Below are 72,089 nucleotides of genomic sequence, written 5' to 3' on the forward strand. Positions count from 1 at the left end.
GTTCTGGAACTATATAGTGGTGATGGTTGCACAACATTGTGAATATACCAACTGTCACTGAATGGAACATTTTACAATGGTGAATTTTACGCTATGTGTATTTAACCACAATAAAAATAAATAAATTAAAAAGAGGCAGTGGGCCAAATTTGGCCTAGGGGCTATAGTTGCTGATCCCTGGTGATCTGTGTGACTGCAAGCAATTTATCTAGCCTCTGTTTCTCAGAAGATCGAATGAGGATTAAAAGAGTTAATACTTAGAAAGTTTAAAATAACACTTGGAATATAGGAAATATTCAATAGATGTTAGATGTTATTATTGTTGTTGTTGTCAGCAAACTTTTTAGAGTCATGAACCCTTTGAGGATTTGAGGAAAGTTATGACCTTCTCTTTAGAAAATAACAATGTATAGATGTACACCTATAAAAGTTCCCCAATGTCACAAGCCCAGAAAAAAAGGCAAGGGCTTAACAAAAGCCCCTAGACTTCTCTGCCACCCCAACTTCCTCTTGCTGACACCCTTAACAGGGCTTAGTGGCTAATAATGGGAGAGGCCTCAGGGGGGTCTCAGCCTGAAAAGATACAGCCATCAAGAGAAGGCTGGAAGAATGGGAAATAAAGGGGTGAGACCTTTATGAGAAGACAGGAGGGTTCCAGAGTTAGACTCTGCCCAAGTAACCACTTATCTAGAAGCTCCAGTGGCCAGGTTTCTGGAACCATTCACAGTGACCAGGTATGCCCAGACCATAGTCAGTGGGGGTGCAGGGCCAACACCCCATGCTTTGAGCTTAGCTGGCACGGCATTAGAAGCAAGAGGGAATATATAGAAGTTATACAGGAGGGTCTACTAGCTGTTATCTTAACTGTATTAACTATATTTTCTTCTTTTTTTTTCTATATATATATATATATATATATATATATATATATATATTCCTGATGCTCTAGCCTTTGGGGCTTTGGTCCCGAAGAGATTGTGCCTCCTAGCTAATTCCTAGAGACAGCAAATTAATCCCTTCTAGCACACCCTTTATATACAAATCAGCCAATACAAAGCCCACATCCCCACTGCCTCCTCTAAAAAACTATCACATCCCAAGCCAATATTTACCCTGCCCTAAATCACCCCAGAGCCAGGTACCCAACAACTAGGTACCACCCTTATAGTCTTCAGCTGGCCAAAATTATTCAAACTAGCCAATCCTAAACTTATTCAGAATACCTTCGTTACCTCACTCATTTCTTCACTAAAAACAACAACAACAACAACAACAACAACAACACTAAAGGCTCTAGGCCGCGCTCTCCCCTCTCATGCCTCTCTGCCCCTGACTGATCCTGGTCCTTTCCAATGTGGCTCTGGGTCCATGAAGTGCCATACCTCCTAATTCTAGAGATCTATGAGTATCTTTTCTTTTAAAGTTTATTTATATATTTTTGAGAAGGAGGGAGAAAAAGAGAGCACAAGTGGGGAAGGGGAAGAAAGAGAGGGAAACACAGAATCTGAAGTAGGCTCCAGGCTCTGAGCTGTCAGTACAGAGTCTGACATGAGTCTTGAACTCATAAACTGTGAGATCATGACCTGAGCCAAAGTCAGATGCTTTAACTGACTGAGCTACCCAGGAGCCCCATCAGCTTCTTCTTTCATAAGTCATTTCCATGTTTGTCTGCCTTACCATACTTGGTGAAAACAAGTCCCAGGTACAAATTTTAACCCACATATCTGACAGCTAAACTGGAACTGGTTATCATAAAACAAAGGAAATAGAACTCAAACTAGATACCTGGTAGTGGGGGAAAAGTGCTGGAGAAGGTCAAGTACTGCCTGACTAAAACACAGGCCCAGGCCATGGTCAGATTAAGCCATCAGAGCCTTGCAATGCAAGATTTTAAACCCGGCAGTTTGAAATAAAACATCAGGTGAGAGACTTCCAATTTTACACTTGTTAATGAACAGGTTTCTCCTTACCTTTCATTGGCATTTGATTCCTTCATGATCACCTTCACCTCCAATCCCAGCTAGTCCCAGAGGGACTCATTCCAAGAGCTCATCTGAGAATCTTCTAGGTTGGAACTAAGAACTCCCAGACATGTATGCTCAAGAGAAGAGAGCCAGGGCTCTAGTTTACATCAGTCCTCTCTCACTGGCAAGGCTGCTGTGGCCTAGTTGGTGGCAGATTGTTTTAAAGTAAATATGGGTGTAATTTTCTTCTACAGAATATTTCTCCTTCTGTGCTTTTTCTTTTTTGCTTCCTTTGCATCTAATCTGTCAGGCCCCAGAGCCCAGTCTGTGTGCATGCCTCTGCTAAATGCAGGTGACACTCAGTAACCTTGGAGCATTCCTTCTGTTCTCTGATGCAACCCCAGAGAGGCAAAAACATTAAAGTTCAAAAAGTGAAATGGCATGAATTCCCTGTTTCAAAACAAGGAGAAAGAAGGAAGGCTGTGGCTAATAATAGTATTAATAATAGTAATAACGGCAACAATCTATTGAGTGAATGTCTGTGCCAAGAGCTGTGCTGGGACATCCCACACTAATTCTTTTTTTTTTTTTTTTAAGTTTTATTTATTTTGGGAGAGAAAGAGAGCATGAGCAAGGGAGAGGCAGAGAGGGAGAGAAAGAATCCCAATGCGGGGCTTGAACTCACAAGCCATGAGATCATGACATCATGACATGAGATCATGAGATCATGAGATCATGACCTCAGACAAAATCAAGAGTAGGATGCTTAACCAACCAAGCCACCCAGGCACCCCATCCCACATTAATTCTTAAAACAGACTCCCCAGTGAGTATCTGAAGAGGCTCCCCCTAACCAGATGCCCCTACTTTGTTTCTGCTCCCATGTAGATGCTGCCTTAGCCACAGAGTTTTTCCGGGCCCTGATGTACTTCCAGGAAGAAGGATCCTGTAGGAGTCTGACCTGAGCACATGTTGTATTATTTTTTCTTCTTTCTTCCCCTTTTTTCACTATAGGGGAATGAAAGGTGGAAACACATGGGGCTTGGGACAGAGACATGCTTCCTTGTAAGTGAACATTGCATTTGAGTAAAAGCTTGAAAGTTGGACAGCCTGAATTCAGATTCCAATTCTGCCACTTTCTAGTTGTGAGACCCAACCTCTCCATGCCCCTCTCCTCCCAATCAAATAAAATATAAAAGTAAGATCAAAATTGGACATGCAGATACTTATAAATTAAAACCACAGTTGAACTAGGAAGAACACAAATCTCATTCTTTAAAGTATAACAAATTATTAATTGTGCAAAATTCCATGTTAGTAGAATAGGAATTTACAGAATTGTCATAAATGAGGTGAAATAATACTACGTAAGAGTATTTTGATAACCTTTCTCTTGGAATCTTGCTAATGGCTTAAATAAAGACTGAGGAATCTCATGTAACCAAAATGATTGTCAGGGCTTTAGGAATATCAGTGATAAAGAGAAGGACTAGAGAGAAGAGTGGGAGGGGTAGAGGGCAAAGTGAGAAGGAAGAAAGAAAGAAAGAAAGAAAGAAAGAAAGAAAGAAAGAAAGAAAGAAAGAAAGAAAGAAAGAAAGAAAGAAAGAAGAAGGAGGGAAGGGAGGAAGAGGGGAGAAGGAAGACATGGGGGAAGGGAGGAAGGGGAAAAAGACTGTCATCTATGTCTTCTGCTAGTTATTCAGTTTTCACTGTACTTTCTTAAATGGTGTATATGTAAACTTCACTTCTGTGATTTCAGTGTGCTCCTTGGAAATATTTTGTATTGAGGTTTTCTCTTTTATACTGTTGGTTTTGTATAGGTGGTACCCTGCAAAATGGTTTCAGAATTAACTCCTCTCACTCTTAATGAAAAAAAATCTCATCTCTAAAATTTGGTTCTGCTATTAAAGTAGGCATCCAGTTGAAAGTAAACCAGCTTGTTAAATTACTTTCATAGACCAACATTAAATATTACCACTTCATAAAGATAAAATTTGAATATCAATATTGGTCAAGATTGTCACACGTCATGTAAGTTATAAATTTCTAACCCACTGAACCAAGTAATAAGTATTCAATTAGTAGCATGGTAGAAGGAGTTGATGAAAACCAGAGCTATTTTTGTTATCAGATGAGTGACTATTCTAAATGTTTTTCCTAAGGACAAAATGTGCTCCTCCATAATAGGATAAGAGCCACTCTAAAATGAGAAGTCGATCTCACTTGGATGCATTTTATTGGCAAACACTCACCAGAGGTCAATTCCTGCTCCAACTGGTTAGAGAACTAAGCAGACCGTGATATGTCATCACCAGATTCCATTCAAGGATTAATGGCTCCAAAGAACAAGATGCCTCTCTAAGTCTTCCTGTAATATTACACCCAAAAGTGACTTGTCCCACCATTCCAGTCCCTTGTGCACACCGAGGGTCAGAGGATGGCTTTTCACAAGTCTCAGAAGAACAGGGTACATGGATAATCCAGTACATGTTCTAAATCATCACTCTTAGCTCAGGCCAAGTCATAGCACTCATGGGACCAGCCAAAACAGAAGCTTGTCTGCCCTGAGCAGGTCAGGTAGCAAGAGATGGAATTTATTTAGAGCTATCTCTCACCACAAGTGAAGGCTGCAATGTCCCTAAAAAGATATTGTCTGATTCTGCTACTAATTAGGCTCAAGTGACCTTGAAAGTCTCAGGGATTTCTGTAACTCCTCCACTCCTATATAAAGGGGTGTAACAATGAGATTGTAGGACAGTGCCCGTGGCCTTCACAAATCAGAGCTGAGGAGTCAGGAGCAGGTCTGTGAAACTTACTCTCCTTTGTACCCCAGCAGGATATCAGCTCACCTGCAAATTCATCTTTAAGGTACAGTGTGTTGAACTTGTGTTGTCAGGTGTCGGATCAGCTCACATTTGGGGCTGGGAATTGAGACACACTCCTTATATGTTTGTCTTTTTTTGGCCACTTGGGCTCATTTTCTCTCTACTTTGAACACCTACCTTGCACCAGTTTGGGAATAGATTTAGACAGAGGCTTTCCACGTCTGATTTCTATGTGTTAACAATGCACGAATTTCAAGTTAAATAGTATATTTTAAAAAAGAGAGAAATCTGTGCTGATCTCACAGAGTAAATCTCTCTTAAGATTAAACAAAATGTAGAATATATCTCACATTGATTGATGGATAACTTAGTCCCAAGGAAACATTCACCATAGCTCCCCAAGCCATGGAGGCTTCTTGGAAAACTGGCAGTCAGAAGGATTAATCTTTAATTTTGGGTTTTCATTGACTGAGTAAATTGGGATTTATGAGATTAAACTGCAGAATTTTCTTTCGTTTTAGTTTCTATGATTGGCCATCACGTAATGCCCTGAAAAGATGTAGCTCTTCTTTAGATAGACATAAGTACATGATCCTCACACGAAGTCAAGGTTTAATAAATGATATTTGATTAAAGTGATATTTATTTAAAAGGAGTTTCAGTACTTTTTAAGTGTAAATTAATCTATAAAGTAAATTTAAGAATTGCCATTGGAATTATGACTTTTCAAACTAGTAATGAATTACTGCCAATAAAACTAACCCTCTCGATAGATATAAACTTTAGTTTAAAAAAAAAACTTTTGCTATAAGGAATACAGAGAAATAGAACTGTTCATTTATCAGAGAATAGCTCCTTTTTGCTAAAGGTCTAATTATTGATATTTGCCCTTCACTTATATGCAAGGCAATCAGGTATTCTTTCTCATCTGGGAGTGAAGAAACTGAAATACAAAGCCCCTGTACCGTTGAAGGCACAGATTATTCCATTGAACTTGATGCTGATGGATTTCCCTATTAGAGCCAGAGAGAATGTCAAAGAACCTCCATTCACAGATGAGGAGACTGAAGTGAGATATCTTTGCCAAAATCTAAAATAAAAAAGAAATATTTTAAACAGAATATGACACTCATAAAATAATACACATTTAAACATATATAAGAAATAACTATATGGTTAATAATAATATAGTTGAAATAACATAAGCTAAATACCATCCAAAGAAAATAGGAGAAATAGAAATTTTAACTGGCCATTTCAACATATCCACTATTAGAACTTTGAGTATTTCTTTTTCTTATCTCAAACTATTTTAGAACAAAATATCAAAACAATTCTTTTTAGCACAAGAATGCAATAAAACCGGTTAAAATTTGTTTGTTTAAATGATGAGTACTTTTTATGTTTGAAACATAATTTCATTGAAGCACATACTGACTGTATATCAGCATACCATGATTTGCTTATTCATTAATTCAGCAAATATTTTTTAAGTGCCAACTACTTTCCATGTTCTGTCTTGGGGTGGCACATCTAGGTATGGTCTCCTGAGTACAAGACCAAAAGCTGTGCTTTGCCTTTTCACAAAGAACTGAATACATTGGTCTTTTCTGCCCTAGTGGAGACTAGAAGTACTTCTTTATTTTCTTTTTAATTTTTTTTTATGTTTATTTATTTATTTTTTGAGTGAGAGCAAGCCAGGGAAGCACAGGAGAAGAGAGAGAAATCTCAGCAGGTTCCACGTGTCAGTGCAGAGCCCCATGTGGGGCTTGAACTCACGAACTGTGAGATCATGACCTGAGCCAAAATCAAGAGTTGGACACTTAACCTACTCAGCCACCTAGCTGCCCCTGGAAGTACTTCTTTTTTTTTTTTTTTTCTTAATATTTATTCATTTTTGAGATAGAGACAGAGCATGAGCGGGGGAGGGGCAGAGAGTGAGGGATACATAGAATCTGAAGCAGGCTCCAGGCTCTGAGCTGTCAGCACAGAGGCAACGCAGGGCTCAAACTCATGGTCCTGGCTGTGAGATCATGACCTGAGCCGAAGTCAGACACTCAACTGACTAAGCCACCCAGGCGCCCCGGAATTACTTCTTTAGAAGAGGGCGTTGGGGCACCTGGGTGGCTCAGTCTGTTAAGTATCTGACTTCGGCTCAGGTCATGATCTCACAGTTCATGAGTTTGAGCCCTGCACCAGGCTGCGTGCTGACAGCTCTGAGAGCCTGCTTCGAATTCTGTCTCCCTCTCTCTCTGCCCCTCCCCCACTCACACTCTGTCTCTCTCTCTCTCTCTCTCTCTCTCTCTCAAAATAAATAACCATTAAAAAATTTTTTTAAAAAAATGAAGAAAGAAAGAGGGCCTCTAAGTCCATAAATATTCCAACACTCATGTAACTGCAGAGGGCAATATTATACACTCAACATATGAACAGAAGTTTATGCTCTACATATACTTATATATATAAACAAAATGTATGATTCACTGCAACTTTTATTACTAGGTCCAGACAGGAATTAATTTAAATGTCCATCAATACAAGAATGATTAAATAAATCATGGAATATCCCTAAAAAATGGGGACTGTAAAAAGCAAGGTGGGCTAGTAAGGAAATATTTTCTTAAGTGAAAAAGCAAACTTCAGAACAATGCATGCAGTATGGTCCTATTTGCAAAAAAGAAAATGTTATATACACATTGCATGTGTGGTAAGGTCCTCTCCCTAAAGAAAGAAAGAAAAAAAAAAAAACCTCAAGGCAACCTGGCTATGAGCATACGTGACAACACCCCTCACAACCTTGTAACATGAGACCACTTAATCAGATTGCATGTTTGTGTGTTACCACATATGGGAGACAAAGAAGTAGAAAATGTATAAAAAACTACACCACGTGGCATTCCGGGCTCAGTTCTTCGGGTATGAACCCAACTGAGCCGAGCTGACACAAATAAAGTTGCTTCTTGGAAAGAAAATCCTCGGGGCGCCTGGGTGGCTTGGTCGGTTAAGCGTCCGACTTCAGCTCAGGTCATGATCTCACGGTCTGTGAGTTCGAGCCCCGCGTCGGGCTCTGTGCTGACAGTTCAGAGCCTGGAGCCTGTTTCGGATTCTGTGTTTCCCTCTCTCTCCTCCCCTGTTCATGCTCTGTCTCTCTCTGTCTCAAAAATAAAATTAAAAAAAAAACGTTAAAAAAAAAAAAAGAAAATCCTCAGTATCACGACTCTCTGTGCAAGAATCCTGCTACACATATGCACATAGGCTTTCATGAAAATGGAAATATCATCATTAACAGTGGATATCTTCAGGAAGTATAGCTGGCTGCAATGAGGAAGGAGGAGAAAGACTTTTCATTTTGTATCCTTCAGTACTTTTTTGAAGTGTTCTGCTATGTACATGTACTATATTTACATTTTTTAAAATGCAGTCTTAAAAGACCATCTTTGTTAATTGTGTAAAACTTTGTAATCCATTGGCCAAATTATTTGGGAGATTTCCTGCTGAGAAATATTGAATAAATTATGGGATGCAGTAATTATCATACACGTCCCCAACTACATGGACCATGACAACAAAAGGAAACAAAGAAAAAACACTGTCCTACAATATTCAGGGAGAAAAAGGAAAGTGAATGCACCTCTAAGCTTACATATTTCTCCTCTCAAGTGTCCTATTTTCTTCAGTACTGTCACCAAGTGTGCCAGCAGTGTTTGCTTTCCTTGTCAGCCCTGCTGTTCCCTGTCCCTCCTCCCACTCCAAACTTCCCGCTGACTTTGTGCATTTCGACACAGCTGCCTCTCACACCTCTTGAGTTTCCAATGAATTATGCTTTATTGATCACAATATTTTATTCTCACTCAACAGGACAATAGAAATGATAAAGGTGGATTTGTTCCAGACATTCCATTTGCTAAAAATGAAAAAAAAAAAAAAAAGTTTCTGGAAACAATAATTTGGAGAAGTTGGAATCTGGTTAGAGCCCGCTCTTTCTGTTCAGAAAAAAACAATAAAAATAACTAGTGACAGTTAGCCACTGGGCTGGGATTTTTGGTAAAGGCAGGGAGAGAGAAACAATATTTTAGCAAAATTTTGTATTTTAACCAACTTACCTTTCAAAGTTTTTAATAGGAATAGAATATAAAATTTGCTAAAGAAGCTATCATTTTTAGATCAAAATTCTTTGGGGATTTTTAATTGACCAGATGAGTGGTGTCAGCACAAAAGAATTATAGGTGCTTTGTCTATTGGACAAGCAAGTCTAAAATGCACCCTGTGAAGGGTACCCTATCAAGCAGGCTCCTTGCTTCAGAGTAGTTTAGAGCCCCATTAATGGGACAAGAGTATGGCGATCTAGCTCCTACTCCCAATTCAGCCGGGTGTGGAAGCTCTCCATTGTTTCAAAGGATTTGGGAAGACACAAACCCAGGGACCTGTGGGATGAGTTTAATGGCTTCTCAGTTCCCTTCCAGCCCCAATTAGGTGATCAAATGGAACCACCTAGAGGTGACCAATATAAACCTGCAGTGGTTAACAGTGACCTGGGAGGTGGAGGAGGCTACATTCTGTTTTGGTTTGTTTTGCAAGGTTTTATTTTAATTTTACACATGTCCAGGGTATGTTTGTTTTGGAATCGAAAACATAGCGTTAAAAAAAAAAAAAAAATTAAAAAAAAAAAAAAATTCAGGGGCGCCTGGGTGGCTCAGTCGGTTGGGCGGCCGACTTCGGCTCAGGTCATGCATGATCTCGCCGTCCGTGGGTTCGAGCCCCGCGTCGGGCTCTGTGCTGACAGCTCAGAGCCTGGAGCCTGTTTCAGATTCTATGTCTCCCTCTCGCTGACCCTCCCCTGTTCATGCTCTGTCTCTTTCTGTCTCAAAAATAAATAAAACGTTAAAAAAAATTTTTTTTTTAAAAAAGAAAACATAGCTACATGGCTCATGGGGAACTCGGGTTTTCCCTGTTAGTCCCTATAGGGTTCAAAGACTGGTGACCAAAGGCCAAATCCACCAACAGACATATTCTGATGTTTCATACAATACTTTAAAACATCTTAAATTCATTACTAACTTTTTAAAATAAGGAGATTATATGCATTTTTAAAAAATCAAGATTTCCAGCTTCTCTTGGAAAGCTCAAATATCTGGTAACACTGGGAACGTGCTCCACTGGCAAGTCAGTTGGAGCTGAGTAGGTCCTTCAAATGGACCATACATTCTAGAATTGGCCGCAGGGAGCGGCCAGTGTTCTAAGCAGAGTGTTCTAAGCACATCTGGACCACACAGGTTTCTGAATCTGTGGCCTTTGATTTATAGGTAATCAACATTAATTTATAGATATAAACTAGACAATCCAGGATTTTGTTAAGCATGTACTGTGTCAGTTACTAAATATTTACCACAGCAGCTTTTTCAGTTGAAATTCATTAACTTTGTGAAAATACATATGGTTTTATTTTACAGATGAGAAAACAAAGACTTATTTCTGTTGTTGGGTAAGTAACTTGCCCATATGGGATGCAGGGGTCTCCTAACTCCTAGTGCAAACTGTTTTCCATGACACAGGTAGGGCTGTGCTCCATGACACTGTTGGCTCTGATAGGATTCCTTTGTGTGCATTGAAAACACTCCTCAGCAAAGAATGGCCCATAACTGTCCACAACTGTCCATAGTGTCAAATGTATGCTCTTGTATAAAGGCCTTTTTTTTTTTTACTTTTTATTTTGAAGTCATTTTGGATTTAGACAGAGTTACAAGCTTGTCACCCAGTTTACTCTAATGTCAACATCTTAAATAACCAGATACCCTTATCAAAACTATGAAATTAACGTTTGTATAATAAAATTAACTGCAGACTTTATTTGGATTTCTTTAGTTTTTCCACTAATGTCCTTTTTTTTCTGTTTGAGGATCCAATCTAGGATACTACATTGCATTTACGTGGTAGATGATAGATACATACATACATACATACATACATACATACATACAGATAGATGATGATAGATAGATAGATGATAGATAGATCATATATTTACATTACAATGTCTCAGTCTCCAATATGTGACAACTTTTCAATATTTCCTTGCCTTTTGTAACCTTGACACTTTTAATGAGTCGTGGTCAGGTATTTTGTAGAATGTTCTCAAATTTTAATTTATCTGCAGTATTTTCATGAATAGATAATTTTCTGGTGTTAGGAGAGGTATACCATGGAGGCAATGTGCGCCTCTGTCAAACCATATCAGGGGCATATAATATCAACATTGCTCATTACCAGTGATGTGCACCTTGATCACATGGGCAGATTGGTGCTTTTTTTCTCCATTGTAAAGTTACTACTTTCACTTTAGTCACCGAGTCATGCCAGATGCAAGGAGAGGAGAATTCAGCTCTACCAGTGGTCATATGTGAAAACCACCACAGTAGTGGGGCATCTGGCTGGCTCAGTCAGTTAAGCGTTGGACTTCGGCTCAGGTCATGATCTCGCGGTTCGTGAGTTCAAGCCCCGTGTCAGGCTCTGTGCTGATGGCTCAGACCCTGGAGCCTGTTTCAGATTCTGTGTCTCCCTCTCTCTCTGACCCTCTCCCGTTCATGCTCTGTCTCTCTCTGTCTCAAAAATAAATAAACGTTAAAAAAAAATTTTTTTTAAATAAATAAATAAATAAAATAAAACCACCACAATAGTTAGTTAATTTGGGGAGGAATATTTTTGAGGCTATGCAAATATCTTGTTTGCAAAGTTTCATCTGCTAATTTTAGTATTCATTAATAGATCCTGCCTGTAGCAATTATTATTACTGTGGTGTTCTCATGGTGATTTTCTATTCCCCTCTTTCCTTCTACATCTAATTCATCAGAATTCTCCTGAAAAGAATAATTGTCCCTTCTCCCTCATTTATTTTTTTCAATAATGTATATCAGTTTGGATTCACTCTTTGGATTGTAACTAATATGAGGTTGTATATATTTGTTACTTTGTAATTGAGAGTTCTTCCAGGGTGCCTGGGTGGCTCAGTCAGTTAACGGTCCAACTTTGGCTCAGGTCATGATCTGGCGGTTTGGGAGTTTGAGCCCCACATCAGGCTCTCCACTCTTAGTGCACAGCCTGCTTTGGATCATCTGTCTTCTTTTCTCTATGCCCTACCCCCGGCCCCAAAGATAAATAAACGTTTTTTTTAATGTAATTGAGAGCTTTTTCAAGTTGCCTCCTCAGTTTCTTGCAATGGCTCCATCTATTTTTTACTTTCTTACTTTTTGGCATTATAAAATACTCAGTACAGGGGCGCCTGGGTGGCTCACTCGTTTAGTGTCTGACTTCAGCTCAGGTCATGATCTCACAGGTCTTGGGTTTGAGCCCCACATCGGGGTCTCTGCTGTCAGCACAGAGCCCACCTTGGATCCTCTGCCTCTCTCTTTGCCCCTCCTGCCTCATGCTGTCTCTCTCCTTCTCTCAAAAATAAACACAAAAAAAAAAAAATTAAAAAAATAGTACAAAAAACTTTAAAAGGTAAAGTGTGTGTAGGGATTATTTACAGAGCTTAGTGATCTGAATAAGAAGTTGGGAATAAATGTGAGAGAAGAAAGCTAAATAGCAATTTTTCTCTTGAAAAGAGAGAAAATTAATTTTTATTTTTTTAACTTTTTATTTGGAAATAATTTCAAGATTGTGAAACATTACAAAATAGTTCAAAGAATTCCCATATACCTTTAACTCAGGTATTTCCATCACCACCCTGTTTGCTTTACTATTTGCTTTACCTATCTACCTATTTTTTCTGAACTTTTTGAGAATTAGTTGACTCATGAGCCTTCACCTCTAGCTAACTCAGTGGGTACTTCCTAAGAAGTCATTCTCTTCCATAATCACAGCACAGGTGTTAACTGCAAGAAATTTAACACTGATATGATCATGTTATTGTCCATATTCCAATTTTGTCCATTGATTCAATATTGACCTTTATAGCATTTTGAAATTTGATCAACTAACTATATTGATGTTCCTGATCTTACTGGCCCTCATCTCCAGCTGGATGCCCAGAGCTCTCTCCTCCACAAGCTGCTGTCTGCTCTAGTTACCAAGGCTCCTGACCAAGCCCACAGGGACTGTCAGGACTGACAGTGTAGGTTGGACCTGGGTGGATCCAAGCAATATTCTTGAAGAGCATCTTGGGGTAATTATATCTCATGATGATAGACACTAATTAGTCCTTTTTTTTTTGGAAGGTAAACTTTTCCCTAAATGACTGGGGAAAGTGGTTCAAACTGTGGGAGGTGATGACAGGATCTTTGGAGTCAGACAGAGTAGTTTTAGAGCTCAGCTCTGGCATTTACTGGTTCTGAGATTTGGACAAGAACTTAAACCTTCTAAGCCTGGCTTCTTGTCTGTTGTCTGGGGAAATAATACCTACTTCCCAGAGCTATTGATATCATTAAATGAGATAATTTTCAAGATCTCATTAGCAACTGCAAAACATGATTCATTGCTCACCGTTACTAATACATGATGTCAGCACCCAATGAGTAAACAGACCAGGAACTGTGAAACCGACAGGTCTGGGCTAGATCTCTGGCTATCCCCCTTGTTACCTCTGGAACTAGGGGAAAGTCACTTAACCTCTCAGATTCACTTCCTCATCCTCAAATAAGGGAATAATAAAATCTAGCACAATATGTTGAGAATTAAATAACATTTGGTACTGTACTCAATGTGGGTTGCTAATATGAATATAAATGATGATAATGAGCATTTTTCCATAGACCAGATATTATGTTCAATGCCTTGGTTGGTAATCTCATTTAATTCTTAGAAAAATCCATTTTTTTAACATGAGAAATTTAAGCTTTAGAAAGGTTATGTAAGTTTCCCAAGATCACATGGACTCAAAGCCCCTTCTTTATTTATTTAATTATTAGTTACTTGAATAACAATTGTTGGTCTCCCCTTTTAATGACTTATTGTCATCCCAGTTAATTCAGACAAACTCCACAGAACACAACAGGGCTGAGTTATTATGGACACATTCAATACAAGTATTTTTTTTCTTACATTTCTTCTTTTAGTTAAAATTTCCAACTACTCAAGAACTCACTCATACTGCCCCAGGTGGCTTTTTATTTCACCTGCGCCTTTTCTTAAGACCCAAATATCACACTGCTGGCAAAATCTGAGGTGGCTTTGAAGGATATTAATTGGAGGAAAAACTGTAGAGAGAGACTCAAGACTTAAATTCAAATAACCCGACTGGATTTTGGAAGGCAAGTTAAAAAAAAAAAAGTTTTTTTCTGAAAAGATGCTACACTGAGGAGAACCACTTTCACATAATCCTCCAAATTCCATATGCGAAGGAGGAGAGGAGAAGAAAACTCATTCCACTCTCTGTTCAGTGGGACCTAAAGATGGAATGGGAAGAGAAACTCATCAAAGCATCTTAGGCCTATAATCAGCTGCTGTCATCTTAGCAACTGGACCTAGAAACATCATTCCTAAAGATATTTTCACTGAAGGTGAAAAAAGACCACCTGAGAGGAAATGGGCTGGTGTCTGTGTTCCCCAGTAGCTATAGAGGCAGAATCTCCAGATGACAGAACCAGCATTTGGCAGAATGGGAAGAAGAAGGTTACATTTTACTATGTACTGGTATAGGAGGAATCAGTGCCCTGTGTGTGTGTTTGTTTTAGTCCTTATCATGACACATATAAAACTGATAACAGTTGGCACCTCTGACAAGGTATCAGAAAGGAGAAAGGAAGTTTGTCATAGTGCAATAAGCCTGGAATAATCTTGAAAAAAAAGTTAATCTAGTTCTGCCTTGGTAAAGAATTATGACTTGCACATTGCTTAGAACAAACTTAACCAGATGCGTGCTTCTCATGTGACCCAGTTCTTCCCAGGATCTATCGTCTTTCTGGCTGGCTGACTGGCTGGGTAGTGTGACAGTGGCAAGCACAGGCTTTGAAGCTGGGTAGGGTTTCAATCTCAGCTCCATCACCATGGAAGTGACCTTGGGCATCAATGACCTTGGGCAATGGCTTGCCTCTTTGTACCTCCTCTGTCAAATGTGGATAAGAATAAGATTGTGAGAGTTGAATGCAAGATGTAAAGCACTTTGAAGAGTGAAGGGTATTCAGTTAGTATTCAATAAAGCCAGAGATCACAGATAAGCAGCCCACCAGCCAGTAGGTGAATGTGTGGCAGCAAGTTTAATGGCGCATTGGTGGGGGGAGGCCTACTGCATCCTTGGACTCACTTCCACTCTTTGTTGTCTCATAAGGGCTGAGTATCCATTGCCAATACCCTATTGTCAATTTTAAAAAGAAATAACTCTCTGTATTCAGGGGTTTTTTTAATCAGAATTAGAGATACAAAAATGATAAATGCAGTGAATCTGATATATATTTTTAAAGGAGGCGAAGCAGATACCATTCCTAAGTGTTAATTATGAAAATACCCAGAATAACTCATTTATGTGGACTTCTGGCCACTAGAGTTATCTAAATTTGCTCCTCCCGAATTTTGAGCCATGGGGGGTGAACAATAACACAGCTCTCTGAGTATTAAGAAAAAGAAATTATCTATATTCTTAGAGAATATGTTCTCTATATTCTTAGAGAATCTCAGGATTAGAGTGGGACCAAAAATAAATCAGAAGCACTCAACGCTCACTTGAGAAGCCTATTCCTCTCCAATCTGCACCTATAGCGAGAAGAAAGCAGCAAACTAAAATTAAGAAAGGATGAATGTAAAGATCCAAACTTGGATTTATAAAAGAAAAAAAAATCACTTGCACAAGAATAGAAGGAAGACACTTGAGTTTGAAAAGTCCCTCAGTAAAAAATAGGAACTTAATCTCAAAATCTTTAAAAGTGACTCAGGAGATTTCAGGTAATTGACAGGTTTATGTGTCCTCACATTCCATAGTATTTTTATTTTGTGACTATAAAAGCAGTACCAATCTGTCCCACAGGAGATCACAGAGGCTTTCTCTTCTTCCTGATCCCACTCAGAATAACTTGGGAAAGTAATGTCTTTTCACCCTCATTGGAGCATCTATAGGGCAGCACCATATACATAGGGCATATAGTGGGTGATTTTCTTTTTTTTAATTTATTTATTTATTTATTTATTTTTTTAATATATGAAATTTACTGTCAAATTGGTTTCCATACAACACCCAGTGCTCATCCCAAAAGGTGCCCTCCTCAATACCCATCACCCACCCTGCCCTCCCTCCCACCCCCCATCAACCCTCAGTTTGTTCTCAGTTTTTAACAGTCTCTTATGCTTTGGCTCTCTCCCACTCTAACCTCTTTTTTTTTTTTTTCCCTTCCCCTCCCCCATGGGTTTCTGTTACGTTTCTCAGGATCCACATAAGAGTGAAACCATATGGTATCTGTCTTTCTCTGTATGGCTTATTTCACTTAGCATCACACTCTCCAGTTCCATCCACGTTGCTACAAAAGGCCATATTTCATTCTTTCTCATTGCCACGTAGTATTCCATTGTGTATATAAACCACAATTTCTTTATCCATTCATCAGTTGATGGACATTTAGGCTCTTTCCATAATTTGGCGATTGTTGAGAGTGCTGCTATAAACATTGGGGTACAAGTGCCCCTATGCATCAGTACTCCTGTATCTAGTGGGTGATTTTCTATGCCTGGACCAGCTACAAGTGCAGAGAGAGTAACCATCAGTGCTTAGGTTTCTCATCAATACTCCCAGGGAAAAATAGACTTTTTAAATTTTCTCTTTCCTGCCTTATTTATATACATTCTTAAACATATTGGGCATCACTCAGTGAATGTGATTATAGGATCTGACCACAAAGATCCCCAAATATAACATCTTAAGTGATGTAAGAGTGAAACTCATCACCAAGAGCTTTTGCTAAAGGCTTCTCTGTATGCAGTCCAACACTGGACCTCAGACAAGAAGGGAAGCATCTTATCCCTGAGATCTAAGGAGTTCTAATTCTGACAGCCCAGCAACAGATAAATAAACCTTAAATACATGCTGAGTCAATAAGGAGCAAAGCATTTAATATCATGCATAAACTAAAGACAACAAGAACTTATTTAAGTGGTAGTTCAAATTCAGTTAACACTTTTGATCTCTTACCAGGGATAGGACAACAGATTGTGAGCTCCCCAAAGACAAGCATGTACTGGGTTGGTATATGAACATTTAGGGAGTGAATAGCAATATATTTGGCACTTTCATCCATATTACCACATTTCATCTCCACTTTGTGGATGATAGAACTGGGTCTCAGAACACATGAAGGGCTTATTGCCCAAAGTCACAATAGTGACAACAGTCCTGCCCTCCTATTCAGCTCCCTGGCCATCCTGGCTGTCAGGGCATGGCCACCAGGGAAGGTGACTGAGGTAGGACTGCAGTTGTGTTGGCAGGCAGGACAGCTGTCTCCACACATCCCCTAGTAGGTGAGGCAAGGCTTGGTGAAGAGTTCCAATCCTAGTTGCTTCAGGGATGACAGCAAGAGAGACTGGCCAATAAGGACAGTATCCCATGCTCAGGTGCAGAGGCAGGAAAAGGGCTACACAGAGAAACTCAGTAGGAAGGAAATCAGCAGAAAGAAAGTAAAATAGTTCAGGATGCCCTGCAGGGAGAGCACAGGGAAGAGGTTTTAAGAAAGCTAAAGAAAAAAACCATAGTGCCAAAGCTGCAGATAGAGAATTCATCCCTTAAGAAGGGCAGTGAGGGAACCCTCAGACTGCATCAAGGAAGCCATCCTTCTTTCAGCCAGCACAGTGTTCTGTACTTGAATGAGGTGTCTCTACAGATGACCACAGTGCCCATTGCTTTCTGTTGTGCAGATCCAATAGCTTTACTCCTTTACAATACCTGCCTGTTCACTGAGAGTATCTAAATTTATGATTCTTGAAGTCTTCTCAAAGATCACAGCCCTTTGGAGGGAACAAGAAGTAGAGGCAGCATGCATCAGATCCTTCAGATCCTGCTGCCTGATTTCCTTAGGTCTCACTTTGATTTAATTTATTCCTTGAGTGTATGAACACCACACTGCTTACAACTGCTTCTCTTAACCTAGCTCATAATTATGCAACTACAGTGTCTGCTAGAATAAATCTTCCTTCCATATCCAAACCACACCTTTTTCCCCAATTGTGTAAATGTGAAATGACAGGATGATGTGAGCAGTCTGTGTGCCTGCATAGGCCTCTTTTTTTTTTTTTTTTTAATGAAAAAGTCTTTAGAATAAAATGTTAATTGTAAATTTCAAGAAAAGAAAAAAATTCCAGTAAGTACTTATTTGGCCAAACTATCTTTTCTCTGAATACCAGATATCTAATATGAATTTGAAATGTTTAGGAGCATTTTGTAATAAAGGAGTGTGTGTATAAGTCATGCATTATTACTCTTGGTATACTTAAGTTACATGTTTGCATCAATGCCTTATTCCCTGCTCAAAGCAAGCACTATTTTCTTACCTAGCATTTATACAGGCAGAATCACATGAGGAAAATAAGAAAATTTAAGACACCTCCACAGCTTGAACTAAATCTATAGGAAACTAACTGCTATAGGTGAGGGCAGGGAAAATATGACTTCATGTGTGGAAGTTAGAGGTGGTTGGGGCCATAGACTCAGGATTGGTTGACATGCTTACAGCAGACCTTTTGTTACCTCTAAGAAAAGGTTAGCTCTGGGCCTTTCCATGGCCAGCAAGCTTCTTATGATGTCAAAACATCATAAAATATAGAAAATTCAAGACATGATTAATTTATCTACTCATTCAGTCTTGCCACCACCTACTCTAGTTCTATGAGTTCTGATGTATATTTTTAACAAGTCTTTCAATGTTGAGTGACTAAGAATTTCTTCAAATTCTGTGCATCCATTAGCCTGAATCCATTAGCTTGGGGGAGAAAATAAGTGGAAAATAAGCTCTTAGTAGATGGAGTCTGTGCTACCTCCAGGCCAGAACTTCAGAACTCAAGCAGGGCTCAGACAGAATCTGGAGAGGCTCTCTCAGGCACAGCACAAACCTCCCGAAACTAGAGAAGGCAAATATATTTGAGCACATCCCCTACTCAGAAAGTACAAAAATCGCCTTCCAGACCCTCCCTCAGCATCTGAGATAGTTCAGAGGGGCCATTGGCAATTCCAGGCCAGCTTTTTTTAGAAAAAAATTAGCTTGACAAGGGTCATTTAATTTAATGAAGAATAACTGAGCACCTATTTTTTGTTCCAAGATATCAAAAACAACAGCAAAACAGTAAGGTCCAGGTCCTCCCTAATCTCCAGCCAGAGCTAGAGCCAGAGCTCTTGTCTGAACCAGTGCTCATCAGATGGATCTTTTCTGCAGTCCTTTGCATCTACCTGCCTGCCAAGCAGGCAGAGACGGATCTTTTCTGTAGTCCACTGCATTTAGCTCCCTGCCAGAGCCACTAAGATCTGGAAAATGGGCAATGTTCACATAAAAAGTAAACCTTTTTTAGCATTAAACATGTGCTCTTTCACGGGACACACCCACACATGCCACACGAGCTTGCTCTGTATATGGCCATCTCCAGATATAGTGGCCATTTCTTGTGATGAGAATCTTAGAGCCAAGAGTACCCACTTTGAAGATGGACAGACCTAGGTTCAAAGTCCCACTCTACCACGTTCAGTTATGAGGATAGAGGCAAATTCTATTTCTCAGTTTCCTCATCTGAACAATGAGTGTAGAATCACCCAGCTCCAAGAGTTGTAGGGAGAATCAAATGCAAGTGTGTATAGAAGGCCTATCACACATTATGTGCTCAACAAATGGTAGAGGTTATTGTTATTCTGTGAGGAAAGATGGAAAGAGCTTAACATTTGTTGATTGCATATTTGCCATGTTTAGAGCTTCTGCATGTACCATCTCATTTTATATACATATACACAAAACTGTGAAGTAACTGTCAAGACTTCTTTCTTTAAGTTAAAATCACAACTATCATAAAAATAAAATGAACAAGAAATAAATTAAATAAATAAATAATAATAAATTAGTCAAATATTTTATTTAATTTATTAATTAATGGGAAAACTAGTAAGGTATCACAACTAATTCAAAAAGAATTTTAAAAAAAACATACAGATGTAGGATATCAAGAATACTGAAATGAATTAGAAGTAGATTAAAATTGCTTGGTATCCACACAACTATCAGTTGCATTCCCCTGGACAAAACTTATTTGACTCTTTATGTTCAAGAATCATTTGCATTACTATATTTTTTCTATAATTTCAGAGTTGTAAAATAGCTCAAAGACAATAAAATGGGGAGGCCCCTGGTAGAAGAAGATAATCTTTACGGGTTATTAGACACCTTTTTTGTTTTTGTTCATTTCAAAATTTTTTTATTATATTTTCTGACAGAACCATTACTATTCCCATTTGCAGTTGAGAAAAAAAATCATAGTGACTATGTAATTTGTCTACAGTCACAAAAAGTGTAAATGGAAGAGTCTAGATTCAAACTCACCTTTCATCACTCTAAAATTAGAGTGGCTCTGGGATTTCTTTTTCTTTTATTTTTCAGGGGATGAACAATCAATATATCCGTCGGGAAGTCTTCTGCTGTGAAACTTGTCACGAACTCAAAAGCTTCTGGGAAAAAGAAATTAGCAAACAGACTTGTTACAGGGAACTGGAGGAAGACCGTCAGGGAAGGAGCGCCCTGAGAAAGTATGTGGATTATTTCTCTACTATTTTTTAAATTAGATTTCTATAGAAATACACCAGATTGTGAATATGGGAGACTGAGTTCTATTCATTATTACTGTTCTAAGAATGCAAATGTTCAGTATGGTATGGTAACGTCAGTGCAGCCATGAAAATAAAGGAAAACAAGACTTGGATGAAGATTACATTCACAGGTCTCAGAGGAAGGGTCACCACATACTATTTAGGGCCACAGGGGAAGCAAAAGACAGAAGCATGGGGAACATCTAAGCCAGAGTTTTTATTGGAGTTCCTGAGCAAAAGGTAAGGCAGAGCAGAGTAAACAGTTTAGCACTGTCTAGTTTGAGTAATTCCAGAGGGCTCTGGCTATAGATGTGCTCTCTAGCTGTATGGAACCTAGCCCTGGGGTGATTTGGGGCAGGGAAAATATGGCTTCACAGGTGGAAGTTAGAGGTGATTGGGGCCATAGACTCAGGATTGGTTGACATGCTCACAGCAGGCCTTTTGTTACCTCTAAGAAAAGGCTAGCTCTGGGCCTTTCCATGGCCAGCAAGGTTCTTATGACGTCAAAACATCATAGAATATAGAAAATTCAAGAGATGATTAATTCATCTACTCATTTAGTCTTGCCACCACATTTACCAGGGTTTCCGAATCTAGCATTATTGCCATTTAGGGCCAGATAATGCTTTGGGGTCAGGGGGCTATCCTGTGCTTTGTAAGATGTTTATCAACATCCCTCAAAACATTATATTCCAGTAGGACTCCCATTCCCATTGTAACAACAAAAAATATCTCCTGATATTACCGAGTATCCCCTCAAGGGCAAAGCCACCTCTGATTGAGAACCAGTGACTCATAAATAAGGTTGAGCCTTTTTCGTATATAAACAAAAATGAAGTTCTATTATTTATATCTTGATAAACTGAAAAAATCTTTCCCCCACCTTGTCTCTGTTGTAATCCCCAGCACATGAGGTACACTAAATTTAAGTCAACAGAACAGAACTATGAGAGATCTCACATTTGGGAAGATACATATTAATATTCTTGGGGGAAGGCAAAGATGGTATTCCCCTCTTTGGCAAGTAAACTTGTTGTTCTAGCCAAAGGAATCTGTGGAGAGGAGAACATATCCTTATGTGAGAAGACATGTGTCACATGTGTCAACATCACTTGGAAAAAAAGAGCCAGCACCTGCTCTCACATGTGCAGAGCCTTGGAGCAGACAGATCAACTCAACTTTTCAGAGACTATCTGGGTTCTCTGTCCCTAAAATGGGAACAGCTCAGTCAAGTCGTCTATTTTGCTAAGACACCCACTCACAAGTGGAGTGGCAGCTAAATATTCTGCTGGCCAGCGAGGCACTATGTCTCCATGTTTCTGAACATGCTGAGTTGAAAACATGTGTAGTTCACATGTGTTGAACCAACATCAACTTCTAAAAATCTTGATTAACCCCTGAGGGGAAATAACTTCTCTCCTGCCAAAGAAGAGCTCTGCCATCATTCCAGCTACATTCCTATTTATCCAGCAAGCAAAATCGGGCTTTTCTAGATGCTAGAAGAGTCACACACTAAAGCATCCAGTCCTGGAGATTCCAGGAGAGTGAGGAAAATCAGTTGTGTGGTTCATGCCATCTTCTGCCCCCAAGTCGTGGCCCACAAGCCAGGAAGCCAAATCCCATCATGAACCCTATACCTCATCTTCCCGTCCAGAACCCTCAAGGTATGGGATTAAACGCATAATTTGTGATATCATTTTATTTTTGTCAAAATACATACACAGTCCACCTGTATATACAAGAAAAATATTAAAAGAAAATATGCTGATACTGAGTGATTAGTTTTAATTGGCAGAATGGCAGATTTTGTGCGTATGAGCTCTCCTAGCTTCTCCAAAGTTTCTACAACGATTCTGTGCCATTTTCTAATTAGGCAAAATGAAGTTATAAAAAAGGCAACTGATTGCAAATGGTCATAGAACAAATGAATTTACAAATAATTAAACAATTTTGTTTAAAATGTTAAAATACATGTTTAAACAAATCATTCTCCAGATTCCCATGTGCCTCAGAAATGACCGCCTTCCAAGTGGGTGCAGTTTTCTCTCCCCTCTATAACCAAGAGAATAAATCTTCAAAATGTGCTCATCATGAAACATTTCATCATTGTGTCCCACAAATAAATGTTAAAGAAGTGGACAGAGCCTCTGCATTGAAAATCTTAAGGAGTGAGGAAGTAGAGGCAGCTTCCTATGGTTTGTTTGCTCCTCTGTTGTGGAGTCTCATTAACCAGAGCTATTTCCCTTGTCAGCTGTGAAAAAAAGACCCAAAACCTAGTGGTTTTGTTATTATTTTTGTTAAATATCCCAGATTTATTTTCATACCAAGAGCAGAACGTTGGAATATTTGTTTAGATCTGAGAAAATAGTTTGAAACAGACTAAGAGTGTACTTTCCAACATACACTTGCAGACCAGTGAATATCATAAACCCTGAAGTCCCTATTCTATCCCTGTGGTCTATATCTCCCATACTCCACTATACATAAGTACACTGGACACACATACATAATACTCACGCTCTTTTTTGATTCTACTCTCCACTTATAAAGGCAAATTCAAGCCTCTGAACAATACAGAAATATTCAGAGTGAACACTAAAAGACAAAAACCCTAAAAGTTCCCACCAACACCTTTGCTGATAGAACAAAATCAATATTGCTTTATGTTCTTCTCGGCAGATCTGACTAGCAAGACTTGTGGCAAAGCAGGGTAGAGTGGAAACAGGTGTTTCACCATGGACATGCTTGTTAGCACACTCTCCTGCAGGTTCACTGACAGAGGAATTCAGCCAGAGCTGCAGAGAATCAATTTATCCTGGCAACTGGTGTGTCTAGCAGAGGCCTTGGAGGCGAGATCATGAGGCGAGATGAGGGACCTCAGAACTGGAAAGCCCCTTACTCTCTCTGACAATGGCCAGAAAGAAGCAACACAACAGGAATAAGGGTGGTCCACAGAGAAGTTGAAAACTGTTTGCAAATAACTGATGGAGACAATCTGAGGAAAATCAAATGCAGTGTAGGTACTAGGACTAAACCTCCTGGTTTGTTGGGGCAGTCCAGGTGTACGTCTATCATTTTGTTACAGTTACGGATCATAATTTCCCTTTTTATTTTAAAAGTATCGGGGCACCTGGGTGGCTCAGTCAGTTGAGTGTCCGACTTCAGATCGGGTCATGATCTCACAGTTTGTGAGTTCGAGCCCCGCGTCAGGCTCTGTACTGATAGCTCAGAGCCTGGAACCTGCTTCGGATTCTGTGTCTCCCTCTCTCTCTACTCCTTCCCTGCTCACAAGCTGTCTCTCTCTCAAAAATAAATAAAGATTAAATTTTAAAAAAAATAAAAAATAAAAGTATCTCCATTTAGGGGCACGTGGGTGGTTCAGTCAGTTAAGCATCTGACTCTTGATTTCTGCTCGTCATGATCTCACAGTTCGTGAGTTCAAGCCCCTCATTGGGCCTGTACTGAAAGTGTGCAGCCTGCTTGGGATTCTCTCTCTCTCCCTCTCTATCTTCCCTTTCAACACTCTCTTTCTCTCTCTCTCTCAAAATAAATAAACTTTAAAAGTGGGGTTCCTGGGTGGCTCAGTTGGTTAAGCATCTGACTTAGGCTCAGGTCATGATCTCAGGGTTCACGGATTTGAGCCCCACATCAGGCTTTGTGCCGACAGCAAGGAGCCTGTTTTGGATTTTCTGTCTCCCTCTCTCTTTCCCTCCCCTTCTCATTCTCTCTCTCTCTCTCTCTCTCAAATAAGTAAATGAACAAATAAAATAAATATTAAAAAAACTTTAAAAAAAAAGTACTTCAGTTTAGATGATAAATTATACGGACACCTAAGTCTAAATGATCAGCCTGTAATTATAACTGAGAAGTTAAGGAGAGTCATCAGAAGGTGATATAGATCCAACCTCCAGGAAAGAGAAAGGGAAGGAAGTGGATGCTCCCCACAGCAGCAACTCTGAGCGGTGCATTTTTACACCCATCATACCCAAGAAAAGTTAAAGCCCCTTTAATTAATGAATGTATCCACATTATATTAAAAAGTCCATTGAGTTCCATGAAATACACAGACTGCAGTCCTTATTAGTGAGCTTTAAAAGATCTCAGTGACAAGTCATGTACATTTGGAGGAAGATTCAGTTATAGAAACTTTCAGAGACGCTTATAACAAGGCAGCAGTTTGGTTACAAATTAAGATGCATACTTAACAAGTATAATGGAAAATATAGCTTATGAAAATTACTAATAGGTGATATCAACAGGTTATATAAGCTCAATAAATCATCCCTTCTTTTTTTTTTTTTTAAGTTTATTTATTTATCTTGAGAGAAAGAGCACAAGCAGGGTAGGGGGAGAGTGAGAGGGAGAAAGAAGATCTCAAGCAGGCTCCTCACTGTCAGCACAGAGCCACGGACCCACGAACTGGTAAATCACGACCTGAGCTGAAATCAAGAGTCACCGACCCTTAACCAACTGAGCCACCCAGGCACCCCAGAAAATCATCACTTCTTAGATAAACCATGCAAGGACCTCTGAGGCAGTTGCCTGCTTATGAGAGAGAAGCCATTCTATGTTTTATCTCATCTTTCAAAGAAGCAAACTGTATTTTTATGTCCATTACCTTAATTTAATCTAAGGTAGAGTGAGGGTAGGTCTTATCATTATTCTCCATAACCCTCATTCTTCTCTCAATATTTCAACTTTCGATCTTTGGTTGCTAATGTAGCTAAGCAACAACTACACCTAACAACAGGATGACACTCCAGATTCTTTCCATTCTTTCCTGGGCCCATAATTGAGCAGAGTTTTAAGTGAGAACTTTCCAGAAGCCAACTTAGTAATAGGTGCCTGGAGCCTTCAAAATATTTATACCCTCTAAATTTATTTATTTATTAATAAATAAATAATAAATTTATTTCCTGTCTCCAGGAATCCCTCTGAGGAAAATAGGTATTTGAAAAGAGTAATAAGTATTATCATTACTCATTTTAGGGTTATTTGTAAGAGTGAAAAAATTAAGACTGAATCCAACTTTTTAAAATTCTTTATTATATAGTCTGATCTTCCTGCATTAAGCATGCTTTACTTTGCTTTAGCATTGTTATGAAATGAATTGTGTACCTTCACACATTCAGAGTGTGACTGTATTTTGAGATAAGGACTTTAAAGAGGTGACTTGGTTAAAATGAGACCTTTAGTGTGGGTCCTAATCCAATCTGACTGATGTCCTTTAAAAAAGAGGAGATTAGGATGCCCAAAGGGATACCAGGTATGCACACACACCAGAAAAAAGGTCACATGAGAGTGAAGCAAGAAGGCTATCTGCAAGCAAAGGAGAGAGGCTTTGGGAGAAACCAAATCTACTGACACCTTGATCTTGGACTTCCAGCCTCCAAAGTTGGGACCAAATAAATTTCTGTTGTTGAAGACCCCCAGTCTGTAGCATTTTGTTATGGCAACTCTATCAAACTAATGAAACCATTTACTCAATCTTTTCATTGTGGTTGTTTTTATTCTTATGAAACTAACACAAGCACATTTTTTTTTTAATCAAGCATCACAAAAGAATATATAATTAGAAGGGAGTTCCTTCTTACTTGGGCTCCTAGACTTGCTCTCTAGGGAAAGCTGACATCAACAGTTTCTTGTATATCTTTCCCAAAAACTTCAAAATGAATAAGCAAATAAATATGTGTGCTATGTTTTTATGCAAGATGAGACTATACTTCTGCACCTTGCTTTTTTAAATTACTTGGAAGTTTTTCAATATCAGCACATTCAGTTCTTCTTTAATGTTTTCCATTACAATGATGTTAACAATTAATTTAACCAATCACATCAAAGAACACTTAGGTTGTGTTTTGTTTTCTAGCTTCACAATGTTGTAATAAGAATACTTGCACATACATTTTTGCATACATGGACAAGAATTATGGGATATGTTCATAAAAATTAAAAAGTCAAAAGATGAGTTGGGTTTTTTTTGGTTTTTTGGTTTTTTGTTTTTTTTTAATTTTGATAATTCTTGATTTCTTGTCTTGCAGAGAAGTTGTATTCATTTAAACTCCCACCCTGAGTATGGGAGTGCCAGGTGGAAAGATTGCTCACGCTGTGTATTGTCAAACTCTTAATCACTATTAATCTGATGGGTGAAAATAGCATCTCACTGTTTTAAACTGAATTTAATTAATTATAAGTTTGGTTGAGATCTTTTTATATGTATAGGAAACAACTGGATTTCTTCTTCTGGTACAGCCAATTTATATCCTCTGCCCATCTTACTGTAGATTTTTTCTTAATTGATTTATAAGCACCATGCACTTCTTTTCATGTATGTACAGTTCTATGAGTTTTGACAGGTGCTTAGAGTCATATAATTACCACAATCAAGATATGACATGGTTCTGTCACTCTGAAAAATCCCCTCATGCTGTTCCTTTATGGTCATTTCCTCTGCCAACTTCCAGCCCCTGGCAACCACTGATGCGTTCTCCATCCCTATGATTTTGCTTTTTCCAGAGTGTAATAAATGAAAAATATAGTATGTATTCTTTTCAGTCTGACGTTTTTCACTCAGCAAAATGTATTGGGGATTAATTCTTGTTGTGTGTGTCAGCTGACTATTCCTTATCATTCTGTTATATGGATGTATCACAGTTTGGTGATCCACTCCCACTTGAAGGACATTTAGGTTACTTATGGTTTTTGATGATTTGAATGAAACTGTTATAAACATTGACATACAGATTTCTGTGGAACATAAGTTTCCAATTCTCTCGAGTCAGTACCCAAGACTGAGATTGCTGGGTCATATGGTAAATGCCAAACTATTTTCCCAAATTACTGTTCTATTTGGCATTTCCACAGCAATGTAAGAGACTTTCAGTTACTCAGCATCCTGACCAACACTTCATCTGCATTTAGTTGTAAGGGTTTTTTTTAATTTTGTTGGAGTTTTTTTGATGGAGTGGGTTGAGGGGGGACATTGTTTATTTGTTTTCCTTTGTGTGTGTGTGGTCATTCTATGAGGTTAGTGATAACTTATTGTGTTTTAATTTGCATTTTCCTAATTATGTTAAGCACTACTTTTATGTGCTTATTTGCCATCCATACAACTTCTTTGGTAAAATATCTGTTCAAATTTTTTACCCACTACATTATTTTCTTATCATTCAGTTTGAACTTTATATATTCTAGAAACAAGTCCCTTAACAGATATGTGATTTGCAAATATTTTCTCCATTTATGGTTTGCCTTTTATTCTCTTTACGTATCATTCATAGAGCAAATTTTTAATTTTGATACCCCCAAATATTCTTTTTTCTATGAATCATGCTTTTTGTGTTGTATCTAAGATTTTTTTTTCCCTAATCCAAGGGAAATAATGAATATGTTATTTTGTGGGGTTATCTTCTAGAAGCCTTAGCTGACAGCAGGATTCTTGCACAGAAACTAGTGACACCTTTCTGGCCTTTCTTCCCAGGAAGCAACTTTATTCATGCCAACATGGTCTCAGTTGGGTTCCTACTAGAAAAATTGAGCCTCGAATGCCACCTAGTGTAGCCTTTTATTAATTTTCTACTTCTTTGTCTCCCATATATGGGTAATGTAAAGACATAATCTGATTGGCTGGTCTCATGTTACAGAGTCGTGAGGGATATCACATACACATATAGCCAGGTTGCCTTTCCTTATCTAGAGGTCTTTTCATACAACATTTCTTAGGGAGGGGACTCTTGTCTTACATTTTATATTTAGGTCTGTGATCCATTTTGAGTTCATTTTGTATAAGATGTGGAGTATAGACTAAAGTACATTTTTTGAATATGAACGTATGATGCTCCAGCACGATTTGTTTTTAAAAAAATATCCTCTCTCCATTGAGCTGCTTTTGCCTCTTGTCAAGAATCAATTGGCTGTATTTGCGCATACTTATTTCTGGATTCTATTCTGTTCCACTGATTTATTTGTTTGCTCTTTCATCAGTGCCATACTGTCTTGCTATACTTGTCACAGAATCAAGTAATGTGAGTCCTCCAGCTTTCTTCTTCAAAATTGTTTTGGCTAATCTACTTCTTTTGCCTTGCCATATAAAGTTTATCAATATCTACCAAAAGGTCCTTCTGGGATTTTGTTTGACATTATATTGAATCAATTTAGGAAGGAATAAATTATAAAAGCACATATTCATAGACTTTGCTCATTTATCTATTGATTTCTTCATTAATTTGTAAAAGCCATGTGTTTCTCAAAAATATTTGTTGGAAAAACAAAAGACTTCAATTGGACCATCAGATGTGGAGGTAAAAGCAGTAAGCATTTGTATTTTTCCTCTCCTCAGGCTCAGAGAAGAATGGAAGCAGAGACTGGAGAAAAGGCTACAGATGCTGGACAATCCTGATGAGAAGAAAAAGCAGGCAAATACGGTGGGCTGAGAGCCTCCTGCTTCATCCACTTCAAAGATAACAAGCCACCAAGGGCACTCTTCTAGGAGAAAAATCTAACACCCAAGTTATGTTGATTTACTAAGCAGGACACTCTCTATTTGCTTTCCCATTTGTAAGGGATTTACATGTGAAAACTCCCCCAGTGCTAATGGGAGTCATTATCCAACTCAATCCTCTCTGCCATGGACAGGGTGACCGCCAGTGGGACAGGGAAGCTCAGGTTATTTAATATAAAAAGCTCTTAGAATTAGCACTCCCCAGGTTTCAATGATCCAAGTAGTGTAATTTATTTCCACATTTTCTTTTCATTTTGAAATCTGAATGTTTGATCTAAGCTTACCAAAGGCGATGATCTGGATGGGAATTTGGCTTCCCTGGGTCTTCTAGAAAAACAGTCAATCTTTTCTTCCTGTCACTGCTTTTTGCGAATATAGCTATTATTATGAAAATAACTGGTAAACAATACAGTTTGAAAATGAACTGAACTAATTATTTTTCCCTTCTCTTCATATGAATTCTTTTCTCATAAACATCTTTAACTAGAAACATGCAATGAAAATAAAATAATGCTTAATAAACGTGGTTGCCCTCTCTGGTATGTGCCCTGTGTTAACTCCCTCACGCCTGTCTTGTTTAGCTCTCTGGTGCTAGAGCAGCTCTGCTGGCCCCAGATACATTCTGGAATTTACAGTCACCCTCACTGTAGCCCCTTCTCAGTTACAGAGCATGACCGCAGGGTGGGAGAGGTTCTATCTGTCACAGTAGCTAGGGCTCTTCTTCCCATGGTTCCTCTCTGGGGGACAGAGAGAGGAGTCCTGAGCACCAAGGAATGCACATGGCCAGAGAGATCCTGGGAAGATAATCTGAGACAATGCTGGGGAAGGCATCCATCCCTCATAAATGCCATATAGTAGCATAAACTGCTTTCCTTGGAAAACTAAAAGGGCTTCTCACAGCTAAGAGAGCCATGGAGTGGCAAGAGGGTTGGAGAGGTGATTTCACATCCCCATAGTTATAAGATCCAGGCCCCTGCTACAGGCTCTTCTCCAATTTGGGTATAAAATATAAGCAGTAAACTACAGCTGGGAAAAATCTGAGCAAAGTTTGGAAAAAGAGGTTAATAATAAAATACAATTTTAGTAAGTACAGAGAACTATGGGAATACTTAGGGGATTCAGGTATGGTAATACATATTTCCCTGAACATAGGCGGTTCAGGGAAAGCCCACTGGGAAACTGCTATTTAAGCTGAGACCTATAAAATGAGTAAAAGTCCATCCGCGAAAAGAAAAGGGATCAAATGTCCTGGACTGAGGAGAATGGCACATGTGAAGAGCCAAGAGGAGCATTGAACTGCAGAGCAGAGGGGACTAGGAATTCACAGGGAAGTAAAGAACTGGAAAATGTGTGTCTGTGACACAGACTGAAGAGGGAACTGTTTTATAGGAGGGTGGAAAGATGAGCAGTGGCCTCTAGAGCCCAGGCTAAAGATTCCCAATTCTGGGGGCACCTGGGTGGCTCAGTCGGTTGAGCATCTGACCTTGGCTCAGGTCATGATCTTGCAGTTCGTGGGTTCGAGCCCTGCATTGAGCTCTGCACTGACAGCTTAGAGCCTGGAGCCTGCTTCAGGTTCTGTGTCTCCCTCTCTCTCTGCTCCTCCTCTGCTCATATTCTGTCTCTCTTTCAAAAATAAATAAATATTAAAAGAAAAAAAAAAGATTCTCAGTTCTGGATTGAGCCATTGACACAGGTTTTAAGGTAGAAGAATGAAATAATTAGACTTATATTTTTAAGTTTTTCGAATTTTGTAATTCACATACACACATATATATACTTTCATATAAGTGCATAAATGATTATACCATACATGTTGGTAGGCTTTTATTAACTGTTTCTCCTTTGTTTTCACCGTCTTAACTTGCCCCCCTCCCTTTTTCTGCACTCCCTACCATCTGCCACCCCTGTACCCTGTAACCCATGTTAATAGCCTGGTTTGAGTCTTCCTATATTTTCTCCATGTTCACATGGCTGTATACAGAGACACACATTCACAATTACATTTACTTACACATTCACACAGACATACACATACACATACACACACATACTCACACACACTCTACATCTAAAGGGCATTGTGTGAATGTGTTTGTGTAGTAACGTTTTACAAAATAAGATCACTTTTCTGCATCTTGCTTTCCTCACTCAACCATTCCTCATATAAATGCTTCTAGGTGGGGCACCTGTGTGGCTCAGTCTGTTGAGTGTCTGATTCTTGGTATCAGCTCAGGTCAGGATCTCAAGTTTCCTGGGATATGACCCTGCCTTGAGCTCTGCACTGATAGTGCAGAACCTACTTGGGATTCTCTCTCTCCCTCTCTTTCTGTCCCTCCCCATCCCCTCTCTCTCACTCAAAACAAATAAATAAAACATTAAAAACAAAAAATTTTTTTAAATAAAGATAAATCAATACATAAAATAAATGCTTCTAGGTCAATTTAGCTCCAATTCATATTTTTCATGGGATCATATTATACCCTGATGTGGATGTTCCATAATAAAGTCAACAATTCTTTTAGAGATGGACAGTCACATAATTTTCAGGTTTTTATCATTCAAACAATGAAGCAGCAAATATTCTTATTCAAAAGTCCTTTATTCTAGTGGCTTTATGCTAGAAAATAGATATATTCCCAGGAATGGGAAATGAGAACAAACAGTATTGCAGTTCCTACTTATAAAATGCTTTCCAGACAGGCTGGCAAAATTCCCGTCTGAACAAGCAGTCAATAAGAGTTCACCCTTCTCCCCATATCACTTCCAGGAATAAGTGTCATAGCTGCTCTTTGTATTTTCTGATCTGAGGGATGACGTCACTTGATTTCTCTGGCCACTAGTGTTGGGGTTTTCTTTTCACTTGTTTGTTTATTAGTTTAATTTCCTCATCTGTGAATTATTTAGTCAGACTGTAATTTTTCTAAGGTTTGCCTTTCTAAGTCAATGTGTATAAACTATTTATACATTATAAAACCTGACCCATGGATTATCATTTGCATTAGCAGTCTAGAAGGCAGGGATGGCTTGCTTAAACATCCATTATCAAGTCTGAAAACCTCAAAGCTATAAGGAAAATGTAGACATATTTGTCTATGTAAAAATGAAAACCTTATATGTGGTGAAACATACCCTAAGCAGTGGTTTTGGCAGATCTGCAAGTTTAAATGATCATTTGACTGCAATTGGGAAAACAGATTAAAGGAGAAGTGGCAGGAAGTGAATTAAGAGATTCAATGTCTACATGGCCAAGAACAGGTTTGAGCAGATAGAGTGGACAGGTCATGCCAGTTAACTGAATGTAGGGAAGCAAGGAATGGAGATTATAAAAATATAAATGTTAACTTATTTTAACTAACATTTAATTAACATGGGTTAAGTAAAAAGAATATGAGCTCAGAGAGAGCACAGCTGGATCTGTCACCACTGGAGACCTACCTCATCGGAACAAGGGTGAAATCCCTGAGCTATGCTTTCCTTATCTATAATAATGGGCATACTATCCCCCATTTCTCACAGTGGTTGGGATTAAATGAGCAGATGTAAAAGCATGTAGAGCAGGACCTGGTACAAGGCAAGACCTTATGTACCTCACCTCTCTTCCTCGTCCTATCTCTTCCTGGCTCTCACTAGGCTGGGCTCACAGAAAATTGCCGGAGTCCAGCTCCAGCAGGTCCAGGGGTCCCCGAAAGATGAATGGCGTCTGCGAGAATAACAAATGGACACAGACAACAGCAGTGTGTTAGACTGGCGACTTTATTGTGGCAAGCGTGGCATTATATGTGTTAGCAATTTCCTTGTAGCATGCGTCATCTATGTTTCTCGGCTTTACCTAATTCTAAAAATGTTCCTTTGTGTAATCACCCATTAAAGAACTTCATGCTTATTTCTTTGTAACGTTTCATCCTGCTTTTTTGTTTATTGATTAATTTCTTCATACTACTTTCATTATGTATCTATGTTTTTGTTTTTTTTTTTTAATTTTTTTCAACGTTTTTTATTTATTTTTGGGACAGAGAGAGACAGAGCATGAACAGGGGAGGGGCAGAGAGAGAGGGAGACACAGAATCGGAAACAGGCTCCAGGCTCCGAGCCATCAGCCCAGAGCCTGACGCGGGGCTCGAACTCACGGACCGCGAGATCGTGACCTGGCTGAAGTCGGACGCTTAACCGACTGCGCCACCCAGGCGCCCCGTATCTATGTTTATTTATAGTTTATAAAGCGTTTGCTTTGCTATTTTCACGAAAGGTCATCTAACTCTCAACACCTCAAGTGGAACGTTAACAGGGACATGACTTCTTAATTGTTCCTTTGAACCATTTGCGGTACAAGGAACAAAAGTATTCGCTTTGGTCTGGGGTGCCGGGAGGGAGCCAAGAGGGCCCTGGGAATCCACGCCCTATGCGCTCCTAGAGAGACAAGGTATACCTAGGAACTAATGAACCATTCTGTACCTTAACCCACCAGATCCAGTTATCATTAAGAATGCCTCCTGGGGGCCAAGTGGGCCTAGGGGCTGGAGTAACTTGTAACCATGGATACATTCCTTTGTTGCTAGAGTGGGGATTTCAAACCCATTTGTCCCCCTCCTTAGCTGGGAAATATATGGGGCTATCCTTCCTTTAGGTAGAGGACGGGCAGGTAGGCGTGGCACCAGCTGGATATAAGGTTTCTTTTTTGTCCTGGGGGTCATTCCCAGAAAATATCCCCGAGTTTGCCCCCATGGGTTTATTTTGACTCATCAGTGCCAACTGGACATTGGGGATGGCCATGATGAGTAACAGAAGGGATACCAGTAGCTTCCCATTCGGAGGGTCGCTGTGCGTTGCCCTTCTGCCAACCACCTGGGCTGTCACATCAGGAAGGCTGGATGGATCATGGTTCATGTGGGGCAGTAGTAACCAAGCCTGCTTGCTGGTCAGAATCACTTTTTTGAATTTATAGATCCCTGGGTTCCACTCCCAGAGATTCTTTTTTTTTTTTTTTTTTTAATGTTTATTTATTTTTGAGAGAGAGACAGAGCACGAGTGGGGGACGGACAGAGACAGAGAGGGAGACACAGAATCCAAAACAGTCTCCGGGCTCTGAGCAGTCAGGCTCCAAGCCCTGAGCTGCCAGCACAGAGCCCGACGCAGGGCTTAAACTCCGGAATGGTGATATCATGACCTGAGCTGAAGTTGGACGCCCAACTGACTGAGCCACCCAGGCGCACCTCCACTCCCAGAGATTCTAATTCTGTTGGTCTGGTGTGGGACTCTGGAAATTTTGTATTTTTATCAAGCTTTCCAGGAGATCATGATAATTAGCCAGACTGGGAAACAGCTTTCCCAAAGGGCATAGGATCTAGTGGAAAAGACAAACGGTTAAAACCAAGCCAGTCACCTGGCTGTACATTAAATCACCAGAACTTAGTCATCCTGCACAACTGAAACTTTGTGCCCTTTGGCCAACATCTCCATTTCTGACACTGCTCAGCCCCTGGCAACCGCTGTAGTTAATAACACTGGATTGTATACTTGAAATCTGCTAAGAGAAAAGACTTTAAGTGTTCACACACACACACACACGCACACACACACACAAGGTTTATGTGAGGTGATGGAGATGTTAATTAGCTTGATTGTGGTAACCATTTCACAAAGTATGTATGTATCAAAACATCGTTGTGTACCTTAAATATATACAATTTTTACTTGTCAATTATACTTCAATATAAGCAGTGGTTTTGGCAGACCTGCAAGTTTAAATGATCATTTGATTGCAATTGGGAAAACAGATTAAAGGAAAAGTAGCAGGAAGTGAATTCAGAGGTTGTTTATTGAATTATACTTCAACAAACAAGGGGGAAACTGAGTCAGGGTGGTATGGCCATAAGAAGGGCATGTGAGGTGCTATGAATGGTCCGGCCTCAGTGAGGTGTGGAGGTCTCACAGAGGGGGTGAGATCAGATCCTGAAAGAGAGAATGGTCTGTGCTGTCAGCAGGGGAGTTGAGGGAGGGAAAGGAGAGGTAGGTTGAGGTTAAGTGGGAGGCTCTTGAAATGCTGGCTAAGGAGTTTGGACTTTAGCACAAAGGCAATGGAGACTCATCAAACGTTTTTAAGCAGGGCAGTAACTTGCTAAGAACTTGTCTTAGTAACTGAGTAAAACAACCCTGGCAGCCCTGTGGAGAATGCACTCTACAGATGTTAGGGATTGTCTTTGTTAAAACTATGATTATGCAAACAGCCTGATTTGGAAAATATACCCCTATGTGATCCTCCCTTCTGTTCAAGGTGAGTGGAAGTACAAATAATAGTGTGGTCAAAGTGATGAAATATTGGGAGAAACACAGCAGCAAATTTGCCTCATGCCCTGTCTCAAGGTAAATACCTTTAAAGTTGTAGCTTTTTATTTTGAAATTAATTAGCACTTTTCCTTTCATAACCTTGCAGAGATATAGACTGAAAAATAGCAAAATCTTGAATTGCGCCAATTTAGAGGTGAGCTCAGCTGCTCAAAAAATGCTTTACTGAATTTAAACCACAGCTTTATATTTGCCAATGAGTAGTAATAAAAGATCCTTTTGTCTGTTGGACAAATGATTATTAGTGAAGGAAGAAATTAGAATACAAAGTGTATTTTTCACAAAGCAATTCAAAGTTAAAACTGTGAAGAGCCCTTGACTTCCAGCCCAGTACCCAAGTCCTTGTGCTGTTTATGATACAGACAAGCTGAAATGGGTGTGCCCAGCCAGGAGACACAATGGCACTTGGAGGCTTTGCATGAGAGCTATCATAAATGGAGAGGAGAAGGGAGAGGAAGAGAGACACTGGTTAGAAAGACTTACTGTCCTAGTCATCAGATGAGATGGGCAACACCCAAAGACTGCTGGGTAAATTGGAGGGTTACTTTCAGGTGGGGCCCTCCCCCAGCACGATAAGCACTGCTAAAGTGCAAGGGAGGCATGGAGCCAGGCCTCTCCAGACCACCACAGCAAGGATGGAAGAAGGAGGAGCTCCAGTCAATCCCCTCAACCCCTACTTCGCCAATATGCTCCTTGAGAACATACAGATTCCAAAGGAAAACAATAGGATTCTCTCACACCAGGCATCTTATATTAGCTTAGAAAATAATGAGTTTTCTTTGAATAATAAATAATGGCATTTTTTTCCAATTACAAAAATATACATGTTTATGGTAAAAATTTAGAAAAACAAAAGCTTATAAAAATTACCCAAAGCCCCCCACCCAACAATAAACACTGTTAATATTTTAAAAACTTGTTGCCAGATTTTTTACCTCAATATCCGGGATTTGTTGTCTCGCTGCTTCAAAGAATGAAGAGGGGGATGCAGAATAAAATGAGCTGCAGGCAAAAGTTTATTAGAGTATAAGCTTAGAAAGTAAGAATAGTATGAAAGCTCTCTTTACAGAGAGGGGGCATTCGAAAGTGAATACCGACGGACTTCAAGCTGTATTACAAAGCTGTAATAATCAAGACAGTATGGTACTGGCACAAGAACAGACACACAGATCAATGGAATAGAACAGAGAAGCCAGAAATGGACCCACAAACATATGGCCAACTAATCTTTGACAAAGCAGTAAAGAATATTCAATGGAATGAAGACAGTCTCTTCAGCAAGTGGTGTTGGGAAAACTGGACAGCGACATGCAGAAAAATGAACCTTCTTATACTTTCTTATACCATACACAAAAATAAACTCAAAATGGCTGAAAGACCTAAATGTAACACAGGATGACATCAAAATCCTCAAGGAGAAAGCAGGCAAAAACCTCTCTGACCTTGGCCGCAGCAACTTCTTACTCAACATGTCTCCAGAGGCAAGGGAAACAAAAGCAAAAGTGAACTATTGGGACCTCATCAAAATAAAAACTTCTGCACAGCGAAGGAAACCATCAGCAAAACTGAAAGGCAACCGACAGAATGGGAGAAGATATTTGCAAATGACATATCAGATAAAGGGTTAGTATCCACAATCTATAAAGAACTTAGCAAACTCAACACCCAAAAAACAAATAATTCAGTGAAGAAATGGGCAAAAGACATGAATAGACACTCCTCCAAAGAAGACATCCAGATGGCCAACCAACACATCAAAAAAATGCTCAACATCACTCATCATCAGGGAAATACAAATAAAACCACAATGAGATACCACCTTATACCTGTCAGAATGGCTCACATTAACAACTCAGGCAACAACAGATGTTGGTGAGGATGTGGACAAAGAGGATCTCTTTTGCATCGTTGGTGGGAATGCAAACTGGTGCAGCCACCCTGGGAAATAGTATGGAGGTTCCTCAAAAAATTAAAAATAGAACTGCCCTATGACCCAGGAATTGCACTACTAGGTATTTATCCAAGGGATACAGGGGTGCTGTCTTGAAGGGGCACATTCACCCCAATGTTTATAGCAGCTCTATCAACAATAGCCAAAGTATGGAAAGGTCCCAAATGTCCATCAACAGATGAATGGATAAAGAAGAGGTGGTATATATATACAACGGAGTATTACTCGGCAATCAAAAAGAATGAAATCTTGCCGTTCACAACTACGTGGATGGAACTGGAGGGTACTATGCTAAGTGAAATTAGTCAGTCAGAGAAAGACAAATATCATATGATTTTACTCATAGGAGGCTTTTAAGATACAAAACAGATGAATATAAGGGAAGGGAAGCAAAAATAATATAAAAACAGGGAGGGGGACAAAAACATAAGAGACTCTTAAATATGGAGAACAAACAGAGGGTTGCTGGAGCGGTTGTGGGAGGGGGTTGGGCTAAATGGGTAAGGGGCATTAAGGAATCTACTCCTGAAATCATTGTTGCACTATATGCTAACTAACTTGGATGTAAATTAAAAAGATAAATTAAATAAGGGCACCTGGGTGGTTCAGTCGGTTAAGTGTCTGACTTTGGCTCAGGTCATGATCTCATGGTTCGTGAGTTTGAGCCCCGCATCAGGCTCTGTGCTGACAGCTCAGAGCCTGCAGCCTGTTTCGGATTCTGTCTCTGGCTCTCTCTGCCCATCGCCGGCTTGTTTTTCTAAAATAAATAAACATTAAAAAAAATTAAAAATTAAAATTAAAATTAATTGAATAAATATTTAAAAAAAAAAAAAGAAAGAAAGTAAATACCAAGGACTTTAGGCAAGGGTCTTTGTTTTAAAGGGCTTTTGGTCATTCCCCTTCACCTCCTCCTTGTTCCTTCTTAGGGTCTACTCTTAGTGGCTAGGTAACTCTAAATGCCTAGTCATTCCTTTTTGATTAACTAGTTTCTATTGTATGAGAGGTGGTCTACTGCCATAACTTTCCTTCTGGGTTCTACATTTTTTATGGTCTACTTATTTTTATTCAGATCTTTTGTTTGTCAAATTCCTGAGGGACCCTGAGGGGGAATAGGTGGTGTCTGTTACATTCTTAAGAAGAACTTTACACCTGAGGGAGTTTGCCTGAGGTCAGACATTCCCAGAAGAAGTGTTTTAAAATTTGTGTTTTTCCTCACCCAGAAATCTTTAAGCCCTAGGCTCTCCCTTTCTGCCTACTGAATTCTATCATTCCCTATCACACTATCAAACATCTCTCTATTCATATAAACTAAAAAAGATAGTTTTCAAAAGTGGACTCTTGTCACAAATAATTTTTGTAAGCTATTTTTCCATTCAACAATATGTTTTGGGCATCCAAAAATTGACAATTACAGTTATACATCCTCTTTTTGTCAGTTGCATAATATTTGGATGTGTAGGGGACAAGGGCAGGCTGCCCCAAGATGGGCCACTTCAGCATGAACATTATTTTGACTTAAAAGCAATCAAATCCAGCAGATTCAGGAAAACATCTTTACCTCCCCCTCAACTGCCTGCCTATGTCAGGATGAGACCTATTAACAGAGATTCCTCTTTACCTAAGAACTTAACTATATAAGAACAACCTTTGTTTTCTAGACATCTCCTTTCACCTTCCTACTAATGGCCTTCCTCCCCTTTGTATCCATAGACCCTGCCCCTCTCCTTAGCTCATATAAACATGTTGCCTGTCTTTGGAATTTCCATGTCTGTGTGGATTCCCCACATGTACACTGTTAAATATGATTTTCTCCTGTTAATCTGTCTCATATCAAATTGATTCTTAGTCAAGCTAGAAGGATCTTCAGGTGTGTAAGAAATGCTTTCTCTCCAACAAATGAAACTAATTCATTTAAACAATTCTCTTTTGATAGACTTTCTACTTTTCACTACAATAAGCAACATTCCAATAAATATAATCTATCTATCTAAATGGATAGCTTGGGGGGTTTTTGGCTTTCTTGGGGCTTTTTTGCTGTTCTTTTGTTTGTTTTTGCATGTGTGTTCAATTATCTGTATAGGATAAACTCTAAGAAGAGGATCACCCATAAAGTCGATACCTCCTGCCTCACAGCCACCTCCCTGCTCACCTCCAATAGCAGAGCTATGGGTTTTGCTTGACAAGCCACTGACCCGCACCCTTAGGAAACAGGCTGTATCTGCAGGGGAGATGCAGATCTTCAACTCACCTTTCATGTGAAAAAAGGAGGGCTAACTCCACACCGCAGCCCATCACACAATCCTGGCAAATCAAAGAAGTACCAGAGATCAGCTCAGGAAGGCCCATGATTCAGATGGGTCCAGAGAGAGGCGGGGCTGGGGCCTGGCCTGGAACTATAGGGTCTGTCAACACTAAAGCCTGGAGCTTCTGTCAGTCACCACAGGGAGAGTGTTCTCCAAGAATGAAGCCAATACAGAGGAAAGCAAAGTTGACAGATGGTTTTATTTTGGTCCCTGGACTCTGGAGCCAGCTTTATTTCCTGTATCCTTTGATTTTTTGAGCTGATATACGTATACCCTCCTTTTCCTCCCATACCCCTCAAATCACTGTAGTCTCTCTATCTCATAATTTAAAAAGTCCTTCTCAGGGCCCAGCCCCCAGTATACAGGCACTGGCCTCAGGGCCCTGACTAGGTGGCACCCTAGTGATCCTGCCCAGTTGTCTGGCCTCAGTGGCTAATCTCAAGCCTGACAAATGCTGGGAGCCTGGCTGGCCAGAGACAAGAGTACTTGGAGACAGGCAGGTCAGCAGCTGATCTGGGAAGGGACGTTCCTCCCATTCCTACACAGAGATGCCCACGGAGGCCTTTCTCACTTCCTTATATGTTTTGCAGAATAATAATCTCATTTTAAAAGGCAGGGACAGGGGGTTTATTGTGAACTAAGTATGAGAAACTCTGGACTGAAGAACTATAAACAACTTTGATTTTAAGTGTTTACTGCTGAACTTCTCAGACTCATTAACATGCTAATATGCATCAGGACTCTCCAATGGTCCCACGTGGTCTGGGCTTGGAGAGGCCAGCCAGCCTAAAAGCTGCCAGGTGAGAGTCCTGGGCTACACCTTCCAAACCGAAGACTTTAAGCAAGTCACTAACCACTCTGAGCCTCAGTTTCCTCATCTCTAAAATACCTTCTTCTTAGGGCTGCTGTGAAGATTTCATCAGCAAAGTGTTTGAACAGCACTGAAACATCAAAAGTCTGCAATAAATGTTAGCTATTAACATTTTAGCATTAAAGTCCACAGTGTACGTTTTCCATTACTGCCTTATCTTCTTGATCACCTTTCTTCTTGATCAAATGCATAGTCCCCTCCATTCTCTTTGTACTTGTGTTTATATCCCCAAGTACAACCCCAACAAGGCAGGGAGCACTTTGTGCTTACTGTTTGCTATGGCAGGAGGCCTGTTGACAAGAGGTGATGGTGGAAGGGTGTGGTTTAAGCAGTTAGATCGAGTCTGCTGGGAGCCAAGGTCACCTTGACTTCTGACCTCCACACTGGCTTTAGCCCCTGCTGAGGTTCTTCATGTGTATACTGTGGTCACAGTGCATCTGCCAGAGGGGGGCTTCTCTTCTCAGCTGAGGTTTAATCAGGGTATTTTTCTCTTTCCTTTCTTTGTGCCTTTGGAATTTACAGTCTTAGAAATGTTTCCATTCAAAATAAAGTGGTTTTTTTTGTTTGTTTGTTTTTGTTTTTTTTATTTTGAGGGAAAGATAGAGTGTGAGCGGGGGAGGGACAGAGAGAGAGGGAGACAGAATCTGAAGCAGGCTCAGACTCTGAGCTGTCAGCACAGAGCCCAGCATGGGGCTCAAACTTGTGAACCCCAAGATCATGACCTGAGCTGATGCTCAACCAACTAAGCCACCCAGGTGCCCCTACAATGAAGTTTTTTATTAGAATAGTGCATACTGGAGTAACTGGGATAAATGGAGATATGGAGTATTCTAGATCCCACACATCCTGGTCCCTTGAGAAAGAGGCAGGTGGGTAGGATGGTGGGATGTGTATAAGTACATTGAATTTCAGAAGGGCACTTCTTGAGGTGATGACTTTAACAGATCAGATGCCCCTGCCTGTGAACTTCTGCCAAGGAGTCAATATTTTAAATATCATTTGTTTTTGGCTGGTCCCCAAATATATAACAGTTCCTCCCAAGGAGAAATTTTTCATCTCTTTGGATACCTCCTTGAAGTTCAGGCAGCACCCCAGTGCAATAAATATGGGCTGGCTCCTTAAAAGTCCTATTCAATCCCAGGCAGGTGGTGCAGTTTTTAGAATCCTTGGGTGAGGGGGTCTCCTTACTTGATTGCAATTGGTAACGAGTATTTTCAATTTTTGTTTAATTTTCACCAGTGGCTACTATGTGGCAATCAGACCAACGGTGGTCAAAGGCTTCTTTTTTCTTTTTTAAAAAAAATTTTTTTGTAATGTTTATATATTTTTGAGAGAGATAGAATGTGAGCAGGGGAGGGGCAGAGAGAGACGGAGACAGAATCTGAAGCAGGCTCCAGGCTCTGAACTGTCAGCACAGAGCCTGACACAGGGCTCAAACTCTCGAACTGCAAGATCATCACCTAAGCCAAAGTTGGATGCTTAACTGACTGAGCCATCCATGTGCCCCAAAGGCTTTTTTTTTTTTTTAGTTTATTTATTTATTTTGAGAGAGCAGGGGAGTAAGTTGTGGGGTTTTTTTTGTTTGTTTGTTTGTTTTTTGAGATAGAGAGTGATGGGGTTTTGGTGTGATGGTGGGACTCAGAGCTGATGGCCAAGAAAGAATTCTTGAATAAGTCTTTGGTGCAAAAAGGTGATTTTATTAAAGCATGGGGACAGCACCCATGGGCAGAAAGAGCTGCACTGGAGTTGTGAAGAGTGACTGGTTATATACTATGGAATTAAGGGAGGTAAAGTCAAAAGGGAAGTTTCCAAAGAGATTTTCATATGATAAAGACTCACAGATTACTGGAGGCCTAGCTATTGTCAAGCTAAGGTTGTTTTTCCCTCTAGCAAAGCATTAACATGACAGTAGGGAGTTCCTGGACTTTAGGCTATTGATAAGAGTGTATCTTTTTTTTTTTTTTTTTTTTTTTTTTTTATAATTGTACTAAGATATTTGTAAACTGATGGGAGACTCTTAATGGTTTAACCATCTGTTTTCTGTCCTTTCCTTTGTTTTTGGACAGCCAGGAGCTCCTGAGAAATATTACACATACCCCATCTTGTGGGAAAGGGCATGTGTGCTAGCTTGTACTTTGCCCCCAGTCTGCCTTATCCTGTCTCATCTGAGAGTAGGAGCAAGGGAGGGGCAGAGAAAGATAGAGAGAGAATCCCAAGCAGGTTCCACACTACTATCATGGAGCTCAAAGTGGGGGGAACCATAAAATCCTGACCTAAGCCGAAATCAAGAGTCAGACTTAACCAACTGAATATTTAAAAATGCTTAAAAGATGTGTATACATATTAATATATTGATAAAATCTGATTGAGAAATGTAAAGTTGTTTCATTAAAAATGCATTTATTTAAATAAAAGAAAGTGAGCACATTTTTTAAAATATTTAGCAAATAACAAAACAGATGGTGCACAGATATGTCAAAACTTGTGTGCCCGGGCACTGGCACAGCAGAGGTTTGGGGCCCCTGCCCCAAAGCAGGAGCAGGAAGGGAGTCTACCCCTTGCTCTGGGCTGATGCATGTCTGTGAAAGCATCCTAGTCACTCTAGAGCATGAAACAGGTGTTGGGGAGTTGCACATGTATTTCACTATATTAAAAATTCAAATAGTATCATACACCCAGTTCAAGTGTTGAGGAATACAGTGCAAAGGAAGGCTCCCTCAGAGGCCCTACCCAGGGGCTCCACGATGCAGGAAGTTGAGTGAGTTGCAAAGGGAGGACCAGCCCTAAAGACTGAATTTACAAGGATCAACATCTTAAACATTGATTCTTTTCCTCCCCCCAGTTTATAAACTGTTTCTCTGTTAAGTATTCTTCTCTTTCTCTAGTTTAAAAGGGAAAGGAAGAGAAAGCTGAACTTTTTAGACCAAGCAACTAACCTTTTTCTGCAGAATTCACTTTGCAGGCACCCTTTGTCATCAAGTTCACCAAGCCAACACTCCACAGTGCCACCTCCTGGACGTCTGTCCCAGTCAGTCTTCCCTCCTCCGCCAGTGGTGGAGACTTCAGGCAGATCCATTTCTGTTTCCAGGTCAACCACAAGTGCCCTTCTTCCCTCCAGAGCTTAATATGACACTGTTAAAAAACAAAATTCAACCAAGTGAAGTTTGAAGATCTCATTGGCTTTATTGAATGATTCATAAATTGGGCAGCATTCTACCTAGCAAGTACAGAGATACTGGAAGAGTTGTACAAATGGAACGTTTTTTACTGGAAGGAGGACCTGGCAAGGAAGTTATTACCAAAAGAAAACAAAAGGATTGTTTCAGGCTGGGAGGAAAGACCCAGCAGGGTTTGTATCATGCAGATTACCTCACAAAGTGCTGATGAGTAAATTTCAGACCGATTGTTAAAAGGTCACATTCCTGGGACAGGTTGAAACTGTAATTAAGTCTTGGTTTGCTGGGGGTGGGGGGATAGGTTCCATTTGGGGCTTGTTGCTTCTTTTTTAACACATATACTATCTGACTCTGAGGATTTGCTCATATACACAGCTGTGAATAGAGTCTTGGTGCAAAACAGAATCAATGACAATGACTCACAATCAGGTCAGAGCTGAACCTTCTCTTCCTGGCCTCACCCTAGGAGAGTATCCAGGTCACAACCGGGCATTGTTTACCCAGAAGCAGAGGGAAGAACTTTAAGCTTTCTTATAAGACCATTTGAAAATGAATCAGAATGCAAGGACTCCTCTTTGGGAGAATGTCAGGACCGAGCAATGTGGTGGCAGATGGGGTTGGAAATGTTTGCTGTCTGCAACAAATAAATCACAGAGTTTGGAGTTATTCTAATATTGGGATTTCCATTCAGCTTTCTTTGGTTTGCATTTGCCAGGTATTCCTTTTCCATCCCTCTATTTTCCACTGCCCTGTGTCTGACACACACTGAAAACATAGGATGAAACACCAGGACTCTGACATCACTCTTGTCTTTTCCACCTGCCAGCTCAGCCACGAGCACTCAGTGAAGTGCCCCCAAATGCAGCACAAAGCAGGCACCCTGTGTTGCTGAGCGGACACGTGGGGGTCCCAGAAGATGTCACCTGAATCCTCATTGACTGGTCTTTCTCCTGTCAAGTCTTTTGATTGGGAGAACATGCTAAGTGATTGAGTGTTAAAACTTCATTTAAAAAGTAAAAGAGGTTAGGGGCGCCTGGGTGGCTCAGTCAGTTGAGTGTTAGACTTCAGCTCAGGTCTTGATCTCACGGGTTTGTGAGTTCAAGCCCCGGGTCGGCTCTGTGCTGACAGCTTGGAGCCTGGAGCCTGCAGCCTGCTTCAGATTCTGTGTGTCTCTCTCTCTGCCCCTTCCCCGCTTCGTGCTCTATCTCTGTCTCAAAAATAAGTTAACGCTTAAAAAAAAAAAGTAAAAGAGGTTAACAGAGCTAACTTCTTACCAAGTGTGGCCTAATAATCATTCTCTTCCAAAACTTTTCCCAGGATTAAATTCACAGTATTACTTAGGTAAATATTTAATAATTAATAGGCAACAGTCAATATGTATCTATCCTGTGTGGAACAATAGCTGGGAGAATGATTAACAAAGAAACAGAAATCTACAAAACCTACAAATCTATAAGTGTTGCTTGCTGGGAATGTGACCAAGACTCAAATACAAAGTCACTATTAGTAGAGCCTGGGGATTAAGTGCACGGGCTTTGTAGTCAGGCAGATCTGGGAGCTAATCTGTCTGCCATTTATTAGACACGGTAGCTAACTTCTGTAAGCACAAGTTTCCTCACCCTCAGGATGGGGACAATAATTCTACCTCATAGGAATTTTGGAAGGATCACTTGAGAAAATGTACATGGTCTGCTTTAAAATTGCAGCCTCAGTTTATCTCAGTACAACACTTGGGAGAGTGAGGAGTCAGGTCTTGCATTGAAGGGGCTGTTTTATCATGTATAACAGAGAAGGCTTGCATCCAGAATATCCTAAAAGTCATGAGATGAGCAGAGAATTGGGGGGAGCAATGAGCAAAAGAACTGAACAGGTACTTTTCAGGGGAAGACACCCAGGTAACCAATGAACATAGAAGAAGGTAGGTGTTCAACTGCACTGTATTGGGAAATGCAAAGCAAAACCATGATGGGCTGCCATACACACTCACCAGCACAGCTAGCAAGAGGATGACTGACAATACCAAGTGTTGCTGAGAGTATAGTGTGGGAATGAGAATTAATGCAGCCACTCTGGAAAATAGCTCAGCATTGTCTTCTGAAGTGGAGGATGCACACGGCCCACAGCCCAGCAATTCCATGTACATCAGGAAATGTCTGCAAGAATGTTCAATGATCATAATCTGGAATTGGCTCAGATGCTATTCAACAGTAAAGTGGATAAGTGGATTTATTTTCATGCAATGGAATGTTATATGTCAATAAAGATAAATTAATTTCTGCTGCATAAAACACTGAATCTCAAATGTGATATACAGCAAAAGAAACTGAACACAGAAGAACACATAGTGTGAGATTCCATGTTTGTGAAATTCACAAACTGCAAGACAAAACCCAACTGGGGAAAGACAAATTTGGTGATGAACAATCAAAAGGAACAGGGAAGTGATTACTTTAGATGTGAGAGTAGAGGCTACCTTTGATGGGGAACGTGGGGTTGGTGAGAAGGGAGGTACTTTCTGGAGGGCTAGCCGTGTTGTATTTCTTTTTTAATATAAGCAACATTTATATGAGTGTTTGCTTTGTGATAATTCTCTCAGATGTATATTTTTATTCTGTAAACTCTTTCTGTATGTGTGTCATATTTCACAACAACAAGGCTAAGGAAAAGAAAATGCATATAAAATCTTCAGCACTATGTTGAGTTCTCATTAAATAATGTAGTTGTGGGTTTTCTTAATGTTAATTTAGCAATGCTTCGCTAGAACTGCAAAACTAGATGAAGGACTTCAAACTGACACCTCTCTTTCTAGTAGTAAAAGCTAAGAATGAGACAGAATGTGCCCAGCCCATAGGTGCATCAGGAGATACAGCCAGAGAAGGACTTTTTCCCCTGGTGTTCACCAAACCAGCAGGCTGCAGGCAACCGTAAGGCACAGCACCTTGTGAGGTCATGTCCAGCAGAACCCAGAATTACCTAGGCTGGGTAAACAAGATTTTCTGAAGGTAGAGACAGCTGTGGGCATTTTACCAAACCTTCACTGGTGATTCTAACCCGCAGCCAGGGTTGAGAAATCTGTACCCGGCCTGAGGTGGAGAATGGCAGCTGCTGCCACAGGAGCATCTGCTGCTCCCAAGGATAATAGATACCCCAGAGATGGAGCAAAAGAGCCTGCAGCAGATACCATGCTCTCAAGGAATTTTGTGTGGCAGGCTGAGACGAGTAGTGAGGGGTGGGGGGAGAGCTGGTCCCCAACTCTGCCTCTTCCGGGTGACGAGTTGACTGAAGTTTGTTTCTTAAGGCATCAGAGCTTCTATGTTCACAAGTAGTACCTTATGTCCCCTTCAATGCTTGATACTGGAATTAATTTTTCAGAGAAGGGTATAGGCATCCCTCAGGTTCAACATTATCCTGTGTAACAGCCCATATACTGGATGCACAGACATAAGTTGTTGAAAATGTGATTTTCAGACCTCCTAAGAAATTTTGACTTTTTAACTACTAAAAAAGTTATAAGCTATTTCAATGCTGTAGCAATACCCAAAAATGTCAACTTACATATTTATGAGTCTTTCCCAATACACATGTGCCTCTAGAGACAAAAGACATGAATGAAGAAATGAAATGAAGATAAGAGAAACTGAGCTTACCTGGGGGATGTGGCCCGGAAAGGATCCAGAGAACACCAGGGCAGCGTAGGTACGTCTCTGCACCTGCCATGAGTACAGCCTTTGTGTACAGCAACTCTGTTCAAATCTGATGCAAACACCTCAAGTTAGCATCAGCCTCCACAGGTTAGGGGGCATGGTACCCAACAAGACTGTCCCCACTAAGATGCCAGCCACAAGTTCAGGGATCCCCAGGCCATCTGCACTTCTGACCAAATGACAACAAGTCCAGGAGGTTCCCATTCCCAACTCTCCACCTTTGTTTCACTAATTCACTAGATCAACTCAAGGAGTTCAGGAAATCACTGTACTTAAAAACACAGTTTTTAAGATTTTAAGATTGAATAAAAGACTCAAATCAGGGCAGGACAAATGAAAAGATACATAGGGCAAGGTCTGAAAGAGTCATAAACACAGAGCTTCCATGCCTTCTCCCCAGGGAATGAGGGCACATCACCTTCCCAGCACATCAATATATTCACCAATCAGGAAGCTCTACCAAACTTCAGTGTCCAGAATTTTTACTGGGATTTTGCCACATAGCCATGATTGATGGAATCGTTGGTCATATGATTGAACTCTATATCAAGCTTCTCTCTCCTCCTAGGAGGTCAGGCTGGCTCAAAGCGCCAAACCTGCAATCACATGGCTGGCCTTTCTGGTGACCAGCCTCCATTCTGAGTCATCTTAAGATAAACTCTGGTGCAATCCAAGAGGCTTATGAGTAACGAATTCCTATTACCCAGGAAATTCCTAGGAGTTAGTCTCATTCCTAGGAATGAAGGACAAAGGCCAGGCAAATTCCTTATATAACAAGCTTCATACTTTAGGACACCATGTTGTAGAAGAGGTAAAAGAGGATAGTTACATTACAAAGACTGAGCTTTTGTCTAAGAGCCATACGTAAGGGAATACTTAAACCAACCCTGATATGGAATGGGACTTTAGATAGACCAAATGGTCAAATTCAAAATGTTCTTTGTAAACCAAAATATTGTTTGTTAGCTGACAAGTTCAAAATGTACTGCCAGTCCACAAATTGTAGGCTCAGGGGGAAGATCAAAGCAGTTTCAAGGTTATGGAACTGACTAGCATCAACCAAATTTATCAAAGAATTTATATAAATCTGAGTAACAATATAGCAATTTACAACAAGGACTGTTTTGATTAGGTGATGGAGAATGATTGTACCAGTTTTTTGGTAATTCTTCCACCTACAGCAAAGCCAACATTCAGAGATAAATTAAATAAAAGAATTGTGCTTGGTGAGTATGAAACTGGAACAAAGGCAAACCCCCATGTATTCTCACCTTTTGACCCTCTTTCCTACACTCCAGATGTACTATCACCCTTCTGTTTTCATAGTAGAATCTTTCCTTGGTCATGCTTATAATATTTGTTTATATGTAACCCTCACTTGCATCCTATTATATTTTTTCAAGGATACATAAAGGTCATCTTAATTGACATTTGTCAGCCAAGATTTAACAAGTTTCCCTCAGTACATATTTGCACTAAACCGTAAGGCTTATCTCATACTCATATCCACTTTTAAATCAGTTATGACCAGTAACTTCTGGAGCATCAATTTCTGATTTTTACCCCAGAATTTGGCCTGTACACCTTTGTATACCATGGAAGAATTTGGTCTGTGAGTATAATTCAAATTTGCCATTCAAGCCAGCCAGTGTTTACTTCTCCAGGCATGTGTGACTAATCATAGGCATTTATTACATGCTTAGTTGCCTAAGTGGTATGTCCTAGAGCTAGAGCCTTTTAAAATGTTGTTTTCTTGACATTTGGTTGTCCAACTGAAGCCTTTACATATCTTTCATCAGCAGAGCATGAATAAAAAGTGGAGTTACTTCAGAATGAGTCTGAGACAGTCCCAGGATTATGGAGAGGCTAGAGAGGCAGGAAGGAGAGAAGCTCAAAAATACAATGTTACTTCTGCCTGGATTGATCTCCAATGTGTACGTTTTTTTATTTTCCAAAATCATTAAATGAAAAGGCAGCTGTTCCAAGGATTCAAGCCCATGACTAGACATGACACTTTGCTTCAGTCATTCATTGCCAGCATCTGCTTGATATGCTGACATTTCAGAAGCCTTCATGATGGTTCATCCTTGGATCTAAAGGACTAGAGTTGGACACACAGATGGCATCCCAGCTGTGTATACACAACCCTGTTTTATCTGCCACCCACACCACATACAGTTTTGTCAAGATTCTGTCACAATGCCAATGTAGCTTCTTTGGGAGCAGCCATTAGAAGAAGAAATTGTTTTTGTCAGCTGCCCAGTGGAGCAGGCCAGCCTGCTGAATGAAGCAGACTGGGCGTTCCATCTGTTTTCTCTTGGGAGTGGTCATGATACTTCTCATGAAGTATCTCAGTGGTGTGAGGCATGTGACAGATATGCCTCAGGGAACAGCACTGTGCTGCGAGCCAGGTAGTAACACCAAAGACTGTCAGAAATCAGTGTGGGCCTCGGTGAACCCTGGGTCAATGCCCATGTGGAGGAGCTCTTGTACTGGCAGCAGCAAAGCTCCTAAGGCCCACAGACTCATCATGTCAGAAACAAGAACTGTGATCCACCTCTCCAAACACCTTCTCTCTGTGCTTCCTGTCCCAGTCATCAGCACCACCATCTATCAAGAAACCAGAAATCTCTCCTGGGTCACCTTCCCTCACCTCTCAGCAACCCATCGAGTTCAGCCATATGCCCTCTAATTTTCTCAAATCTATCCACTTTTCTCCATCCCTAATGCCCTAGTTCAACTGGCATTGGGTATCTCCCTCCTGAAGAACTCTGACAGCTCCCTAACTGATCATCTTCATCTGCTGCCCCTCTGCTTGGTCTCCACCCTAGCCCAGGGTGATTTTTATTTATTTATTTATTTTTAATTTGAGAGAGAAAGAGAAAGAGCACAAGCAGGAAGGGAAGAGCAGAGAGAGGGGGAAAGAGCTGTAAGCAGGCTCCAGGATCAGCACAGAGCCCGACTCTGGTTCGGTCCCATAGACCCTGGGATCATGACTTGAGCTGAAATCAAGAGTCAGATGTTCAACTGACTGAGCCACCCAGGCACCCCGAGGGTAATTTTTTAAAATACAAATACATCACTGCCCTGATGAAAGTCTCCACAATCTCCCACTGGTTTCAGGACACAGATCATCAATATTCAGGTTTGATGCCTCTGCTTGCAACTCCACCTTCATCTTGGGCCACCTACCACCTCCCTCAAATCTTGACAGACCAGCTTTGCTGGCTTTGCTCTCAAATGTCTCACTAGACATGTCTACCAGCTCTTCCTTCTGCTTGCAGCAGAACCTTCTCAACACCATCCCCCTCTGTTTTATTATCGTAAAATAGACACAACATAAAATGTACCATTTCAACCATTTTAAGTATACAGCTGAATAGCATTAAATACATTTGTGTTGTCATGCAAAAATACAGAACATGTCACTAGTTGCATGTCAGTCTTACACAGGGACTATGCTAATCTTCACTGTATTGTTCCAGTTCTAGTCTATGTGCTGCTGAAGTGAGTACTCACCCTCTTCTGACTATCAAGTCTGACCCATCCTGCAGATCTTAGCTTGAGTCACTTATTCAGGGAAGCCTTCCAAGACCAGGCCCATCCCTTGTCACACAACCCCTTGACTGCACAGTACCCAGCATGAGTGACATGATTGTCTGATTGGTGTCTGCTCCCCTCACTAGATTGTGAGTGAGCTCCATTAGGGCAGAACTCAGGACGTAGAGGAGTGGTAGGCACATAGTAGCTCAGAGCATCCTAGTTAAATGAGTAAGTGAATGAATGAATCAATGAAACAATGAAGAAATGCAATTCTACCCACAGTAAAGACTATTGTAGAAAACAATAAAATTCTGCATTGTCTTAAACTCCATTCCAGAGTAGGATCTTGGCTTCATCTTTGGAGAGGGTTTTTTGTTTTGGGTTTTTTTTCCCGTTTCTCAAATAGAAAAATTACTAATTTGGGCTTTACCTCTCATAAAAAAAGAAAATACATGGTAGTCTTTAAATAGTGTGTTTTCCTTTCATTCTATTTATTGAGGTTTTAAAACAACTGAGTCTAGTGTTAGAGCTCTGCAGCAGTTTGTAATTTCTAAAAACTAATGTAAAGTAGAGCTTATTTGGCACAAGTCTGCAAGACACTAAGCATGATCCTGCCCCACAATATCTGCACAGAAGCCCCTACCATCCATCAGGCAACTAGTGGGGTCTGGAGATGGCTTCCCTTGGAACCTGAGGTTGTCTGCACCCACCAAGTTCACAGAAAACTCGTCATGCTCACCTCCAGGAAGCCCTGCTGTGGGCCAGAAATAGCAGATCTAGGCTTTCATGGGACCAAGGACTCCAACCCTGAGTTACAGCAAGGACAGCTGACACACACATTACCCTTCACACTTTATGTGTTATTCATAACACCAGGAGCTAGGGATCAACATCATCATCAACAACAGTATCCTAATTTTACAGATGAGGGGAAAACATTCAGAGGTCAAGCAGCTGGTCCAATATCTCTCAGTTGGGGCTTTTTCTTTTCATTTCATTTTGCTCTATATGACATTAACTGCTGCACTTTCAGAGGCAACTTCTATTATAATGGAACCCTTGAAGTGGTATAAACAAAGATTCTCTGGCCACTGTGCACTTGGACAAAGCCATAGAAAGTAGAAAGAAATGTGGCCTATGATTATAAAGCCCTTGAATATGACTGAACACTTAGCACTGATTGTACACTCTGGTTTTTCAATGTGTGTTGACTCACTGGCTGATGAAAAGTCTGAGAAGAGGTATCACATAGTGATCAAGACTGCCTGGTAACACACAAAACCCTAAAAAGCTCTGGGCCCAAGAACTGTCCCCCAGGCCCTGAGTCCACTGTAGAGTGTCCTTGTGCAGACACAGGCTGGGAGCTGGTTCCTGTCCTGGCTTTCTGCCGTTTCACTTTATCTTGGGGGAAAAGCTAGAATGCTCTCTGCCTCCAGGCATAGCATCTGGTAGGTGGGTCCCCTGGGGTTTCCTCTAAATCCTGACTGTCCCCACCCTCTTCATGGAGAACGTGGTAAAGAGCACACTAATCTCTCGGATCAAAGCAAGAACGAAATGCATAACGCTCCCACTGCAAGATCAGAGCGTGCTTAGATAACCCCGTGGGCTCTTGGCTGAGGAGGCGATGAGAGAGAGGCGCCTGTCCTGAGGTCACAGACTGAAACCCTCTGACACCTGTCCTTTTGCCGCCACCACCCCTGTCCAGCCTTGGCACCACTGAGCCAAAGTTTCCAGTGACCAAAAATGTCCCTCAGTCTGGCATCTCCCATCTCCCCATTAGGTTTTCCTTTTTTTGTATCTACAAATCTGCCTTTCATCACCTCTGCTTCGTGTTCTCCTCAGCACCACACTCCCTGTGACCCTCACCTCCTCTTCCCTTGGCCACAGCTCATTTCTTTTCATGTCCACTGTCAGAACTCCAACTGGAGCTGAATGTGAGTGACTTAGCTTTATTAACATAGCAATGTGTACTTACATCCCTCAATCCTTTATTATCTACTTCCATCTTATGTTTTCCAAAGTTCCTTTGTTTAACAAAGAAATCTTTCCAGAGTTCCTTCATCTTACTCAAGTAAGATGGTCTCACTTCCACTTAATGCAGAAAGGTCTTCAAATTTGGGGATGGGGAGCATGTTATTTTCATGATTTTTAGAAGTTACCATCACTATTGTTACTATGATTATGATTAAGCATTAATTCCCACTGTGATTCCTACTTATAAAATTCTCTCCTGATATAAAAAGCTTCTGTTTTTGTATTTCCTGAAATAAAGGGTTTTATGGTTGAATCTTAACTTTGTCAGCCTAAGAACAATTTCCACTCACCGCATATTACCATCCATACCTGTTCATTTTCTCCCTAAGGTGTGTGTTCTCACACAAGGACACATTGTGTGTATAAAAGGCACCAAGAACATGCCTGTGGTCAAGGAGAACAACACCCTGCTTGTTCAGGTATTTATTCCTGTTCTTTTAACTTTTCCTTGCTTTTCAGAAAAAATTAATGCTCTGAGAAAACCACAAGTAGTTGTAGAGAAAAATACTAATGATTTATTGAGGGGAAATTCTTACAATATCCATCATCAAGTGCTTATTTGCTTTTAGTACTTACAGTTTAAATCATTTAAAATTATTCATGATCATGTATTTTGAAGTGCTCATTTAACAAACTTACTGTTGAAATTATGGAATGGAAAGGCTGCAGAAGAGGCATTGAAGACGGACACACTGAGTTGGAAACATCTGTGCAGTTTTCTTCTGCTAATGCCAAAAGGGCTAATCTGAAAGCCCTTTTGCAAAGGGGCTACAAAGCATAGCATCATGCTGAGAGTTAAATTTCTTAGTTCACTGAAAGCAAAACGAATGATTGCCATGCATTGCTATGTGTGATCATTCAGTGTGTGTAGGAGGATTTGTGTCTTGTAACAACAACAAACTAACTAACTCTGGAAGCTGAAGATGAGGGGCCCATAAGCACAAGTAGCTGGCTAGGGAAGCAGCTGTGGTGATGTTAGGCATTGCCCTAACCAGACATTTATCATTGAGTGAGTATCAACCTGACTTCTTGATGCTTCAAAAGTATAAACAAGATGATTTATAGGGACTTGAAATCTCGTTTGTAAGAACAAAATTAGTATAATGAGCCCAACATGCAACTGGTTAGAGGCTAAGAAGTTTTCCTGAATACGGGGCAGTTTCCTTCTACTTCTTTCTCATTATTTCACTTTGCCAAGTATGGTCCTCCATTTTTGTGCCTTGATTTGCTACTATGGAAAAATTCCCCCCAAAATAACTTTATTATGATGCTCTCATTCTTACTCAGTAATTTGTTCTCTTACCTATCACCCCTATAGAAAACCTATTCTGAACATGTGGAGACTTTGTACTTATTGGGGGTCCAAAAGTGGGAAGAGACAACTAGAAATTTAATAACATAGTATTATTGCTAGCCCTTTTTACTATCAGGCCTAAATATGTTCTAATTTAAATAATGCCTTATACACAGCACTCAATACTGGTTTTCCAGATTAGAACATAAGATATAAACAAACATTTCAATCATTTATAGTTGTGAAGTATACCCTTCAAATGTAACCACTAACCCTGAAGACAGATATTATCTATTGCTATATAACAAATTACCCCAAAATTTACTGGTTTAATAAACATTAAACCAGTACAATAAACATTAATATCTCTTACAGTTTTGTGGGAGCAGCTTAATCAAGTGGTTCTGCCTCCAGATCTCTCACAAGGTTGTAGTCAAAATGCAGATCAGGGCTTCAGGAATCTGATGGTTTCAAAGGCTGGAAGACCTACGTGCATACTGGCCAATTCACAATGCTGGCAAGTTGGTACTGGTTGTTGGTTTGAGTCCTCATTTCCACACCATGTGTGTTCTCCTCAAGGCTGCTTGAATGTCTCCATAACATAATGGCTGGCTCCCTACAGAGCAAACAGATTCTAAGAGAGAGAAGTTAGTGGAACCTACATCTTTTTATGACCTAGAATTGGACATCAACACAGCATCACTTCTGTTCATTAGAAGTGAGTCACCATGTCCTATCCACATTGCAGGGGCAAGGAATTAAGCTCCACATTTTGAAGAGAAGAGTGTCAAATAATTTGCAGGCCTGTTTTTAAAATATCATTGGTTATATGGGGTGCCTGGGTGGTTCAGTCAGTTAAGCATCCAACTCTTGATTTTGGCCAGGTTATGATCTCGCGGTTCATGAGCTCGAGCCCCAAATTGGGCTTCTTGCTGACAGCACGGAGCCTGCTAAGAATTCTTTCCCTCTCTCTGTCTGCCCCTCCCTTGCTTGCACGTGCTTGCCCTCTCTCTCTCTCTCTCTCAAAATAAATCAACATTTTTAAAAAGTATCAGTGAGGGGTGCCTGGGTGGCTCAGTCGGTTAAGCAAGCGTCCGACTTCGGCTCAGGTCATGATCTCGCGGTCCGTGAGTTCAAGCCCCACGTCAGGCTCTGTGCTGACAGCTCAGAGCCTGGAGCCTATTTCAGATTCTGTGTCTCCCTCTCTCTCTGACCCTCCCCTGTTCATGCTCTGTCTCTCTTTGTCTCAAAAATAAATAAACGTTAAAAAAAATTTTTTTTAAAGTATCAGTGTTATAGATAAATGTAAATTATCTTTAAATCCTTATAGCTTATTTTGAGGTATAATTTATATAAAGTAAAATTCATAAACCTTAAGTGGACAGCTGAGTGACTTTTTATATGAGTATATACCCATGTAATCAACCATCTAGATAAAAATATATAACATTTTCAGTTCCTTAGAAAGTTCCATCATATGAATTCCTTTGAATTTTTTATGTACACAATTGCCATCTACAAATAAAGATACCTTTAATTCTTCCTTTTTGACCTTTATAATTTTCATTTCTTTTTCTTGACTTTCTGTACTGTTAGGACCTCCACTACAAGATTGAGTAGAATGTGATATGAGTGAACATCTTGGTCTTTTTCTTGACTTAGGGGGTATATATTTGGTATTTCACCATGTTTATCTGTAGGTTGTTTTATAGGTAACGTTTATCAGATTGAGGAATCTCTGTTCTACTCCTAATCTGATTAAGCTTTGGCAGCAGAAGCATAAATGGAATCACAATTTATGATTTTACTATTATTCATAGCTTTAAACATTAGTCAGGGTATTGCCTTTAGCTACTAATATTCTTTTTTTTAACGTTTATTTATTTTTGAGACAGAGAGAGACACAGCATGAACGGGGGAGGAGCAGAGAGAGAGGGAGACACAGAATCAGAAGCAGGCTCCAGGCTCTGGGCCATCAGCCCAGAGCCCAACGCGGGGCTCGAACTCACGGACCGTGAGATCGTGACCTGAGCTGAAGTCGGATGCTTAACCGACTGAGCCACCCAGGCGACCCATAATATTCTTTATCTAATTTAGAAAAAAATCATGCTAGGTCTGTACATGAAAAAAATATTGCGCAGGTAGTCCTCAAGTTCCAAATACACTGATCTTCAAATGTACATGTCAGTTCTTTGGAAATTGCAAGACTTTGTCATATGGAAGCTTAATTATGCTTGGTGCTTAACCATGGAGGTCAACTACAAAAAGAGTATTGAATCCACTTTAAGTGCAAAGTATGGTCTGTGCTACTGATGGGGGTGGCCATGGCATTTTGAAGAGAAATGGGAGGAAGAACAGATGAAATCCAGCAGAAGCAGCAGCATGTGGGGAGGGTAGTGCTCACCTCCACAGACTCCCAGAGCTGCCCCAAAGCTAGATGTGGCTGACATTTGTGAATCAGCATCATATGATGCTCTCTGAACCCTGCCACATGTGGTAAAGAATTCTTAAGAGTCGCAACCTGCAATTTACACAGCTCTAAATGCAATAAATTTTAAAATGAGACTATTTGAATAGCACTGACAAAATGTTCTTAAATTTATTGTCACATTTACTCTTCACAGCAGCCCTGTGAGGTTAACATCTACATTTTTCAGAAGAGGACACTGAAACTTGGAAACATCCAGTGACTTGCCCAAGATCTCCTGGCTTACGAGGACTACACCCAGAACCTGATCCAAGACTCCAGGTATGTAATCTTTTTGCTGCATTATGTTGGTAACTGTTTGCCTGACAATTTTTAATGTTTTTTAATTGCTTCAGCAGGGGTGTTCATGCTTAATGTAATTTTAATGTTGCTTTCCTTAGTGTAAATTGAAGGCAGTGTTTTTAGATTCCCAGCTCTTGGTCTCAGTACATTAGCCATTTGGATGAACAAATAGAGGAAGTCTTTCTTCCTCCTCCAGCACATGAACCTTTTTCACATTTTAAGAATTCTGCTCCAGGCATCAAGGAATGAGAGTGTAACAAAGCTGATAAGAGAATAATTCTATAATTTGGCAACTAACCTAAATATGACACACCTAATAATAAATGAAATGACTAATAATGAATGAAAATCATTCAGCATCATCATTTCATTCATGTCAGCACATCTGTTTCCCATCACCATGTTGAAGGCCCTGTCTTGGGCACTATTACAGATATGACTAATTCTTCAGATAACAAATTTCAATTTATGAATACTTCCTAATGTAGATGTCAGCATCATCCTTGTTTTTCAGGTAAGATAAAAAAACCACAGAACACACACAAGAACACTGTAGGATATACACATTTTAGTGTATTTTTTATTTTTAATTTCTTTTTAAAAATTTTTTAATGTTTACTTATTTTTGACAAAGAGAGACAGAGAGACAGAGAGACCATGAGTGGGGAGGGGCAGAGAGAGAGGGACACACAGAATTTGAAGCTGGCTCCAGGCTCCCAGTACAGAGCTGACACAAGGCTCAAACTCATGACTGTGAGATCATGACCTGAGTCAAAGTCTGACACTTAACTGATGAGCCACTCACATGCCCCAGGACATACACATTTTAGATTCAGATTGATTTTCAGAGTAAGTTGTGGTCTGCAGTGCTGCTGGAGAGGCTGCTTTGATACCAGACCAGGAGGCAGTGGTGAGCCAGATAGGGATGTCTCAGGTGTCTATGTAGAGTGAAAGCCTTGTTTAACACAGGACACTTACATGAGCCAGAGGAGAATGGCATTAGGGCACAGAGGGACCCAGTGAGCTAATCACTAGGTGACCCTAAGGTTTCTGAGGTGACTGCAGATCCATCTAAAGGGCTGGTCAGCTGTCTAGATGGCAGCTGGCTAGGCTGGGTGTGTGCAAAGGTAGCTCTGATGGACAGACCCAGCAAGGACAACAAAGGGGCTCTCAGTGTTTACATAATAAATGATGGCCTCTAAGGAAGGCAGACTCATACTTTCTCAAGGTTTTCTATTTGTATCAGATGCACTCAGTGTCAAATATGAAAGAGCATCTTTCCAAAGGCCATGAATATTAGTCTCGTTTGCTTTGTAAACAAGGACTGAAGGCTTCAAAGTCATTATGTCATCACTTCTTGGATTCTGAATGTTCGAGTAGAGCTAATTGCTCTTTGTTAATATTCTTCTTAAATCATTGATTGGATCAGCCCATGAAACATGAGAGTTCAGAACAAAGATAGAGTTTTCCAAAAGTGGATCTGCAGCAGGATTTGAGTTTGACTTTCACCTCCTTAATTTTCTGGCATTCCCTTGGGGAAGAACCCCATGATCTAAATGATCTAAACAGTTGGTAGAAGGCTCTTTCAGGGCTCTAGATAGTCTGAAATCTTTTTTTTTCTTTCAACTCTTCTAGACATTTATATCGAAGTGCCCCTGCCATGTCTTGTATGACTGTCTACCTAGGTTTCAGATAGTTCCCCTGTCCAGCATGCAGTCAGGCATAAATCACTTCCCACAGGTAGAAAGGTGACAAATACCCCTACCCATGTCCCCCCACCTCAGGAGCATCAGAAGACGAAGACTTCTGCAGAGGACTTGGTCCTCACTGGAGGTCCTCACACTAAAGTCTGTTTGTTCATCATTTCCTGACCGGTGATTTCTTGAGCTATTTACTTTCTTCTTTAAACAAGATCTCTATACAGTATCAGGGGAAATGAGTTTTAGACTCTTCCACCAGGCATTTTTTCAAGGGCTTTCCAATGACATTTTCATCATTTACCACACTCTCATCTATTTACAGTTTGTGGAGTTCTCTGAGCTCTGGTTTATGTCTTTGTATGCTCTATTCTTGTCCTTTGAGATAATGCTTTCAGAGCTTTGCCATTCTGCTGTGAGGCCTGTGTCTTACTCATATCAGAAGAATTAATGCCAAGGAGGCAAGGTCCCGGTTGTTTAATTTGGAAAGGCTCATTGTTGTTCATTCTTCTGAGGTCCTGCTTGAGACAGGTTTATCAAGTTCCTACATGTGATTTTTATGGCTCTTCCATCTAAGTACAAAAGTAGGCGTCAGTAATCATTATATCAAATAAACTGACTCAGAACTTTAATTAAGACTAATATAAGCATGTTAAGACCTAAATTTTTTTCTACTCTATTACTTTGTTGTTTAATTACTATTTTATAGTTAAAGGGCAGTATTAAAAAGAGTAGTACAGAGTCAAATAGTAAAGAATGTGGTTAAACTCTGGCACAGGAAACCTCTCAGTAAACATTTTAAAAGGACATAGATTAAGTCTCAGTGATGCACAGAAAAACTACAGGCTTTGATTACTCTCATTGCTTTTCATCTCTTTCCATTATTTACTGTTTGGGCCTCTTTAGTGAAGGGGCTTTGTTCTGTTCCTAATTGTCAGTCTTCCACAATTTCACAACAGCAAGTGAGAAATGTCTTAAATGAGAAAAGCTCATTTCTATTTAGATTTCTAGTCATTCCACAGAACTGGAGTTTTATATAATTTGAGATTGCTTTGACAGTCTTCGATTACCCATTACTCTGAGTGTTTTCTAATCACTAATCATGGCTCACTAAATGTCAAATGTTCATCTAGTGATTTATGTTCTTGTTTCACAGATTTCCTTAATTGTTTCTACATAAACCCAAGAAATAGTAATTTGAAGAACTGGATGTTTTGGAAGATTTATCATTAGTTTATAATCTCCTCTGATAAAACCTGAAGTACTGGACCAACAGATATGAAGCAGTGTGTTAGTCACAGGACCTTGCCTCAGAGGAGACCATGTTTCCAGTGTTGGGCCAGTAGATGCAAAAGAGTCCACTTACTTCCTAGAAATGAGTGCTCTACAGCAAGAAACTGTGTGCTCTCAGCCTTTCCTGTGGGATCAAATGCACTAGTGACAAATAATAACATGATATCCTTTTCTGCTTTAATTTTTTATTGAAGTATAATTGACATCCCATGTTATATTAGTTTAAGGTGTACAACATAATTATTCAACACTTGCACATATTGTGAAACGATCACCACAATAGATCTAGTTATTATCTGTCACCATACAAAGTTATAAAAAAAATTTCTGTGATCAAAACTGTTAAGATTTGCTTTCTTAACAACTTTCAAATTTGCAATACAATAATATTGACTATAGTCACTATGGTGTACCTTATATCCCCATGACTTAATAATTGCATAACTGGAAGTTTGTACTCCTTGATCCCCTTCACCCATTTCGCCCACTCTTCCAACCCCCTTCCCTCTAGCAACAACCAGTCTATTCTTTCTATCTATGAGTTTGGTTTGGTTTTGTGTGTTCATTACCTTTGCTTTTTATGTTCCACGTGTAAATGAAATCATATGGTATTTGTCTTTCTCTGTCTGGCTTATTTCACTATTATGCTAACATAATGCCTCAAAGCCAATTCATGTTGTTGAAAATGACAAGATTTTATTTTTTGTGGCTGAGTAGTATTGCATATATATATATATATATATATATATATATATATATATATATGGCATCTTTTTTATCCATCCATCCATTGATAGACATTTAGGTTGTTTTCATATCTTGGCTATTGTAAATAATGCTGCAATGAACACAGGGATACATATACCTTTTCAAATTAGTATTTTATTTTCTTCAGATAAATACTCAGAAATGAAATTGCTGGATTGCATGGTAATTTTTTTTTCAATTTTTTGAGGAACCTTCATACTGCTTTCCATAGTGGCTGCACCAATTTATGTTCCCACCAACAGTACACAAAAGTTTCCTTTTCTGCACATCCTCACAAACACTAGTTATTTCTTGTCCTTTCAATAATAGTCATTCTGATAGGTGTGAGGTGATATCTCACTGAGTTTTTGATCTGCATTTCTCTGATGATAGGGGATGTTGAGCACCTTTTCATATATCTGTTGGCTATTTATGTATCTTCTTTAGAAAAATATCTATTTAAGTACTTCACACCCATTTTTTAATTGGATTGTTTTGTTTTTATTTTTGTTTCCTATTGAGTTGTATGAACTCATTACATATTTTGGATATTAACCCCTTATCAAATACATAGTTTGAAAATATTTTCTTTCAGTCTACAGGTTGTCCTTTTTTTATATAAACAAAAAAATGTGTGGTTTATTTAACTGACATATAATAAGCTGAACATATTAAAAGCATAAAATGTAATTAATTTTAGCATTTATATATATCCATGAAATCATCACCACAATCAAAATAATGAACACATCTACATACCCCAAAAGTTTCTTTTTGTTTTTTAAATATAATTTATTGTCAAATTGGTTAACATACAGAGTATAAAGTGTGCTCTTGGTTTTGGGGTAGATTCCCATGATTCATTGCTTATGTACAACATCCAGTGCTCATCCCAACAAACGCCCTCCTCAATGCCCATCACCCATTTTCCCCTCTCCCCCCACCATCAACCTTCAGTTTGTTCTCTGTATTTAGGAGTCTCTTATGGCTTGCCTCCCTCCCTCTCTGTTTGTAACTATTTTTTCCCCTTCTCTTTCCCCATGGTCTTCTGTTAAGTTTCTCAAGATCCACATAGGAGTGAAAATATATATCTGTCCTCTGACTGACTTATTTCACTCAGCATAATACCTTCCAGTTCCATCCATGTTGCTGCAAATGGCATGATTTCATTCTTTCTCATTGCCAAGTAGTATTCCATTGTATATATGAACCACATCTTCTTTATCCATTCATGAGTTGATGGACATTTAGGCTCTTTCCATAATTTGGCTATTGTTGAAAGCGCTGCTATAAACCAAGGGCACATGTGCCCCTATGAATCAGCACTCCTGTATCCTTTGGATAAATTCCTTGTAGTGCTATTGCTGGGTTGTAGGGTGGTTCTATTTTTAATTTTTTGAGGAACCTCTACACTGTTTTCCAGAGTGACTGCACCAGTTTGCAATCCCACTAACAGTGCAAGAGGGTTCCTGTTTCTCCACATCTTCACCAACATCTGTTGTTGCCTGAGTTGTTAATTTTAGCCACTCTGACTGGTGTGAGGTAGTATCTCACTATGGTGTGATTTGTATTTCCCTGATGAGTGACATTGAGCATCTTTTCATGTGTCTGTTGGCCATTTGGATGTCTTCTTTGGAAAAGTGTCTATTCATGTCTTCTGCCCATTTCTTCACTGGATTGTTGTTCGGGTGTTGAGTTTGGTAAGTTCTTTATATATTTTGGATACTTGCCCTTTATCTGATATGTCATTTGCAAATATCTTTTCCCATTCTGTCAGTCGCCTTTTAGTTTTGCTGATTAATTCCCTCATTGTGCAGAAGCTTTGTATCTTGATGAGGTCCCAATAGTTCATTTTTGCTTTTAATTCCCTTGAATTTGGAGATGTGTTAAGCAAGAAATTGCTGTGGCTGAAGTCAAAGAGGTTGTTGCCTGCCTGCTTTCTCCTCCAGGGTTTTGATGGTTTTCTGTCTCATATTTAGGTCTTTCATCCATTTTGAGTTTTTTTTTTTTGTATGGTGTAAGAAGGCAGTCCTGTTTCACTCTTCTAAATGTTGCTGTCCAGTTCTCCCAGCACCATTTCTATACACCAATAATGAAGCAACAGAAAGAGAAACCAAGAAATGGATACCATTTACCATTGCACCAAGAACCATAAAACACCTAGGAATAAACCTAACCAAAGATGTAAAAGATCTGTATGCTGAAAACTAGAGAAAACTTATGAAGGAAATTGAAGAAGACACAAAAGAAATGGAAAAACATTCCATGTTCATGGATTGGAAGAATAAATATTGTTAAAATGTCAATACTACCCAAAGCAATTGACACATTCAATGCAATTCCAATAAAAATTGCACTAGCATCCTTCTCAAAGCTAGAAGAAACAATCCTAAAATTTTTATGGAACCACAAAAGACCCTGAATAGCCAAAGTAATACTGAAGAAGACCAAAGCGGGAGGCATCACAATCCCAGACTTTAGCCTCTACTACAAAGCTATAAACATCAAGACACTATGGTATTGGCACAGCAACAGACACATAGACCAATGGAATTGAATAGAGAACCCAGAATTGGACCCACAAATGTATGGCCAACTGATCTTTTACAAAGCAGGAAAGAGTATCCAATGGAAAAAATACAGGTTGTCTTTTGATTTTCTTTCTTTCTTTTTCTTAAAGTTTATTTTTACTTATTTTGAGAGAGAGGGAGAGAGATTATGGGAGGGGCAGAAAGAGAGGGAAGAGAGAATCCCAAGCAGGCTCAACACTGTCAGCACAAATCCTGATGTGAAGCTCGAACTTACGAACCATGAGATCATGACTTGAGCCAAAATCGAGAGCTGGACGCTTAACCAACTGAGTCACCCAGGCTCCCCACTTTTTCATTTTCATTTTAGATGTCCATATTGTCCAACATTGAGTCCCTGGAAGCCCATCCAGTCAGAACACATGTGCCTGATGTTTCACCAGCAACACAGACATCACACATGGAATTAAATTTTCCACAAGCTCAAACTACCTTCTAGTTTGGAGGCACCTATACCATTCATTTCTCTTGAGATGTTGCTGTCAACTTGGAGTGACTTTGCCTTCCAAGGGACATTTGGAAATGTCTGAAGACATTTTTGTCACAGTTGGGGAGGTACTAGAGATTCTACTAAACATCCTACAATACATAGGATGGCTCCCACAACAAAGAATTATCTGACACAACTAGCTCTTTTACCTGTGTAACTGCATGCTGCCCACCCAACTCTTATTTGGTCTCCATTGCACACTAATGGCAAAACCCTGCAGCCACATGAGTGCACACTGACAGTGTCAGTCCTCTGACTTTGGTCTTCTTTAATATTGTGTTGATTATTCTGTGTCTTTTGCCTCTCATTATAAACTTTAGAATCAGTTTGTCAATACCAACAAAGTAGCTTTTGAGATTTTTTATTGGGATTATATTGAATCTAGTCTTGGTAACCAAGTTGGGAATAATTAACATCTTGACAATATTGAATCAACACTGAGTTCATATTCCATGCATTATAACATTTTATTATATTGTATAATCTTTCATAGTTTTTTTTCAAAATGACTTTAAAGTGTTTCTTTGCTACTCAAAACAGCTCAGTGAAATAAATATCCTTAATCTTTTTTTCACCCTTGAATGCTGCTAGAAGTGAAATACAATGAAGAATGTTCTACTGGGAAAGGACTAATATTGAAGGAACTTTTTAGTTTTCTGGTTTAATTCATTTATTTTACAACAAGAAACTTGAGACCAATACAAGTGAAGTTCTTTGTTGTTGTTGTTGTTGTTGTTGTTGTTGTTGCTGTTGTTGTTATTGTTTGTTTGGTGGGACCTTTTTTTAAAATATAATTTATTGTCAAGTTAGCTAACATACACTGTATATATACAGTGTGTTCTTGGCTTCTGGAGTAGATCCTCATGATTCATTGCTTACATACAACACCCAGTATTCATTCCAAGTGCCCTCCTCAATGCCCATCACCCTTTTTTCCCTCTCCCCCAGCCCCCCATCAACCCTCAGTCTCTTCTCTGTATTTAAGAGTCTCTTATGGTTTGCCTCCCTCCATGTTTGAAACTATTTTTCCTCTTCCCTCCCCGCCTCATCTTCTGTTAAGTTTCTCAAATTCCACATGTAAATGAAAACACATACCACTTGGGTGCAAGTGGACCCCACAGTTCAAACCTGTGTTGTTCAAGGGTCCACTGTATATAAACTTTGGACCTTAGTTTTCATCTCAAAATGGTAATAATAGTAGTTCCACCTTATAAGGTAATTTCAGTATTAATAAGAAATATTATATAAAATGTCTAAAACAATGTGAGTGCAAATAAGTGTTAGAGCTTGACCCTTATGGAAATGTTTTTGGTGTGACAAATACTGGGGTTATTATGGGGACAATGGAGCAGTATATATGAAGTCAGGGTTTTTCTGAACTATTGGAACCTCTGAAGGCCATCTCAGCTTTCCACTCCCTCTCTTCTCAAACCCTCTCTATAATCATGAGAGCTTGATTTCTTTTACCTGAGTAATTTCACTGTGTTTCATATTTTTCTGTATGCTCTACTTGTTAAAGAGGAGCCTATCACAAATGTCATCAGCTTAAAACAGGTTCAGCATGTGCCATCCCGAGTGGTACACCATACAACTATCTCTTTCCATGAAACTGTTAGTATATTCAATAACTCATTCTCATGACCATCTTCCTAAATACCCTGACTGTGCTACTGGAAATTGCCATTCTGAGCATTGTGGAAGACACGCTCAAAATTACTGCTTAAGAAAACAAAGCATCACTGGGCTTACCCAAAATAAAACTTATGGATGCTGAACTCTTATACTTTAGATTCCTCAAAAGCTGCTGAAGGGAACACATCTAAGGTAATTTGCGTCTGTCTCCTGAATAAGCTTTTTAATGAAAAGTAATCTGGGGGTGGGGGGTGGGGGCGCCTGGGTGGCTCAGTCAGTTAAGCATCCAACTTTGGCTCAGGTCATGATCTCGCAGTTTGTGGGTTCGAGCCCCACTTCGGGCTCTGTGCTGACAGCTCAGAGCCTGGAGCCTGCTTCCAATTCTGTGCCTCCCTCGCTCTCTGCCCCTCCCCCACTCTCTCTCTCTCTCTCTCTCTCTCTCTCTCTCTCTCTCCCTTAAAAATAAATTAAAATGTCTAAAAAAATTTTAAGTAATTTGTTATGAAGCATATTGAAATATCTTGCCTTTGCAGGGGGTGAGATTGATTTATTCATATGCCTTTGCAATATATGGTCATATACAGTGCTTTACTACACTTATAAGTGAATTAGCAAATAGGCCACTTATTTGTATTCTCACAATGCTCAGAGCTAGAGGGTTTACTGTTTCTGTGAGTGCTAGCTTGTGGGTTAGTATGGCATTTCTTTGGTTATTATTATTGCAAAAGATACTATTTATCAAATAGGAAAGCAATCTTGAAATAATGTATGCCAATATCATTAAGACCTCATCTAGGACATCATTCATAAGCCCACATGAATATTTACCCAGCCCTTACTACCCAAGGGCCTGTGGTTCATACACCAGCAGCATTGACATCACATGAGTGTGTGAGAAATGCAGACTTGTAGGCACCACCCTAGACTGAATCAGAACCTATACCAAAATCTCCAGATAATTCATATGCATATTAATGTTTGAGAGGCATCATCTTCAACCACCCAGGTTTTAATATTTTTTTGAGCCATTCCTCCAGATGCTTTCACAAACAGATCCAATTCAGCTCTTATTATCTACATTCCACAGAAGAAAAGAAGACTCAGCAAGACTGAACCATGTGTATTAGAAGTGCTGACACATGAAGAATCAAAATTCAACCCACCCCTGTGAGGGGTTCTCCACTCTGCCTAAGGATCAGAATAACCTTGGGATTTATAAAAACTCAGTTGCTGAGGTCCTTTTCACCTATTAAATTAGAATCTCCAGGGACTGGGTTGCTGGGATCTGTTTACTGAAAAGTTCCCAGCCTTGGGTGCCTGGGTGGCTCAGTCATTAAGCATCTGACTTCAACTCAGGTCATAATCTCATTGTTTGTGAGTTCATGTACCACACAAGGTGAGCTAGAGCCCTGCTGCAGGTGAGCATGAGCCCTGATTCCAGTGAGCATGAGCATAAATAAATAAATAAATATCCCAGCCTCATGCAGCCTACCTAGGAGCCTGCATGCAAGAGCCATCATCCCCATCCAGCTACCCAATGGGTCTTCAAAGAAAGCCAGATTTTAAATAGTTGATAATATTTGACATGGCAGCTTTCACTCTGTAGTTGGGAGATTTAAAAGCATAAGTCATTGTGTTCTTTTCCCACACACCCCTTCACTGAGAGGTCCAGAAGGTAGCAACTGACTAAGACATGTTCACCTTTGTATACTTTGGCCCAGCACAGTGTCACATCTAGCAAATGCTGGGTAAGTGTTGATAAGTGATGGTCTCCAGTGGCCCTCATTCTACATGGTCTCCCAGCAGCCTCTGATGCTGTTGATCTCTTCCTCCTTCCAGAACAGTCTCCAATCTGGGCCTCTGAAATAACTTCTCTCCTGATTTCCCTACTGTCTCTCTGATCTACCCATGCCTCATCTACCTTCTTTTAGGCTCTTCCTTCTCTACCCCCCATGACATGTGGGTCTCACCAAGACTCAGTCTTAGCTCCTCCTCTCATCACCCTGAGCTTTCTTCAACCATATGCGGATGCCCTTTTAAATCTCTAAGTTGGACCTCACCTCTGCCTCAAGTCAAGATATCCACCTGAATAACTCAGCATTTTCAGTGAAGTGACCCAGAATCTTAGGTTGCTTGCATGCAGTTTCTATGTCACTTAATCAAAATGGAATTCTTTTTTTCTTCCTTAATTTTTTTTCTCATGTTTTCTATATACATGAATGGTACTACCATCTATCCAATGCACAAGGCAAATATCTAGGAATTTTCCATAACATCTCTCCCTTCCCTATTTCCCCCATGTTTAATCTACTTGTAATCTATTACCCATCAATTTTACCTTCTAAATATGTTCCCCTAGGGGCGCCTGGATGGCCCAGCCAGTTAAGCGTCCAACTTCAGCTCAGGTCATGATCTCACGGTTCGTGGGTTTGAGCCCCACATTGGGCTCTGTGCTGACAGCTCAGAGCCTGCAGCCTGTTTCAGATTCTGTGTCTCCCTCTCTCTCTGCCCCTCCCCCACTCATTCTCTGTCTCCCTCTGTCTCAAAAATAAACATTAAAATTTTTTTTTAAATATGTTCACCTGGTGTTCACTATCACCACTACTACTGCCCTAGTCTAAGCTACAATCTGCAGTCATCTCTTGACTTGACTTCTACAATAGCCTCTGAATTCTGCTCTCTACATTTGCTCTGACTTCTCTAATGTCTTCACACTGCAGTAGGTAGCCTCTAAAGTGACTCCCAGTGATTCCTGCCTGCTGGTGTTCATACCACTGTGTAATATCTTCTTCTTGAGTGTGGGCTTTACTAGGTGACTTGCTCCTGTGTCTAGAATTTGGCAAAAGTGATGAGATGTCACAACTGAGATTAGGTTACAAAAAGATTGTATGTTCTTTCTTTTCTTTCCCACTCTGAGGAAATCAAACTGCCATATTACCATGTTGTGCATAGCCCTATGGAGCCCCACATGGCAATAAACAGAAATCTCCAACCAACAGCCAGTGAAGACTTGAAGCTTGACAACAGCCATGTGACTAAGCTTGGATGTGGATCCTCCCCTAGATGAGCCCTGAGATAACCACAGCCCCAGCTGACTTGGATTATAGCCTTGTGGGAGATCCTTAGAGGCAGAGGAACCAGTTAAGCTATGCTCAAATTCATGATCCACAGAACTGTGAAATAATAATGTGAGTTGTTTTAAACCATGACAAATTGGGATAATTTCTTATGCGGCAATAGATAACTGATACACCTATTATGCCACCCTCTGATTTACTTCAAAACACCCATTTAAGAATAAAGACTAAAACCTTTAAGGCCTTTCTGGCCTGGTATCTGGGAACTTCTGTACTTCATCTGGTATGAGGCTCCTTTGCTTCCATAGTTCATGCAAGAAGTTCTACTCTCTCTCAATACAAGGCCTTTGCACTGGCCCATCTGGCTTCCTTCAACTCTCAGAAAAACTGTCACTTGCTATGAGAAGTCTTCCCTGACTCGGCTGATGCAGGCTGGGTTCCACTGATAAATGCTATTGTAGACACCTGTTCCTTGTTCCTTGATTTTACAGGACTGATCAACTGACTTGTAATTATATACCTATATTTGGGACTATTACACTAAGGTCTATCTCCCTCACTAGACTATAAATTCCAGAAGAACAGAAACCATGTAGCAGGGCCCGTATCTGTTTATGTCACCTTTGTTTCCCCACTACTTGGCACAACAAAAACTCTCAATAAGAATCTAATAAAAGAATGAGTAAGCCTATGTCTTTGCTATTCTGCCATGCAGGAAAGCTTTCCATCTTCCTCTCCTAATCCAGGCATCAGTACTTATACTGGAGTCATTCCCAAGGATGTTGTTGGGGGAAAGGCCAGTCACACAGAGTTGTGTGAGCCATAGTAAAAGATTAGCATTTTATTCCAAGTGCAATGGGCACCTTTTGTATGCCAGGCACTGGGTCAGATGGTGGCAATATAATGGTAAGGAAAACAGACCCAGCCTTTGCTCTCATACAGTTTGTAGTCTGGTAGAAGAGAAAATGATTATCAAATCATCACACCAATAATAATCTGTGATGATGCAATGTGTAGGCACTATGAAAACATCATGAGAAGGATAGGCAAGTCTAGTGATAAGGGGTCACCCTTTATAAGTGACTCCAGTCTTTTACTGCCCATCACACAGGTTCACTATTCCAAGTACAATTGCTATCATGACCAACTCTTGAGTTTCTTTCCCAAACTTCATTATCCCCCCCCCCACTTTCATTCCCCATCATTACTAATGTTGTGAATAATTAAACTGACATATTACAGGCAGGGCACACTTTCCTTGTCATCTCCATATATGTATCTGGTTGTTGTTGTTGTTGTTTTTCTTTAAAGCCAGAGAGAAAAATATGTATAGTGGAGTGGGACCCAAAATCTTTACTTTGCAATGATACACAATAGTACATCTAGATGTATACAGTGAATAACATCCATAAAGTAATCCAAAGCCTATTAATAGAAAATCTTTACACTCAGATTTTAAAATTTAAGGCAGCCAACATCCTAAAAAATACTTTTCCTGTTAAATAAATGGGGTAGAGTAAGAATGGCTTCATTACTTCTGTTTTGAAGCTTAAATGCCTTGATAGAGAAAGTAGAAAAATATTTCTCATTCAAAAGTAAAAGTTAGGAAGTCAAGCTTGCTATTCAGTAGGTTCACTGACTAACAGCCATACATTATAATAGAATGTATATATGAATTATTTCAAATGCCACCTGAAAAACAAAAATGAAACATTTCTCTTTGATGAACTACTAATATGTCTTACCTAGACCACTTCTCCCCACAAAAACTGAATAAAAACTAGCAGAAATAAATGAGCTTCAAGTTGCCAACCTTGCAGGAAGTTCTGAAGTTTGCTATCAGGAGTAACTCCCAGGTAGGGGGGAAAAAAAAGAGATGTGGTGAGAGGAAGGGAAATTCAAAAGGAACCAAGACATGGAAAAGTGGCTGGTAGCCCAGTTAGAGTGAGAGTTTAGGTGTTTCTTGCTTTCTTCTCAAAGTCCTTGTCTCATCAGAACACTACAGATTACTGTCTGCTTCTAATTTTTAGTGTTGAGGTTATAAAGTATCATTCAGACATCAGAGCACAGACAGCAGTTTTCCACAAGACCTCTTGTCCCTGCGCTCCACTGCCTGGTTCCACTGCTCTGCACAGACGGCAATTTCCAAGAGTGATTTGAGTTCATCACAGGAAAGAGATCAATACTCTAATTTGTCCTGGAGATGACAGGTCCCATATGATGGTGTGAGGCTCATGTGTCTGAGGAATAACTGTCATCTCTCAGGCAGTTGGAAATGTCCTGCCAGGAGTGGGTGTGCCTGATCACATCATGCATTTTGACACAGTAAAGATAACTGACAGTACTATAGAAATAAAAGACAGTACTGTCTTTCCTCAGGACCATTTTGGATTTTCACATGGTTTAAGATATTTCATGGGTTCATTTCTTCTTTCCCCACCCTTTGAATATGTAATTCAACTTTTCAAATCACCTAGTGTGTATAATGCAAGCAAACAGCACCATCTAGTTTACTCCTCTTGCTGGCTTCCTTGAACAAAATGTATATGTTTTTCCAGTCCTCCTGGCTAACTAGAAGTTCTTTTATTTTTTTAATCCATGTAAATCACTTCTTTTATTTAAATTTTTTTTAGTTAATATACAGTGCAATGTTGGTTTCAGGAGTAGAATTCAGTAACTCATTATTCACATACAACAACCAGTGCTCATCACAAGTGCCCTCCTTAGTACCCATCACCAACCTAGCCCATCTCCCACACACTTTCCTCCATCAACCCACAGTTTGTTCTCTATCATTAAGAGTCTCTTGTGGTTTGTTTCCCTCTCTTCTCCTTTTACCCCTCTTCCCATATGCTTATCTATTTTGTTTCTTAAATCCCACATGTGAGTGAAATCATATTTGTCTTTATCTGATTCACTTATTTCACTTAGAATAATACATTCTAGCTCCATCCATGTTGTTACAAATGGCAAGATTTCATTCTTTTTGATGGCTGAGTAATATTCCATTATGTGTACCTTTACCTTCTTTATCCATTCATCAGTGGACATTTGGGCTCACTCCATAGTTTGACTATTGTTGATAATGTTGCTATAAATATTGGGGTGCAAGTACTCCCTTTGAATTTGCATCCTCTGGATAAACACCTAATAGTTCAATTGCTGGATCCTAAGGTAGTTCTAATTTTAGCTTTTTGAGGACCCTTTGTATTGTTCTCCAGAGTGGCTCCATCAGTTTGCCTTCCCACCAACACTGTAAGAGGGTTCCCCTTTCTCTGTATCCTTATCAACACCTGTTGTTTCTTGTGTTGTTAATTTTAGCCATTCTGACAGGTAGGAGGTGGTATCTCATCATGGTTTTGATACGTATTTCCCTCATGATGAATGATGTTGAGCATCTTTTCATCTGTTAGCCATCTGGATGTCTTCTTTAAAAAGTGTCAGTTCGTGTCTTCTGCCCATTTCCTAACTCAGTTATTTGTTTTTTGGATGTTGAGCTTGATATGTTCTTTATAGATTTTGGATACTAACCTTTCA

The 72,089-nt window shown here is 39.9% G+C and overlaps 1 protein-coding gene, 1 long non-coding RNA gene and 1 other non-coding gene across 3 annotated transcripts; 1 reads left to right on the plus strand and 2 right to left on the minus strand.

Annotated features, from left to right (window-relative positions):
- Window positions 1-5,542: 5,542 nt before the first annotated feature.
- LOC131491918 (uncharacterized) lies at window positions 5,543-43,636 on the minus strand. Its single transcript, XR_009251722.1, has 3 exons — window positions 43,444-43,636; window positions 20,278-20,402; window positions 5,543-5,879 (listed from the first exon to the last, which is right to left on the minus strand). It is a non-coding gene; the product is annotated as an uncharacterized LOC131491918 (long non-coding RNA).
- FAM240B (family with sequence similarity 240 member B) lies at window positions 20,338-29,499 on the plus strand. Its single transcript, XM_058695441.1, has 2 exons — window positions 20,338-20,480; window positions 28,879-29,499. Exons 1-2 carry the CDS (start codon window positions 20,338-20,340, stop codon window positions 28,970-28,972), a joined length of 237 nt encoding a protein of 78 aa, XP_058551424.1. The 3' UTR covers window positions 28,973-29,499.
- Window positions 43,637-50,796: 7,160 nt separating the features above from the next.
- Window positions 50,797-50,902, minus strand: LOC131492246 (U6 spliceosomal RNA). The gene has a single exon (XR_009251955.1). It is a non-coding gene; the product is annotated as a U6 spliceosomal RNA (small nuclear RNA).
- Between the last annotated feature and the right edge of the window lie 21,187 nt (window positions 50,903-72,089).

This window comes from Neofelis nebulosa, chromosome 12, assembly GCF_028018385.1.
Source record: "Neofelis nebulosa isolate mNeoNeb1 chromosome 12, mNeoNeb1.pri, whole genome shotgun sequence".
Lineage (NCBI taxonomy): Eukaryota > Metazoa > Chordata > Mammalia > Carnivora > Felidae > Neofelis > Neofelis nebulosa.

Bases quoted from the DNA above. Each gene is read 5' to 3' on its own strand.
- FAM240B (XM_058695441.1), top strand. From the start codon at position 20,338: ATGAACAATCAATATATCCGTCGGGAAGTCTTCTGCTGTGAAACTTGT. The intron at 20,481-28,878 runs GTATGTGGATTA...TCCTCTCCTCAG, and splicing joins GGAAGGAGCGCCCTGAGAAA to GCTCAGAGAAGAATGGAAGC.